This window comes from Micrasema longulum, unplaced genomic scaffold (genome assembly GCF_059751315.1).
Source record: "Micrasema longulum isolate JH-2025_06_02 unplaced genomic scaffold, ASM5975131v1 h1tg001211l, whole genome shotgun sequence".
Classification (NCBI taxonomy): domain Eukaryota; kingdom Metazoa; phylum Arthropoda; class Insecta; order Trichoptera; family Brachycentridae; genus Micrasema; species Micrasema longulum.
In genome coordinates this window covers 361153-412948 of record NW_028278398.1, presented here as the reverse complement: position 1 = coordinate 412948, position 51796 = coordinate 361153, and the positions used below count along the sequence as shown (strand labels likewise).

General features: G+C 32.2%; 1 protein-coding gene across 3 annotated transcripts; it reads left to right on the top strand.

Annotated features, from left to right (window-relative positions):
* The first annotated feature begins 269 nt into the window (after positions 1 to 269).
* Positions 270 to 23725, top strand: LOC148276492 (uncharacterized). 3 transcript variants are annotated; one of them, XM_088234167.1, is made up of 3 exons: positions 270 to 543; positions 13004 to 13067; positions 22241 to 23725. In XM_088234167.1, the coding sequence occupies exons 1-3, from the start codon at positions 403 to 405 to the stop codon at positions 22927 to 22929; spliced, it is 894 nt and encodes a 297-aa protein (XP_088090293.1). In that variant the 5' UTR covers positions 270 to 402; the 3' UTR covers positions 22930 to 23725. The 3 variants fall into 3 exon arrangements, with proteins under 3 accessions (XP_088090293.1, XP_088090292.1, XP_088090294.1); XM_088234166.1 differs by having other exon boundaries at positions 280 to 555; XM_088234168.1 differs by lacking the exon at positions 13004 to 13067 and having other exon boundaries at positions 471 to 555.
* The last annotated feature ends 28071 nt before the right edge of the window (positions 23726 to 51796 follow it).

Here is a 51796-nt window from a genome sequence, read left to right as displayed (position 1 = left end):
CTTTTTTTACAGTAGGGTAAAAACACACTAAATTAAATTGGTCTTATTTTTTGGTTACATTGACTATAATTTCAATAATGCGATAAAAATTGTATACAGTTGAAAGCCACAATTAAGTGCTATAAACATTGAAGTGTTTAAGTGAAAAAAATCAGCATTACAATCGATGGTTCGGTAGAATCTGCTAAGAAGACATCATTCTTCCGCATCGATAATCGCGGACAATCGCTTTCAATGTCACCTCCGCTCGAGCGTTAAATTGTTCAGAAGAAAGTGGTGAGAGAGGTACGACGGGCGCGACGGGGTCTGGCCTCTGCGTCTGGCTGGGCGACTCCGCGGGCCAGTCTCGACTCCAGAGCAGTGCTGGCGAGTCGCTTGACTTCACCACCGTACCTCGGCATCATGTGTTCCTGCCTCTTGTTCGGATTGATCGTGCACAGTGTCTACGGTTTTGCATTCGGTGAAAATGTTGCCGAGGAAAATCCGAATGATAGTACTCACGGATACGCACACACCGACATAACCCAAGGCATCGGATATGGGGTAATTCAAAATGTACCTACACCTTTAGTATTCTGTAATTTATTTACATGCGTATTTTTTCAAACAGTTTTACCGCGTCAAAGTATTGACACGGCGCCGGCGCGGCGGTAAACTTATTTTTTTTATCTTTCACTGGGGCTGCACTCGACGAGAATGCAAATACAAAAAAATTGGAACGATGGCGTTTTTTTGGGTACGAAAACAATTGTTTTTGAATGTTTACAAACAACGTTAGCTTTTCATAGATCCCAATCAGAGTATTTCCTTAAATTTCTTATAATTTCCATCCATTTATTTTTTCCTAATGGATTTTCAGTAATGATAAAATAAAATTAACTGACATTTAATACATTTTTGAAAATTGCATTCCTACGTAAAGTGCACCCCCTTTGGTAAAGGAGCAGAGATCTAAATTTGCAAAAATAATTATTTAATGTTTTGGAATTCAAACATAAACAATTTGATAAAATAGCACGTGTGAACTCAATAGATAAGTCTAGGATTCTTACTTTTTGACGTATCAGGTCTGGCCACTGTTGCAATCTATCTCATCTTTTGAAATTAAAATTTTAGACTCCAATACCTGCGAATGCGGAGGCATTAGAGATCTAAATCACATTTTTTTGTAGGTCCTTTAATGACTGAGAGGCAAACATTATTTGATATTTTACTTATGTTTTTTTTTTTTTAATAAAATGAAGTATTTGCGTTCTTATGATTAACCCAAATATTTAATTTGGAGGGCCATTTTCAACGAGTTTGAAATAACTCACTACTAGAAAATGGAATTTAATAACCTTTCCTTGTTTATCTCAAATTCTTTCTTGTACAAATTTCTCATTGAATAAATTTTGTGTATATTTTTATGTGTTCAAACTGTTTCTTATTATGATATGTAATATTTATTTCATTGAAATAATATGTTTAAAATATTTCTTTATTTTTTCCAATAAATTACTCTTCTTTCTAGGTTTATATAAAATATTTTTACTTCTTTTTTGCTCCCTTGCGTTTATTTTATTAAATGGCCAAAATTTATCATTATTATAAGATTTTGTTGTAATTTTTTAGTTAGAAAGTTTTATCTTTCTATGTGTATTTTACTGCAAGTATCTCTTTTCCGTTAAAAATATGCCATCGGGTTTTTGGTGGGTTTTTTCTGTTAGTGCCCATTTCAATTTATGCTGGAATTTTGTTAGTTTAGTTTCATCTTTATTATTCCAACTAACATTTTACGTTATTCTTGTACATGTATGTTGGTTGTATGTTGTCGGGTCCATATTGTTATTCCTTTTGATTAGTGTTGTTTTTATGTTTATTATAATAACTTTGTAAATTCACGTAACTTGTTTTTGACCGATGTTATCATGTTTTGGCAGAAGACTCTAATAAAGGAAAAAAGTACTTATCTACTTAAATTTTCAATATTTGAGTACTAATTATTTTTAGATTTGGAATTCAATCATAAACAAGTACCTAAATTCCTACATAACAACGAAAAGTATTTCTCTTTTTTCTTTTATTCGAATAGTTTTCACACAATTTCATGCACAATCGGGCATTTGGGCTTTAAATGACCCCTCACTGATGAATGTTTCTGTTTTCTTCAGATATTTCTTACCATTTGTAAATGTTTATTAAAACGTTTTGTTTTAATTTCATTGCATTATATACTTGCTATATTATTTCAGATTTATGTAAATATTATTTCTTATTACTATATTATTACTATACATTCATGTAAATATATTTCTGTTCTTAAATGAGTTTGTTGTAACTTCAGGGAATTAAAAAAAAATCAATGATTTTATAATAAAATATAAAACTTGATTTTTCAATTAAAGAAATTTAAATACGTCCTCGTTGAAATCGCAGACATGCGCGTGGTATGATAAAGTTATAATCGCAGGGGGCGCCAGACTTTTTTTATCTTGTAAAGCGGTCGCGTATTAAAATACGTTGAAAACCACTGGTTTATGGATATTCCAAACGGGCGATATACAACTTAAAAACTCATATTAAAACTTGTAGGTTTACATCCTGAAAGCATCGACTGAATTCTGCCGACTGCTATTGTGTGATACATGAAAATCTTATTAATTCTACGAGAAATTTATACGAAGGTAGTTTTATTTTCAAATAACATACAAAATACATAACGTATTTGAAAAGGGCGTCTGCTTATGAATACAACACAATACATATTAATCTCTTTTCATCGGAATATAATAACAAAGTAAAGTCTAATTCAGCGATAATATGTTGAAAATAATATGTTTTTGGGGGTGGTTTTCGGAGAAAATTATCACGTAAAAAATAAGACAATGTTAAATACAATATTTTACAATACAATGATATTTGTTCATAAAATTATAAACTCTAATAAAAAAACAGAATTTTGGAAAAAAAATGATCGGAACCAGCATGAACACGATCACAATACTAGAGAAAAGAACAAAATTAGACTTCCATTTAGGAAAAAGGCAAAGTCACAAAACTCAATTGTTATTTAAAGCAATTAAAAAGTATTACGAAATGGAAAAAAATATTTATGAAGAAAAAAACATATCAAAATTTAAAATAATGGTCAAGACATATGTGATAAACAATTTATAAATTAAATATATTTGCAATGTTATTATTAGAACACACATAACAATATGTATGATATGTGTGCCCTACTTTAAGATTTAAATTTAAAAAAAATAAAAAAAAATTGTCACGCTTCATATACTATTATTATTATATTAAGTGACGTTACAAAAGATTACAATCTCTATTCATATTTTTGGAATAATAAAAGCTGTCATGATTATTTTCAAAGCATTTTTATCATCACCATATTATCCTCTATCTGTACCCCGTGGTGCATAGGGCGTTGCATTAGCACACCCAATGCAGCCCCTCTCGATCGCTCACTCCACGAATGTCGAGTGATCAGTCTTATACTTCAGGCAGGTAATAAAATATTTAAACACTAGCTACTAACATAGTTTCGTAGAAAGATGATCCCCTATTTATATATTGCAACTAATATATTATATTACAACAGAGAAGGAGAACATTTTAAAGAAGGATATGGATGTCTAGGCATTTACAGGGCTTATGACCTGTTAATGGCTGTTCTGAGTGACCAGTTTACACACTGTAACTGTCACTATTTTGCCTTTGCTTGAACATCCATATTGTTTCTTAAAATTTTTCGATCTGATGATTCTTATGAAGCCAAAGAGCTGAAACCTTTATTCTCGTAGAATAAGTTAAATAGTAGGTAAAAAAAATCAATCGGGCGAATCTCATCCACGTAAATAAAGGTTTTAGTAGTTTAACTTCACAAAATTAAACAGATTGAAGAATTTAAGAAATAAGAAATAAGTAAGGATGTTCAAACATTGGCAACTTGGCGAATTGTTACACGTTGTGTAAAGTGACCCCTTAGACAGGCCAATGATGTGTGGTGTCCCGTAAATGCCTATTTTCTTCTCTAAAATGTTCACTATCCTAGTTGCAATATGTTAATCTTAATAACTCCCTAGGGGCTGATATCCAGTCTTTGTGTACAAAAATTTAGACCAACGAAAAATACTGTTTTTTAAGCAATTGTATATTTTATAATTTTGTAGAGTTCTTATGTAATTTATTGCTATGTAGCAATTTCTACCAACCGAGCAAAATATGTAAGTATTCCAACATAGTTGTACTTTGATATATAATATTTGTGTTTGTACATGTATTAATGTTATACCATTTTAATTATGCAATACTAATTTTAATATATACAATTACTGAAAATAAAAATATGGTAGTAACATTAAACTAGTTTATGTATTTACATTGTAAATAATTTACGTATTTATATATTATTTCCAAGTTACCTGCGTGCGAATCATTTTTATTTTAGCTTTTTCTACTTTTCGCTTTAATTCTATAGGTATATGTTTTACCTCTGTAAACTTATTTTGTATTTTTACCCATCCCCAATGAAGATACGTCAACTCGAGTGCCTTTTTATGTGTGAAAATAGTCTCTTAAAAATGTTAAAATGTCGAGACACCTCTATTTTTGTTTACTTTACCGATTAAATTTAAAGACATAACAATTCAAATATATAATATCAGTAATGTTGTAATTTGTTAATCTTAATGACCCCCGAGGGGGTGAAATCCAGTCTTTTGTTTACAAGCATTTGGACAAACTCAAATATTGTAATAAAACCAACTGGTCCAAGAAGAAGTTTGAAAATTGGAAAATTGTTTTCAGCCGTTGCCTAGTATGTGAAATAGTTCAGTCAGATGAATCTCTTCCCAACAATAAAGGTTTCAGCTCTTTGACTTCACTAAAATCAACAAATGGAAGAAAATATGGATGTTCACACATGGGCAGAATGGTAAGTGTTACACAGTGTGTAAAGTGGCCACTTAAACCAGCCAATGACAGGTCATAAGCCCTGTAAATGCCTAGACTTCCATATTCCCTTATTTAAGGTATTCTCCATCCCTGTTGTAATTTGTTAATAAGTAATTAACATAAAGCCTAAATTTATTTTAGCAGAGAGGGGATTTTTTTAAAGAATAGAATATGGAAGTCTAGGCATTTACAGGGCCTATGACCTGTCATTAGCTGCAGGTCACAAGCCCTGTAAATGCCTAGACTTCCACATTCCCTTCTCAAAAATGTTTTCCCTCTGTGTTGAAATAAGTTTAAATGTAAATATCTCCCTAGGGAGGAAATCCAGTCTGCAAGCATTTGGACATACAAAAACATTGTTGAACATAAAGCCTGTTTATTATTATGTCCAAAAGAGGAGTTTTGTTGAAATGAGTTAAAGTTTAGTTAAATTACGGCCTCATTGGTAGTAATGCTATGATTGGTTTTCAATTGTGTTGTTTTGGCAATATCGAGTTAGGGACTCAGTTTCTTGATTATTTATTTTGAGTCTGTATTCAATATAAGACACATGTTATTTCAATATTTATAAATTATAAGAATAAAAACATAAAGCATTAAATCACGTTTGTCCCGATAAACTATTAAATAATATGATTAATATTTAAAGCATTAACTTTATGGTCAAACTTTTTACACAATGTTATTGAATATTTGTAAATAACAGCTTGGTTAAATTAAATAATAGTTGGTCATCGGATGCACAGACATTGGTTTTTATAAGGATTCAAATGAAAGAGTACCAACATAATATTGGACACATAAAATAATGAACATATATTATTATACTGAATATATTTTAAAGTTTAGAAAAAAAAGTAAAAGTAGTGCGTACCAAAACAAGATTAAAAATTAAAAGTAAAACAAAATAAATAAAAAAATTATATCTACAAAATAAAAATTTAATCTTTCTATGAAAATTAAAATAAAAAATATGTAACTGAAATAAGAAAAGAAAAGGTTAAAAATGACATAATAAAAATGTATTGAACGAGAACTAGAAATACCGAGTTAAGGACTCACGAGGGTAATTAAGTTTGACAATATGCAAATCAATATTCTTGCAAAATATTGTAATCTACCCAGAGATAATATTTTAATTATTAATTACCGCAAGTTTTTGAAAAAGATGTGGGTTCCACAACATTTGAACAACATCGTAAATGCTTTTGAAATAATGATTTGAGATAATGATGATGAAATAATTCAATTAGATGAATCTCACCCGCATAAATAAAGGTTTCAGCTCTTTACTTCACAAACATCAACAGATGAAAGAATTGAAGGAATATAGATGTTCAAATATAGGCAGAATGGTGAATGTTACACAGTGTGTAAAGTGGCCACTTAAACCAGCCATTGACAGGTCATAAGCCCTGTAGATGCCTAGACTTCTATATTACCTTCTCTTAAATGTTCTTCATCTCTGTTGTAACATGTTAATAATGATTATTGATAAAAAATTAACTGTACATATTTATTTATTTATACTTTTACATTGCTTGTATTCTTTTTTTAAACAGAATAATGTTCCCTCACTGGGGTGTCCCGTGCCGAGGGAAACATTTTACAAAATGTGAAACATGCCCTGAATTAGCTATTTAACTAAGTAAACATAGTAATAACAATAAAAAAAACGTAATTAATCCAATAAACCTAATTATTATTAACATAATAAACGATATAAACTGAAATAAACATAAAAAACATAACCAATTTATAAAAACCAATAGAACAAATTTCATAAACAGTACACACATTTTACCTATTTGGCTTTATCCACTCATGGATCCTTGTGCAACCCACGTAAAATGTAAAACACAATTAAAATTTTCTGCGCTCGCTTATCCAAACTCGTACATTTTTATGTGTTGCTTAATCTTTTGGCGTTTTGTTTTATAGTTGTTAAACATTTGTGATTGTATATTGCTATTATGTTGCCGTATAGTATTAAAAATGATTATTAGAAATTATGGTCACCCAGTTAGTATAAGTGGCAAAAATAAAATTCGTATTTTGGTAACAGCGCACTAAGGCAAAAATTCCCGAAAACCTGGTCGAAACCCTAGATTCCAAATTACTTGGATTTTGAGAAATGACAATATACCTACCTCTGGGTGACTCGTGTGTCATTCCCCTTACATGCAAACTGAGAGAGTTGCGTCAGTTCAAAGTTTGACTTCTTGGCGGACGGCTATGTTTGTAAATTTGTGAACTGTGAAATATTATCACTGAAATTTATTTATTTTATATATTTATTTAGTATTTCACAGTTTTAAAATGTACAGAGTTTATTTGTTTCAGGTCCCGACTAGCTAGGAAATTCCTGTGTTTAGGAAGGACCTTATTTTATTCATGTGTTTTTTTTTTTTTTAATTTCATTAAATGATGCTTAATAAATTCAAAGAATAATAATAACATTATAAAAAATCAATATAAATTTAAATTAGAAAACATGCAAGTAATAATAATAAAAATTGAATCATAAAAATAGATTAGAAAATATGCCATTAATAGTAAATAAATGAGACACAATTATTATAAATTATAAAACATACCGATAATAATAAAAATTGAACCACAAATACACATTATAATATATAAAATGAGTAATTAAGAAATTAAACAAAAATATAAATTGGAAAACATACCGACAAAAATAAATTACAGAATATACCATTTATAATTTTTTTTAAAATAAGATACGGTTAAAATACTAGTTTTAAAAAGAAAAAAAAAACATATGTAAATGAATAAACATAAAAAGTAAAAATGAAATATACATAAAAACAATAAGAGATTTTTTTCAATTAAAAGCAACACAATTTTTAGTCATGAAAATAATTACAGGATATAAATAGTAACATTATTGTTTTCTGACAAATTTTGGTGGTTTTTGCAATGAATTCTAAAGCTTGAAGTATGTACTCGTAACTAATTATTTGTTATAAAATAAGTTTTGCATGTTTTTATTTTGGCCTTATTTAAAGGCTGTGATTGTGAGCCCTTACATTAAAAAAATAAATATATAATTCAATCGCGTCAAGCCTTTAAGTACCAAATCAACCAATATCAACCCAAAGTTTTTATCTCATAAGAAAGACACAAGTATTGACTATGTGTATAAGTAAATTTTGACTAAAGCATAAAAATATTACCCTGAAAATATATTCATTAATGAAATTTCTGCTGAAATACATTTGCTGGACTTTACACACAAAATGGGGTTGCGATGGAACGTCTGGCCAGGCAGAATACAAACAAGCATTTCAAGATGAAACTATTTCCGATGCGAGTATTTTCATTATATCCGTTGTTCCAATAGTGTCAGGTAACCCTAAAGATAGTGACATTCATATGGAGAAATCTAACAGCACCTTCTCTTAGACACTGTAGACCACTTAAACTTATAATCGCCAAGAAGACTACACAATTTACTAAAATAGAAGTTAAGAATGTAAATGATCAAATTCAAACGTTGAGACACACTGGGATAGAGTTTGATGGTAATTGGATATTTGTAAAACATACTTTAATATTAAGTATGGCCGACGGAAAAATATAATCATTTACATGGTTTTATACCTGGAAGATTTACAGTAACAAATTTAGTTTACCATACTAATTATCTTCTAAAAAATATGGATAACCGATGCCAAGTTGATTCAATCTACACGGACTTTAATAAAGCCTTCGATAAAGTTGACTTTACTATTAAAAATGAAACTAATAGGCATCAGTATGATTTATATCAATGGATGTGTTCTTACATTGATACCAGATCACAAGTTGTGGTAATTGCTGGATATAAATCCAACTGCTTTTCGGTTACATCTGGCGTACCACAAGGATAAATTTTAGAACCCATTCAATTTATTTATTTAAGACATTCAGGAATACTTTCATCATGCCAAATCTGTACTCTTTGCTGATGACAGTAAAATATACATAAAAATAAATTCAATCGAGGACTGCAACCTCCTACAATCTGATCTAAACCACCATTCAGATTATTGCCACATCAACAATCTTACCCTTGACATTAATAAAAGCACTTGTATATTTTTCTCGCGCAAACATAATCATTCAAATTTTTAGTATGCTCTAATGAATGTAATGGTTCCGAGGAAGAAAACGATATCAGAAACTTATGTTCTATATTCACATTAATTAAATTATTAATAAGGCATACAAAATGCCAGGTTTTATAATGCGAATGTCTAATGACTTCAAAAACATTAAAACATTTACATTGCTTTATAACACACCTGTGAGAAGTCAGTTAGAATATATTTCAATTAAATGGAATCCCAAATATAAAATACACGTAAGCATCCTAGAAAAGACAAAGAAGAAATGGATAAATTGAATAAAATACAAATTTCATTGTACGCCAAATTCAATTTAAACTCTGGAGTATAGAATAGTGATTGCAGATCAAATATTCCTGTTTAAACTAGTAAACAACGTCGTAGACTGCGCTTAACTTACAAAATCTTTAGAATATCTTGTCCCCAACAGAACAAGACTCCATATAACATTTAATTTGCCAGTACCTAGGACTAACTCAAGGAAAAACGACCTTTTCTTTAGAGCATGTTTTATAATCATTTATATAAATATAAAATTCTTTTTGCAACTGCCAAACTCTGGTCTTCTTAGAAAGAGTGGTGGTGGTTTTGTAAAAATGTATTAAAAGTCAAATAAAATTATTAAGGCATTACTAAAAATCCATTAAAAATAAGTTGTTATTTATTTATTTTTTATTTATTTATTTAATTTTACAATACGCCCAAAGGGCATTTACAAAAAATATACAGATAAGTACAAACATAGTAAGTAAAAATTTAAAAGATAAACAACGCTTTTTTGTATACATGTAGAAACAATAAAAAGCATACTGCTATGCAAAATAAAAAGTGAAACTTTAAATAGTAAAAAGAAAAAAAATACATAGATATAAGAAAAGTAATTAAATTAAAAGCAAATTGTAAATAACATGTAAAGAATTTAAACAAAAAAATAAATACATTTACATATACTTATACGTATAAAAAAATATGGTATTAACAAATTATTGTTAAAAACAAATAATAAAAATTAGTTTACAGTAAGTATATATAAGATAATAACATAAAATCTGGTACACAAAAATATTTGATACATTAATTTCAGAAAAAGATAATAATAAATAATAATACACATCAAAAACAAAGAAAAAATTGTATGAAAAAGAAAGTATCATTACGACATGAATAATTAGTTTCAAACAGTGCATTTAAGAATGTTTTAAAATAGATAATTGTCGTATTAAAAATGTCTATATCAGAAGTAAATTTGTTGTTATGTAGAAATTAAGAAATCGTAAGGAAATTAATCAATTTAGGATCCATTAAAAATAATTGCTGTTTGTAAATGTTTAAATAAAAACTTTTTTAATAAATGAAAAAACAACATCCTCCAAATTTTTCAGTTTATGCATTTCGGTCGAATGCAACCCTGGAAAATCAATGAAAACACATGTATGCTTCTAACTGTTTTCCACTTACCATATTAACGATGTTATTATTTGTAAACTTTCAGTACGTGAACTGGAACATTTTGCAAAAAACAGCACGTAAATCTGTCGAGCCATTTTCGAGTTTTTGCGAGACACAAAACGGCGATTCAATTATATATACGAGTATATAGATAGATAGATAGATAGATATATATAGATTATAAAATGTATATAGATTATAAAATGTATATAATTATATAATAGACATTAAAACAGAAAAAGTAAAACGTATTTTAAAAAATCTGAATTCTATAATTTTTATGTTTTACCTATACACGGTTTTCAGGGCCAGACCGCGAAACTTCAGAGGAACATTCCTCAAGGTAAGCTTAAAAAAAATCCTGATTAAATTTTTCCAAAAAATATTTTTTTTTGATCTCAAAATGTAGTAAATCTTTAATTTCTCGGACAAGCATCCCTTCCGCAACCCCTACCCCCAACAAAACAATTGCGATCAAAACGTATTTGACCAACGAAGCGATACGCACCAGACGCGGACAAGGGAAGCGGCTGCGTAGGAAAGGGGTAAGGTTTTGCGGAGGGACTGCTTGCCCGAGAAATTAAAATTATTTTCCTTTTGGAAAAATTTTGAGAGATTTTTTTAAAGGTTGCCATGGGGAATGATCCTTTAAAGTTTCGCGGTCTGGCCCTGAAAAACGTGTATAAACATGAAAATGTATGATGCGACGCCCGAGAGTACGAAGAATGAAATGAAAATGATTTAAAATAATCGTTTGCATACTGCGATATAGTACAACTATATCGCGGCATGCGATGTGTACACTCTATAAATAAAATCATATGAAAATTGTAGAAATGTGGAAGATTAGAAAATAGGGACAACTTAAACCAGTCCTTTCAAAAGCAGTTTCCATATTTTTCTTTTTTAAATTAATTTACAAAGCCTTACGGATTATTACGTTCATTTAACAGAGTATACTTTTTATTTTTGATTCATACTCTATTCTTCATAACGTATTTATGATTACATTTTCATTTTTTTTTGTAAACAAAAGACCCAGTTTTCAATAAAGTTTCAAAACTAAAGCTTTGTCTGTTAGTTTATTGTATAATTAGAGTTAGGGATATGTTATTTTATTGGTAATATGTGTCTTTATACGAATAGAAAATTTCAGTCCCTGATTTATAAGTCTTGATTATTCTTGTTTCGTTTTTAAATGCTGAATGTGATATTGTTCTGATATTCTCGTATTGCGTCCGTGTTTATTACAATGTTCGTTCCTCGTCCACAATGACATCAGTGGCTAATTTATGAATAAATTTGAAAGATTTTTGTTTAAAAAGTTCAGTTATGTTTAATTGTTAAGTTTTTAAAAAAAAGTTCTGTAGTTGGTGTTGCGAGAGAGGTCATGCACTCGTATTAACTTCAAAATTATATTTTGATGTCGTTGAAGATTATTTATGTCATTTTGGTTTTCTGTTCCCCACTGCTGTTGCATATAACACATTTTCTTATTTTTCTTATGGTGCCACTCCGCGGTGGAGGTTGGCCTGTCATGGCAATTTATAAAAATTAAGGATTAGTAGCTACGTCGGAACCACTTTCTTTTTAAGCCAGGTGATACGTCTTCTTTCTACAATGCGGTTTCCTTCAACATTTCGTACTTCTCTCCCCGCTCAAAATATCCAAGTACTCTGTCTTTCATTTTCGATTGTGTTTATCATTTCTCTTTCTTTTTTCATTTGTCTTAATACTTCTTCGTTGCGAACTATGTCTTATTATGATATTTTAAGCATTCTTCTGTAGCACCACATTTCGAATGCTTTTATTCTCTCTGTGTAGCTTGGAGAGTCCAGCTTTCGGCGCCGTAGAGATCTAAGTACTGAAAAGATACAACAACGCAAAATACGCAAACGCAGATTGAAGTCGGAGTCTCTATTATTAAGGAGGTCACGCATTTTGAAAAAGCAGTTCCTCGCCATCTCTATTCAAACTTTAATCTGCTTAAAGTGATCCCACTGATCATTGAGCTAGCATTCCAAAAATATATTTATTCAGTCTTCTTGTTTCCTCCATTTTCATTTTTAGGAGCATATTTGTCATTTGTTCAATTTTGTTTTCTTTCACTATACTTAAAATATTGTAAAAAATGTATTTTTTGCACTTTGATCTATTGAATCGGAAGGCGTGTGTTCTGTCGGTAAAATAATGAAACGTTCAACTTTAAACTCTTCCCGGCAGTAAAATTAATGTTCGTTTTTATACATATATGTACACACACCCTCACACACATATTATTCTACATGTATTAAACACAAACATATTTTATATATTTATTTTATATATTTTTATCTATTTTTATATTTATCGCGAAATGGTGTAATTGGCTTTTAATTGTTTTTTTTTTTCAGTTTTTTGTACAATTCCCCCTTAAATAAAATTAATATATAAAAATGTCAAATCTAATCACATGATCGTATTTTGTTTTCTAGCATTACTTGCACCCTTTCTATTACCGAGGACCTTCTAAAAAATTCTACGACTGCGCACTTGGAGGTAAGTAAATTTAATTTATACACATAAATTATGTAGGCAATATTAATCTCTAAAATATCGTTCTAATAATGTAATAACTTCTTTATGTTTAAATGACTTGAAATGCGATAAATGTTTACAATTAATTACCTTTGCATTATTAAGCTGTGTACTCAATACATGTAAGCAGTATGTCCCATCATCGCCATTGCGTTTTAAAATAAATTTGTGATAGCGGACAGTAAATAAGTTCTCCAAACTGACAATATGAGCCAGTGGATGCACCCAACAATCTGAAATGTACTTAGATCAGAGAAAACCAAATGTAATAACACTGACTGACCTGGTGTTGAGTCTTCTTCCTTGTCGGCGATCAGCTCACGCTGTCAGAGAAATTGGTGATCAGGAACACTGCAGGCACAAAATTTCGTCTGGAGGCGGCAGATGATGATGAACGGCGATGGATGATGATAAGCTTGCGGCGTTGTGCGAGTTAAGACGAAGTTAAACCTTTTTTTTTGCGTTTTAAAATTTCATTGATAAACCCTTACGGGCTACAAACATTTAACAAAATATTTTTACTTTTGAAATTAACATTCTATTGTCAATGATAATATTTTTAACGTCTTTTGTAAAGGTTGTCTGAGTCTTTTGTTTAGATTTGTCTGGTAGTTTATTGTATAATTTCAGTCCATGGTTTATTAGTCTCGACTGTCTAATTTTGAGGATTCTGGTTTAAAGAGTTCAGTTACATTTAATTACTTAGTTTGGTTAGAAAGTTCTTTAGTTGCTGTTGCATAAGGTAGGTCATATACTAACTTTAATATTTTATTTTGCTGTCTTTGTAGTCTGTTTATGTAATTTTGATTTCCTGTTCCCCATAGTAGTTGCATAAAACATATTTTAGTTTTTACATAGGCTTTGTACATTAGAATTTTTTCCATTTTTGGAACAAAGTTTTCGATTTAAAAAAAGGACTCGACAATGACGCCATTTTTCTAATTAAATTGTTTATATGAATTGTCCATGTCAATTGTTAGTCCTAAGTATTTAACGTGTTCAATTTCAGTTATTCGTTCATTATTTATGTAAGCATCTACTTCATGACATTGTTTACTAGATTCAAAATGGATAATCATAGAATTAAGAATAGTCCAGAAACAGCATACGCACATCAAACAGAAGGCGACTAAACTACTCATAAATGAGTAGGTTTACGTTTTGACCCATTAGTTTCTTTGTAGACGTCGCTCAGTACGCAACTCCTGATTCAAATTTAACCATGCCGTGTTGTGTCCTTTTAAAGTGTAGAAATACTGCTAGGATCTTAAAGAAACATGATGCAATCACATTTCATGCGTAATTATCAAATGAATGCGTATGTCACAAATGCATTAATTAAAAATTGAATTATGTTTCCATCTGTCAGATTGTCGAAGAAACAAAACGGAAATTTCGTTAGTGTTGCCAGGGTAGTAAAAATTTTTACCCTACTCTGCTCATCTAATAAGAGAAATAATGAAAATTGAACCTCGGATTAAACAACGCCGTGGTGGACATTTGACCGACATTATCTTTAAAACATAACATGGTATAAAAATATCCAAAGAATGTAAAATAAAATTTGTTTTATATTTTAAGTTCAAAGTTCATTCATTTAATTACTTTTATTAAATGACCCTTTACTTATCTACTCTGTTGTGTCAATCAATGTTTCCGACTGCACAATACAATTTTAGAAAAATTAACAATTTTTTTTTACCTTATATTTGTGTTATGGTTATATCCTTCACGATCTGACAATATTACGCGTTGACTTCAAGTATGCGCGCGGCGAAAGTATGTCTAAGTGGGATAATTATTGGACACAGTCTGATGTATTCAAATATGATTCTACGCTCCGCTCCTTCTGGACAATTCTTAATTCTATGTGGATAATATTGTATTTTTTTTCATTAAGTGTAAGTAAGTTTGTGTTTGTCCATATAGTCAACATAGTTAGGTTTTCGTTTTATGTCATTGTGTGTCAATACATCTGTTTGATTTTTATTGAATAGTCTAATGTCGTCGGCATATTCAAACGGCGAAATAGCGGACAATACTTTTTACAATTCAAAAAGCATTCGTACGTAAACAGTCGAAAAAGCGAAGATAATCGCGCGCAGGCCAAACAGTGTTGCCAAACGCAAAAATGTCCCGTCAGGTGTAGTAACCTTACAAAACCAATATTATCTAGTATCTACTTACATGAAATGATTCTCTCTGGCTAAAATGGATCGAATTGCTGGCTTTTTCCAGTAATTCAAACATAAACCGTGTACAGAACTTACAAAATTCAATGATCAAATTATTAATTGAAATAAAATTGTACTGTCAGCGACACGATATTCATATCCTTGTTGTATAAATCTATAAATATTTTATCCGTTAGAGCTTTATTATGGCCCAAGCTAGTTTTTTCAGCATGTGTCTCTATCTGAATATAGAAATAAATTGCAGCATGTTAATAATACTCGGTTCACTAGTGTAGATGGACTAGCTTTCCCTTAATTTAATAATAAATACGGGAAAAGAACACTAGAGTACAATGTACCAAAAATGTATAATATGCTCCCATTAAATATAAAATAACAAAAAAGAACGCGGTTTTTTGTATCAAGGTTTTTTGTGTTTATTTGGACAATTTTTTATTTTCGATGTACATACATATTTTTCTTTTTTTCCATAGTAATATGAGTTTTTATATGTTTATAGAACTTAAGAGATAAGATTATGTATATATATATTAGAACTTAACTATAAGCACCCGCTGAAGAACTGCATTTTATGCAGTTCAGTTAGTAGGACTTGATAATTTATTTGTTATTTTTTGTATGCTTTTGATAAATAAATTTGAAAAAATCAAAAATTATCGGCTCAACCAATTATCATTCTACGTAAGCACCAAATTGATTTAGTACAGTTTACTCCTAATTTAATACGATTTGTAATACTTCTTATATGTTTTAAATGGGTACTGTTTTACTTTACCAATGTAAAAACTACTAGGCATTTACAGGGCTTATGACCTGCCTTTGGCTGGTTTAAGTGATCACTTTACGCACTGTAATATTCATCTTTCTGCCCATATTTGAACATCCACATTTCCTCAACTCTTCCATCTGTTGACTTTTGTGAAGTAAAAGAGTTGAAACTTTTATCACGTGGCCGTGGGTGAGATTCATCCGGCTGAACCAAATCACCTACTAGGCAACGCCTGAAAACAATTTTCCAATTATTTTATACTCCTTTTTTACACAGTGTGTAAAATGACCATTTAAACCAGCTAATAACAGGTCATAAACCCTGTAAATGCTTAGACTTCCATATTACCTTCTCAAAAATGTTTTCCCACCCTGTCAAAAAAAAAAAATAATGAATAACTCCCTAGGGAGGAAATTAAGCCAGTCTGCATGCATTTGGACATACTCAAACATTGTTGATGAGAATAGCGCTGGGCAAGCTCTTAAAATCTTCAATCCAATCAGTAAAAAAAAGTTGGGAGCGTAAATATTTTATTTGTCGACCAACAGGGCAGCACTAGACGAGTTTACAAACAACATTCGTTTGTTGTGGGTACCAATCAGATTATTTTCTTTAATTCCTTTTCATTTGAACGCATTTATTTATTTTTACTGGATTTTGGTAAAGATAAAATTATATTTACTCACATTTAATACATTTTTACGCATTCGCATTCAAAAATCCCATTCCTCCATAAACCTCTCATTCTCCTATTCTTCTCTCTCGTATGATATTTTAATAAACTCGTACATATTTTTAATCTGTTCATTAGTATGTTTACAAAAAGGATTATACAGTCGTGAAAAATTTTAATTGGACTCATACATTATATTATGATATTAATTTTTTATAAATTTTCTGTTTTTTTTCCAAATAAAAACAAATTAAAATAAAGTACACCCCTATTGGTATTTAAAAAATAAATAAATATAATATCGTTTATCATTCATGGTAATATAGGCCAGAAACTTACAATATATACAAATGTTAAATGGGAGCCAAACATTATTGATAAAAACAAGAAAAAAAAATCACATGAACCTCGAACAACTTTAAAATACATAGAACATAATAGATCTTAAAATTAAAGTAACAAAAATTGGAAATAAAACAAAAATCATCACCATCGTCACATAGGACACTGCATAGGTAACCAATCGCAGCGCATCTTGATCAGTTTTACGCTTTAGGCACTAGTCCAGGGACTATGAAATATGCTAGTGTGAAAACACTCTATCAAATAGATATTTTATAGCAACCATGTCGGGAATCGAACTCGAGACCTCTTGCATGATAGGCAAACGCGCTGACCATTACGCCACGAGGCGGACAAAATCACAATGAAAATATGCATTACTAAGAAAAACACCCAAAACCTTGATAATATCATATTTATTTTATTTAACTCTGGTATACTTCTAAAAATAAAGATTAATTATGAGAACTTATTTTTATTTACATATTATGAGATTAAAATTTTCAGATACAATAGTAATTATTTTACGGATTATATTTTACAACAGACGTTATAACATTATGTAGCAAATAATACCCCGATCTCTATAACAGATAGTCAAATTCGCGACTTAGGTGTTATTATTGATACAAAACTAATGTTTAATATTCATATTGAATCAGTCCTGAAAAAAACGTATAAAATGGTCGGACTTATAATGCGAGTATGGAAACCTTTTGAACATGCTGAGACATATGTAAAACTCTACAAAACATTTGTTCGTCCCCAGCTAGAATACTGTACTCCTATTGACCACCTTACTATAATGTCAGTATTAATAGACTAGAAAGGGTCCAAATATTTTTTTTAAGCAGGTCGACTACCGGTTAAACATTAACTTTTCTAATCATGCTGAAAGTATGCAGTACCGTGGAATTAGCTCTGTTAAAAATCGAAGAATAATATAAGACCAGTTACAACCTGATACCGTCATTTTGGAAATCTGATAAACCATCAGTATTGAAAAAAAAATTAAAAATTTGGTTGACAGACATTGGAAGTAAGGAATCGGAGAATTTATTGAGGATAGTAATCTAAATATTATGCCATCCCATTGAATCATGTATAAATTTATTGTATTTTCGCATGTGCATATATATTGTGTATGTATGTGTGTATATATATGTATATGTATGTATATGTGTGTATATATGTATGTATGTGTATATGTATGTATGTAGTATGTAGTATGTATACTTTATATTTATATACTTAATTGTATTTTTATATTTAATGTAAACTGTAATATTTTTTTTCTTTTCTTCTCTTTTGGGCTATAACTGTTTTTCTATTTCTTCAATATTGTTTTTATTTATAGGAAACATATTCAAAAACCATATTTGCCGCAACAAATCGGTTTCTTAAAACAGGCAATTGCCCATATAGAAACCGATTGCAACATTAGGCATATTAATATTTCTGGCTTGCCGATCCTCCATATACTGAGCCTACTCCTAGTACAAGCTGAATTTGCCAGAGTGTTTTTTGTACCATTTTTGTAACAATGAATGTTTAAACTAATAAATGAATAAATGAATAAAAAGTTATTTTTATTCAAATTAATAAATAATAAAATTGATTCTCCAAACCTACTTGAAAGACTTCCATTCCGTGTGCCATCTAGACCGACAAGACAAAATATTCTGTTTTACACTGAAAACGCGTCAACAAACTATTTTAAACAATCTACAAAGCCTAGAATATGCGACCAATATAACAATATATTTACCGAGGCTGATATTTTTTGTGACAATGTATGTAAATTTAGGTAAAAAATTATAGAAATTTTGAGAGATGCAGATATTAAACTTTATTATTATTATTATTTAATACATATTTTTTCATTTCGTTTCTTTTACATTTATTATATTGAACATAATTTAAATTATTGTATTAAGTGTTAACCATTTTTTTGGTGTGTGCATGAGTTTCTTACACTAATATACAAAGAAATTGGCAATATATGTGTACATACTGTTTGTTTACCTAATAAAATAAATAAATTTAAATATACAATTTTTAAAGGTGTCCCGGACAAAAAAATCATAAGTCTATTGTTGTACACATATTATTTTTAGATGTGTACATATTGCTGAATTTATATTCCAGTTTCTTATACATGAAAGTAACATTTGTATGTGAGTTGGTAGAGTTGTAAAGTCTATTAGGATTTCCTTAATCAATTCGCCTCTATTTTCCATTAAAGGATAATTAAAAAGTAAGTGATCCAAACGTGTTTTGAGTATGTTCAAAGTTTCAGTTTTTTTACTTCACAAAAGTCAACAGATGGAAGAGTTAAGGACATGTGGATATTCAAATAGTGGCCATTTACACCTGTCAATGACAGGTCATAAGCCCTGTAAATATATAAACTTTCATATTCCCTTCTCAAATTTTTTTCTCTCTCTGTTGCAACAAATTTAGATCTAAAAATTAAGTGGTTCAAATCATTAATATTCTAACCACAATCACAGATTGGAGAGTTCCTACAGGTAATTTTACATAAATGTGATGGAAAACAGCCGTGACCTGATCTTAACCTACATGTTGTTACTAATTTAGACCTGGGCTGGTATTCCAAACGAAATTATAGCGCGGTATAGCGCGTTTTTACGTACTAAATACGGATTATAGCGCGCTGTAAACGCGTTCGGAATACCAGCCCTGGAGAGAGATGAACCTACATTCCACGGTATATTCAATAACTGACTGTATAGAATCGTAAAATAATCCCTTTACCAATTTAATTTCATTCCACGGCATACGCCATACAACTCGACTATTATTTTTTATAGTTTCGTACAAATCAGTTGCCGTTACACAAGCATACGTAACCTTTCCACCGACATAAGCTTTTTTGGTAATTTAATCTACTTTTTAATAGCTTTTTTTACCCACGTGACTAGGGATGCATGTCGATGTAACCTTTTAATTTTGTTGACTCAACTCGAAAGACAGAATTTCATTTTGTAAAATATTGTGGAAAATTCTAATTTAAAGATTGAATTTTTTTAACTGAGGAAATTTAACGAAATTTTTTATGCGTTTTTGTCTTTTAATTCTATGGAAATTTTGAATTTTTTATATTGTTTCTCAATAAAATGTTTACAAAATGATTATGGGTGAATAGAAGCTGATTTTCCGTCACCGCTAATTTTCTGCACGTGTACTGTAAATAGTCCAGTGTCTGCCAATTCGTAAAAGTTTCCTGTGGTAGATTATCTCGGTTTTTTTCCTATCACCGTCTCTTCTCTTTCAAGCTTGTGCATCTACGTAGGAGGGAGAAGGGGGAGGCGGCTTGTCACTTTGAAGCCGCCTGCATGGTAACTGGGTTTGTTGTCAACGACCATTATTTGTTATTTATATTTGAAAAAAAACTAATTACAATATTTGAGTTATTCCAAATGTTTGTATACAAAAGACTGGATTTTACCCCCTCGGTAGTCATTAAGATTCGACATTTTAATATTTTGCAAATTACAACAAAGATGGAGAATACCTTAAATAAGGGTATATGGAAGTCTAGACATTTACTAGGCTAATGACCTGTCATTGGCTGGTTTAAGTGGCCACTTTACGCATTGTGTAACATTCACCATTTTGTTTATGTTTGAACATCCATATTTCTTGAATTCTTCCTCCATATTCCCTTCTTTAAGGTATTTTCCATCCCTGATGTAATTTGCTAAATATTAAAATGTCGAATAAATGAAAATTGAAACGGTTAACTATAGACAAAATACTGCCTCTATAAAATTATATGAGACGAACAATTTTTGAAAAATAAATAACAAATAAATGACAATAACTAATAAAATTGAAATAAAAAACGTACATCAAACTAGAAGATTTTTACGTTATTCTAGTTGCAAAGCTACCTCCCATCCCTGTTGGTAGAAGAGCAGAGTTCAGCAATGAGAGCAGTGGTATAAACAAGTACCTAGATACCTACATACCCATAAAAAGTTACATTATCTTTTTCCTTGTATCCGAACAGTTTTTACACGCTTTCACAATCAGGCATTTTGGTATTGAATCAAATATCAAGCTCATGTCAAAACCCGGCTGGCGGTAAAAGAACAACTAAATAAGCGTTAAGTGTAAAAATTTTAAGAGGGCTCAGGGTGCGTCTATGTATATAAGTCGATGGTTTTATTTAAGAAAACCGAACCTGTTACTATGGTTACGTAAAAGCATTACGAAACAATGTTTTATAATTATACATAATTATTGTTTATATTAAGACAAAACATGGTTTGACTTTTCTTCGTATAATCGTATTCCCGTATTTTCTCCTAGGATTGTGGCACTAGAGAAATGTTTTTTACACATTATTATAGATATTACCCATTGGCGTGTCTAGCATTGGCATTGTGCTTTTGTTGGTAAATAGATTGTTAGGGGAATTAGAACCACCCAAAAACCCGTAAAACGCTCAGTTTTATCTGCAGTCTTTGGACGAAGGGTATATAAATATGATAATTGTTTTCAAAAAACTTTCCGATACAGAAATTTTCGTTCCAATGCTCTTTCTAAAAAAATAAAGAAAATCGGTTCAGTCTGTAGGTGCGGAAAACAGGACAACGAAGCGTCGATTTTTTCTATTTTGGTTGGGCATAAAAGGTCCGACACGACGTGCGGTTATTTTTTCACACAGTATCGAAGGGGCATCAGAAAGACAGTGACAGAAAAACAATGTTCAAATTCTTATTAACCGAAATTCTCTTTCGCCACATATCCTAATAATTTATGTAATCCAAAACACAAAAATAATCATGTATATGTATACATCTAATTTTAAGTAATACAATAATTGATATAAATTTTCAATTGTGTTTATTGAATATATATATTGTATATGTGTGTACTCAAATCTAGAAATAGTAAAGCATTGCCGGATTCAGCCAGTTTGTTAAAAAAATAGTGCAAATAAATCGAATATCGACATAATTAACCGATGACACCTAACATGTCGATTTGTCATAGTGTATTAACCATTGATTAGTAGGCAACGCCAAAGCCCCGAAATCGTGGATCTTTGGGGTTTATGTAATTTGATTAATTATTTCATCGTATAATCAACATAAAGTAGCATGCTCTTCTTTATTTGTTTCAGATGAGTGGCAGCCGCAGGAGAGGCACAAAGTAACTAAAACGTCTCCAATAAAGAAATACAACACTTCGGAACGTTCTCTCGAAGGAAGCGAGAGGAGAGCCAAGCTCCGACCGGAGGAGCGCGAGCACCGGCGCATGGCGAGGAGGGGTGACAGGGGTCCCGGAACGGACGACCAGTTGAGGAAGGAGCACGCCAAGCTGCTCTCCGATATCAACAGCATGTCTGCTGGATCTAATTTCTTGAAGTACTTCCGAGAAGAGTCGGGGGATCACGGGAGAAGGGGATTCTCTTCCGGAAAAAGGTTCAGCTTCCCATCGGGAGACTCGCACGCCGCAGCGTACGAAGTCCACGAGGAGTCCGTAGACCCTGACCCGGGGTTCCTCAACACCGTACCTCACCACATGCAGAGCATGAGGCCGTTCGTTAAGGCCGTGTACAAGGCGGCCCCCCGGCGCCCGCCCTACAACTCCCTCGCTGCGGAGGTCAACGACCAGATGAAGTACTTCCGGCCTCAACAAGCTCCGCCCGTCTCCTGGCCTCGTCCGCCCTCCCCCCTGACTGCGAAGAGGCTCCCGCCCCCGCGCTACGAGCCTCACCCCGTCACCTTCAAGTGGGCGAAGAAGCCGCCACCGAAATCTTCCTTATTAGAACGAATACTGAAGTATTTTCCCAAGCTACTGTTAAAATAAAATCTACAACATGCGTCGAGGAGAAGTCGCAAACAAACAAGGAGAAAGAATTAGTATTTACCAGTCCTAATCAATTATTTTAATTTATTAAAGCTATTACTATATAATATACATACAAGATACAGACTGCGAGAGTGGCCCGAATGCTGCCGTGTGATATATAATCTATATCAATACTAATAATATGTATTTGTCTAAAAGTGATAATGCGCCAAATAGTAAACTAATGTGTTGTACCGGATCCTAGAGGGGTTACTGGATCGATTCTTTGCATTACATCATTGCGGTACTTTTTGGTATGATAGGCTCCACTCGTGTTATTTCAAATGTCATTTTATTAATTTGTTAATTTGTCATTATTGTAAAGCTTGGAAATCAGGCTTACTATAGTTAGTCTGAATGTTTTTCACACAGAATACGCGCACTCTACGAATGAATAACAAAGACCGTGTACCGCATGGAAGAAGAAAAACGTCTGAAAAACCTATAGGTACATAAGGTTGAATCAATTATTAGGGGTCCATTTTATTGCGTAAATAAGTATTTAAAATAGAACAAACGTTTTTATTAATCGAATGAACTTTTTTGTATTTTTAAAATAGTTTAATTTATAATTATAAACGAATTGTTTATCTACGAGTCTTTATTTTATAACCTTAATATTACCAACGTTTTGAAATATCCCTAAAATGCTTACTTCTACAATTCTAAAATTTAAATTACTACATTATTAATCACATTTATGTAAAATAATTCCATAGTAACCACTAGGGTTGCCAACTCGATCGACCGAAAATCTGGGAATGAAAAGAACTGAAAAAAAAAGATTATTTGTGGAAAACGTCACTATGTGGGTGTGTTTTTTTTCTGGTATGAATCAGAAGAAATTTTTGACAAACATTAATTAACAACCTTAATCTAAACACGCTAAGCTGCGGCATTCGTGATCGGGAATAAATGCAAGGTTTTTAATATTTTCCCACATACCCTACCGCTTTCGTTTCGCTCTGCACAACTTGAACTTTTTGCAACGAATGCTAATCATCATAAGGGGATTCCCGCGGGGATCCCGGGATCCCCGGACGGTCGGCAACCCTAGCAACCGGCGCGGCGCGGCGCGGCGGCGGATCGATAATACACGTACATCGGATTTGAATGAAACTTTGATTGAATGGATTTAGTTTAGCATGCAGGAACAATGTCATATTACACATTCAAGTGTTCCAAGAAGACGTTCATATGAGTTACGATGAGTTCAGGAATATGTAGCACAAGAATGACTAATTACAGAGAAAATATGTAAACTACAAACCACGCTGCTGTAGCTGGCTGTGAGAATATCAAGTGCAGTCTCCTGGGAATATTCTATTGATAAACTTTTTCTTATTTAAAATAAAATTATAATGAAATTACAACATCATAATGCTACCGCACTTTCTGTTAGGAATCAGTGAGATGTTCGTAATTGTTGGAATATTCATACTTTTATATCTAAAAAAACAATCACAGAGGTGCAGACTTCACAGGCGCGTTTGTTGCTGTAAGAAGAGTTTAGCTGGCTTTTTTGGCCATTCATTGTTACATTATTTATTCGCATTCAAATATTCAGAACTTTGGTTTGTTTTATTATCATTATAACTGAATACATTAATGCTTTCAATAAATACAAAGAAATTAATGATTGACTTACATTTATGTGTACAGTCCCGACTCCGGGAAAATAAAAGGGACGAATGATGCATTTAGGGAAAATCACATTAGCCAAATTACAAACAAATATTCAACTTAAACACTAAGGATATATAATCAAGCGAGCGAAGGAGTGCGGTATAGCGGAATACTTGAGAGGATCTATCGGTTCCTATATAGGCCATGCCTGTTCGAAGGAACCGATATGTTGCGGCAAAAATAATATTATCATTTAGGGTCGTATTTGCTAAAGTGTACACGAATATAATAAGTATGAATGTAATATATAAGTATGTATATAATAAAATAAATATGTACATCATTAATATATACTATCTATAATATATACTTTTAAAGTATGTTTATAATATACAGGTACAAATTAAGTTATAATTGTCAACAAATTTCCAGTCTCTTTGCTTCCCATGTCTATCAACCATTTGCCAATTGTTTTCCCAAAACATGTTGTACTTTCGTTTTTCCAGATGTAAGGCACTAAGTTATAAAGCTTTGGTCCTGTAAAAATAAAAGATCTTTGAAACACCGCTACACGCGCTCTAGGCATCATTAAGTCATTCCTCACAGAATGAATATATTATTTGATTTACAATAATTAAATCCATCAGCAATTGAAATAATTGCCAAGCAAACTTTTTTCTGTTGACTAAATGTTATTAAATATTTGTAAAAAAACGCTTACCGACTTTTCTATGTCTACTGGTTTCGAGACGTACCCGTCTCTTCGTCAGGACACCAATCAAGCGGATTGCGAAGGTTAAAGATCTAGGCATCACTTTTGTGAGTTCCCTGACATTTCATGATCAGATCGAAACAGTTTGTAGTAGTTCATTGAAGATGTTAGGATTCGTCTTGCGTACTGCAAGGGTTTTTGGTAGTACACGAGTACTGAGAATTCTTTATAACTCGTTGGTGCGAAGTAGACTCGAGAGTGGCTCGATGATTTGGGGACCGTGTGAGTTGAAGTACTCTCTTATGGTGGAGAGGGTACAGAAGAAATTTCTTCGGTTTCTCTACATGAGGGAGTGCGGATATTATGCATGGCTTTATCCCACAGAGTTTCTCCAGGGTATGCTTGGTTACAGCAGTTTGACGACTAGAAGGAATGTGTATTTAACAACGCACTTCTTTCGATTGTTGCGCGGTATTATTGACAACCCTGAAATTATGCGGAGCATTAGCTTTTATGTTCCTGATAATTACCTTAGACAGCGTCAACATAGACTGTTTCACATTCCAATATATAAGACCAACCTGCCAATGGTTATGCCTGTTGGAAGGGCTATCTCTATGTTGAACAATATCACTTTGGACATTGACATTTTTCACGTCTCTGAGGGAGTTTTTCGTAACAAGATTCTCTTACTTTTTTAACATATTATTCTTTGGATATTATGTATACTAATGTGTTTTTTTTAAAATATAACTAATTTTACCTAATTATTTCTATATGTATGAATTAAGATATTTTATTTTGTAATGTACATATATATGAATAAATAAATGATAAAAAAATGATCAAACTTTAGGACAACTTGCGAAACAACTTGCGAACCAACATGCAAAACCTGTTTAATTGGTGTCCTGATGAAGAGACGGGTACGTCTCGAAACCGGTAGACAAAGAAAAGTCGGTAAGTGGTGATGTACAATTATTATATATTTAAAAACATTTAGTAAAACGTTTGACCACAAAGTTAATGCTTTAAATATTAATAATGTTTTTTTGTTTGTTTTAAAATTTAAAAAGTTTTAAAAGTTCAGATTTTGGAACGCATAGAATTGTTCCTCGATAGGGCATTTGCACAAATCGGGAATAACAAATGTCGAGATCCGCGCAATATGCAAGGTGAGGATACGCATATCGACAAAATCAAGAAAGAGTTCCGCGTTGGATTGGACATGTGGAGCGGACGGACAGCGAAAAACGGCTTTAAAGATTTGCTATGCGAATGTGGATGGATGCGGAAACCGAGGATGACAGAAAAAGACAGCACGACTAAATCTAATAAATACTTGAAAATTGACTTGTCAAAAATCGTAACAATCGGTAAATCTAACTATCGATTTTGGAATGTTTTTATTTTATTTTTTGGTTTGAGCACATAGTAAACATCGGCCCGCAATTTACGTCACTTTACTTTGACGTCATCCATGATCCCCGCAGAGTGTGTTTCTAACGAACATTGCATTCCTTCAACTAAATCGTACGGCATGGATGACGTGATGCGTGACGGGGGGTCGCCAGCTGCACTAAACTGTTATTTTTCAAACGTCTTCACGAAACAGTTTAATTGGTGAAACGGTAACTATATTGCTATAGCTTATATAATTCAGCCGCACTAATCCCCACTTGAACTATTTGTCTGTTTATAACTGCAACGTGGCTGCAACCTATGGGAGTATAGTGAACCGTTTTCGCAAGTGGGTCAAATTTGTTTTTTTTTAAATCCATGTCACGGGTCACATAGGTTGAGTAAGTAAACGCTTATAAATAAAGGCTTACAGATTTTATTAACTTTAAAATTTACAAGCAAAATATCAATGAAATCTTTATAAATGAAAATAATAAATGAGGAATACAAAATATATAAAACAAACAAAATAGTAATAATACTCGTATACACAACGGTATTATGGGTTAATGGGAAATCTGTTGTTTATTTGACGATAATTTTTCTATGCTATAGTCAACAAATTACAACAGGGATGGAGAATACCTTAAATAAGGGAATATGGAATAAGTCTAGGCGTTTACAGGGCTTATGACATGTCGTTGGCTAGTTTAAGTGGCCACTTTATACACTGTGTAATGTTCACCATTTTACCTATGTTTGAACATCCATATTTCTTAAATTCTTCCATTTGTTGATTTTAGTGAAGTTAAAGAACTGAAACCATTATTGTTGTGAAGAGATTCATCTGACTGAATTTTTTCACATACTAGGCAACGGCTGAAAACAATTTTTCAATTTTTAAACTTCTTGAACCAGTTGGTTTCATTACAATATTTTAGTTTGTCCAAATGTTTGTAGACAAAAGACTGGATTCTATTCTCCATCCCTGTTGTTATTTGTTAATCTTAATGACTCCCGAGGGGGTGAAATCCAGTTTTTTGTCTACGAACATTTGGACAAACTTAAATATTGTATGCTATAGTCCTTAAAATGTAACATGATTAGAATGACAGTTGTCAGAAAAAAAGACGACATAATTTTGTAGTAACGTCAAAGGAGTTATTTATATTGACACGCGAAAAATCATTTGTATCTGGCGTGTTAATTAATTTTTTTAATACAATGCTTGAAACATAAATCAACATTAATATATAAAATCAGCTTTAAAACTAAAAGAAAACTAAAATAAACCTAATTATTAACGACGTTCTTACTAGGTTACATCATTTTGGAAAAACGTTACAGATGGGACAAATTGATCAATATAAATTGATCGAATAAAAAAATAATTAATTTGATGTTGTTCATGAAAAAAGTATAAATGTCTAATTTTTTGGTCAATAATTGTGTTAAACACACCATAATAGGCTTGTTTTTGCGTTTTTTATATCAATTTTCGAAAACGGAATTTCATGATTGCATGTAATAACTAATAAAATTGATTTGATAAGTGATCAGTAATTTCACTTCACTAATGAAATTAGTTTGACAGCTGTCATTCTAATCTAGCTATATTTTAAGGACTATAGGTTCATCTTCTTCTTCTTCACGTGTCATGTCGGGTCCCCCTGACGTTGACGATCTCTTGGGAGAAAGCTTCCCTATCCTGAGCAGTGCGAAACAGCTCCTCCACAGTTCTATTTATTTATTTATTTATTTATTTATATACGGCATTTCTGCCATTTACATATATAGTATAAAGATTGCTTAGAATTAAAAATATTAAAAAAAAAAAAATCGAGTTTGAAATATTAATATACTAGTACTGTACACATTATTAATTACCTGAAATACATACATATTTTAAAGAAATTATACAATAACAAAATACATAAATCAATCAAATTATAACTATTCCAACCCAATCTTCTGAAGATGATTTGCTCTTTTTGATAAAAATATGTTGGTCACTTTATTTTTTAAGTTAGGCAGAGATAAACTAAATATATCAAAATGTGATGCATATTCATTCCCGGTATTCTGTAATCTAACAATAGGTGAGTTATATTGAGCTACCGTTCGAGAATTTTGACAATAAAATATTGTAGATGTTCTGCTTAATCTAGGTGGTACATAGAATGAAATCAATTTCAGTAGATCAGGGGTATCAAACATTGGTTTTATTATTTTATATAAAGTCATAAGATCGGTCGATGTTCTTCGTTCTTGCAATTAAGTTAATTTAAGAGAGTCTAAAATTTTGTTATAATTTAATTGATTAGTAGAAAAACCCATCTTAAAATTAATATATCTAAGAAATTTATTCTGAATTCTCTCAATAGAATCAGAGAAAGTGATTTGATAAGGTGACCATATTGGAGAATTATAATCTAGTTGGCTTCTAACAAGAGATGTGTAAAGATATTTTAATGTGTTTATATTATTAAAATCTTTTCCGGTTCTAAGTACAAATCCTAATAATTTTACAGCTTTGTTAGATATTTTAATAATGTGCTCTTTAAATAATAATTATGAATCGAACAAAACACCAAGATCGCTCACGGTAGAAACATCAGTAATTTTAATTTGATTTAACATGTAATTAAATAGAATCGGATATTTTATTTTATAAAATCTCATAGCTTGACATTTGCTTATATTGAGTTGTAATTTATTTTGTTGGCACCAGATGTTTAATTTGGACAAATTATGGGACAGAATGTTACAATCGTTAATGTTTTTTATCTCTTTGAATATTTTCATATCATCTGCAAATATGAGTACATGTACACTATGTCGAGCCGGGAGATTCTTCGCACCCCTGGTTCATTTAAGAACCGCCCGGGACTCGGGGCCATTGTTTGGTTTCTCTTCATAGTGATATCCTGGGAATTATTGGCCGAAGTGGTTCCCTGTTGCCTTCTTCGGTGGAATTTTCTTTCGGGGTTACCTACCCTTAGCTGGAGGGGTCCCGTTTTATGGCGCCGGACACTCGCCATTCATCCTCTCCCTATTTTATTTTATTTTTATTTTATTTTATTCAGAAAACATACAGTCATACAAAATAAGTATTAAAAACAACATTTTTTTAACATAAAAAGACCAACTAAGTTTTCATACATTTAAAAGATATTAACATTAAATAAGACAAAAAAATAATAAATTAATAAGAATTTTAAGTGAGAAAAAAATAATTGTTGACATTTGCGTTTTCCATGGAGGTAATAAATTAAAATAAATTAAAATACCGAATGTACACTCCGAGCCATCCACGCACACACATGAACGCACATATAAAACATACACAAACATATACATTACATGCGGCACATATACATAGCATAAACCACTCAAGATGCTCCCTATCTGCTTTGGCACTGATGTAAATGCCAGCGGCCACATTGCCCAGGGCTCGCGGGGCCAAAGAGACCACTCATGGACGCTAGGGAGTAGGACTATTGGTAGTGTTGCTGATGGAATGCAACTACGGTACTACACGGCATTTTATATGTACATATTTTCCAGCAAAATATGCACCACCGCGGCCCTACCAAAATTTGAGCCCCATAGGTTCATAGTGGTGTTTAATCTTACACGTGCAGCAGTTATTTCTTTACGGAGTCAATTTCGTAGTAGGGATTTAATCAAATTCATTGATGAAAATAACTGCCCGCATGCACATGTCGATCCGAACATAGTTAAAGCGCAGTAGCTAATCTTTTTATTGTTTCCTAACTCAAAACCTTAAAAGTCCATTATTCATGGGAAAATATTTGTTTTCTAAGACGTTGTAATGATTGATATATTTAAAATCACTATTTATTTAAAAAAACTAAATAATTTAAATATTTGAAATTATTCACCAGCTGCTGTTTTTGAAATGACAATCAAGTAAACAATTATTGAACAAAACGACGAAAATATTACACACAAACACACATTAGTTTTATTATTACATGTTTTTTTTTGCACCACAACAGGCCAGGAGGCCCAATTACAGTGGTGAATTACATCATAGAATACCCAGGCTTGAGAAAAATCTAAAACTAAATTTTTTGTGTTCTCACCGGGAATCGAACCCGGAACCTTCCGTTTGTGAGTCCAGCGGCTTGACCTCTACACCACGAAGGCCGCCGTTTTGACGAACTAAGCGGGCGACCGATTTGTATATTGTTGATTTTTGGCATTTATTGTCCCGACACGTGTATTATGTTGCTTAAAAACTTTCCTTATATCAACATATTTACTTCAGATACTATTTTTTCGCCATTTAGGAGACAAATTTGTGAATTAAAAATGTTTACTGTTGATAATGACAGTTGATTCTGGGCAATATGTCAGGGCCGCACTAGGCATCCATATAAAGTTTGAGTTTTTATCGAGTAGAGGTCAATGATGGTCAAGAGAGCAATGTTAACCTTGAAATTGCATATAACATGACGTGTCCAAATTTCAGGCCACTACGACTTGCCGTTTCGGAGATGTGATGGACAAACAAACAAACTCAACAGAGGACTTTGGTTCCATGGAGTCGCGATTTATATCTCAATAAATGTAACATAAGTATATTGTGAAAGAAATGAATAAATAAATTAGAAAAACACACATGTATTTTCAGTTTTATAAAATAAATATAGGCGAATTATAGAAAAATAGATTAGAATAACCCTGCAATGATAAATTCACAGGTACAAATTTAAAAGTAATTACAATCTAATTAATATCTATTTGGCAATTCTCGACCTGAGTACGGCCCATTGTTTTGCTACGAACTATAGCTAACTTAACTTTTAATAGTCATAGAATGGGTTTCCTACGTTTGGGCTCCTCTCTAGGTTACGCATTACTACTCTGAGGGTTATATTGATTATATATCAAAGAAGGGAATGCAAATGCTCAGATTTGTATTGAAGTCAGCAAAAAATTTAAAATCAATTAGAATACAATTCTTCGATTTGGTCACCTCTCTATGTTACCTATTGTCATAAAATTGAGAAAATCCGGCATACATTTCTCCGGTTTTTTTTAAAAGGAATAACCCGCTAAGCCTCTATTTTGAGACTTGTCAGCAGGTGGGATAGAGAGGATATGGAAGGAGGTAATGAAAAATACACCACAACACTCAGACCAATTGAGAAAATTGAAAAAAAAAGATATTTTTCTTGCAACTGGTGGGAATCGAACCAGCGACGCCAGTTTCACAGCTGACCGTCTAACCAACTGCGTCACTGCGCCTGTTTTAAATTGCATTTACCGCAAGAAACTATAATTTACTCTTATATACATTAAATTGACTTAAAATTAGTGATAGAAAAATAATTAACATATTACAACAGAGATGACGAACATTAAAGAAAAGGTAATATAGAAGTCTAGGCATCTACAGGGCTTATGACCTGTCAATGGCTGGTTATGTGGCCACTTTACACACTGTGTAACATTCACCATTCTGCTTATATTTGAACATCTATATTCCTTCAATTCTTTCATCTATTAATGCTTGTGAAGTTAAAGAGCTGAAACCTTTATTTATGCAGGTGAGATTCATCTAATTGAATTATTTCACCTACATACTAGGCAACGCCTGAAAATGTTATTTTTTCAATTTCTATACTTCTTCATGGACCAGGTAATTTATGAACAATATTTTGAGTTTGTCCAAATTTTTGTAGACAAGGACTGGCTTGAAAAAATAACATTTTCAGGCGTTGCCTAGTATGTAGGTGAAATAATTCAATTAGATGAATCTCACCTGCATAAATAAAGGTTTCAGCTCTTTAACTCCACAAACATCAACAGATGAAAGAATTGAAGGAATATAGATGTTCAAATATAGGCAGAATGGTGAATGTTACACAGTGTGTAAAGTGGCCACTTAAACCAGCCATTGACAGGTCATAAGCCCTGTAGATGCCTAGACTTCTATATTACCTTTTCTTAAATGTTATTCATCTCTGTTGTAATATGTTAATATAAACAACTCCCCAGGGAGTTGAATCCAGTCCTTGTCTACAAAAATTTAGACAAACTCAAAATATTGATAGAAAAATAATATCGGATCTGTTTTTTTAAATATAATTATCGTTTTGATGTTCCTGATTTGGTTAAGTGTATCTATTTTAATTAGCCTTATAGCAATAAGGCATCATATTTACTTTAGATATATTAATATATCTTACTCTAATTCGCTCATTAATTCTCTGTTCCCGAGAATCCACTCTCTCGGGAACAAAACGACTGCTCCAAGGAAGATGGCAGTAACTTCGAAATTGAGGTTTTTGACTTACTTTCATTTTTGAAGGTTATAAATCATTGTCTTGTCCTTCCAAGAAGACTTTCATAATTCTATCTCTTTTAAATTGGTTAATAAATTAATATAAAAAATAGTTGTATGTCAAAGAGCTATTTTTTTTTCATAGAATAAAGAAGTAAGTTGATTTACTTCCTTACTCTCCGGGAAATATTTTTCGTCTATGGTTGTAAGTCAGACTTACTTTCTTCTTGGATCGATAAATAATAATGTCGATAAAACTTTATTATTTGACCAATGGGAAGATTTGATTAAGTATGGATACATGGAAGAATCTTTAACCGTCATTCTTAAAAAACGAACTAGAGGAAGGCAGTCTGCAAGAATGGTTGAACATGTTGCTGCATACAATAAAAAACAAACAATTGACAAACTTAAGCAAAAAGATTTGCTATAATTATTTAACAATTTGCTAATTCCAAAGGCATATCATAATTTTTATTTATCATTTGATTCTGAAATTGAAAATTCTGATACAAGAGATAATGTATCAGACGAAGAAAGTGAATGAATTTGGAATTTTTCGATTTGTGCGATACGGTATTACTTGTATCAGAATATTCATTATATTTCTGTTTTTTGTAATTTTAAAAGTATGATCCTTCAACATCAACAATTATTTTTAATTTGTTACGATAAATGTAGGTTTTCAAAGATATGAGATAAATTTATGTTTAAAATCTCTTAGTTTTGTAATATTTTGAGAATGTCCTAATTTTTATAGACCAACTGTATGCCTTGAACAGTTTTACTTATTGGGATTTTCAAAAATATCATAAATTTGGGTGGTTTTTATGTTAATAATTGATATCTTTTTCATTTTTAAAAAATAAAATAGCTTATTGAAAGTTTAGTAAGTTATTTGATTTTCCCTGGAATAGAGAAGTAAATCAACATACTACACAAAGCTGAAATACGAATTCCGACGAAAACAGCACTATGTCCCAAAACAATATAAAATAGTAGGAATTCTAATAAAATACTAGATTACTTAGAAAGTGTAGACCAATTATATATTTTTACAATTTTTAAAAACTCATGAATCCTGACTCAAGAATATGAAAAAAAAAACAAACTTTCAATTTGCTTTCCGCAAAACTATTATCAAAACTCTTTTATGACTTAATGTTGTCTTACTTGGAGCAGTCGAAATGCACTGATGACCAAAAAACAGATATATTTGCCACAGCTTTAACAAATTTTAAAAGTCAATTATTTATTTATTTTTTTGAATAGTATTATAGTTTCTAGTATTTACATTTGTTTTTATGATGTATTTTTTATTTTTAATGTATTTTTTAAATTTTTTGCGTACTTTTATATTCGTAAATTGTATATAATCCCTGTATATGTAAAAGCCCTTTTGGACGTTAGTAAATTAACATACATCACCAATGGTGGAGAGGATTTTATTATCCGAGATGAAGAAGGCGATGCTGTAACTCGAGAGAGGAGTGGGGGAATAGTTTGCAAATAGCTGGGTATATGCAGTGTCGGCCTACTGGTTGCCACATGAATGATCGCCGCATAGATCACTTACAGCTCATGCCACAAACAAAGACCTTTCACAAAATATAGTTAAAAAATGACGATGGAAACTCACAACTCATCCTCATCGTTTGATACCACCTGTTACATAGTTAGTAATACCCGTATGCAGAGACAAATCTTAAAGTGAGGAGAGTACATTCTATTGTCTTCATCTTCGGGTTATTCTCTGCATTTGAAATTAGAATGTATTTTCCTCACCTTAAGTTTTGTCTCTGCATACGGGTATAAGTTACGCATGAAGTTAGTGGAACTTGTTGGTACCACAAATTCTAAATAAGGGAAAAGTCCACGCTATGTTACTTTCATTTATATTGCTTTACATCTTACACATCTTGAATATTGCACTGCTATCTCTGGTCTCCTGCTTATAAATTAAATATTAATAGAATCGAGAGTGTTCAAAAAAAATCCTGAAAAAACTAGAATACAAATTTCATTTGCATTTTCCAAATTATTTAGCTTCATTAAAATTTTATAACCTTGATTCATTAGCACACAGAAGAGATATGTTTGATCAGATCCTGCTTTATAAAATTGTCAATAATAAATTCGATTCCCCGGAACTCATTAATCTACTTGCTTACCGTGTCCCCTCCAGGCCAACTAGACTCTCTGATATTTTCTATATTCGTAAATTTAAAACTAATCATCGGAAACATTGTACGATCCCTCGTATATGTGAAACATTTAACAAAAAAATTAATAGTCTTGATATATTTAACACTCCATACAATATGTACAGAAGAGAATTAATAGGCTTGATTCATGCTCTTCATTCATAATTCATTTAATCATTAAAGCAAATGCAATTTTCCACTCACACTTTCCTTCAATCATCCTTTACCACTCCTTATCAATTTCCTTCTTTTCCTTTCCACTATCTCATTGTTTTGTCCATATTTATCTTATTTTAATATATAGTATATTTATTATTCATATAGTTTAAACTTCAAGCCGTCGTCGCTTTATTACAGTATTTTTTAGTGAATACATATAATTGGATGGCAGGCCCTACTATGTATACATTTTATATAGTTTTTTTTTTAAAAATATTCATTTAACCTGTACATCTGTTTGTATTCGAAATAAATAAAAAATAAATAAATATATATTTGTGAAGTTGGTAAGACTTTTGCTTCAGAGTTCATAAAGGCAGGGGGTGAAATAATTTTTGTATGGCTGCAGAGGAAGAATACACTCCTCCAGACTGGAGAAAGGCTGTTGTTAAGCCTCTATATAAGGGAAAAGGTTCAAGGGTGGGAAGCGGAAATTAAAGAGCAATAAGTCTTTCGAGCGCTGTTGGAAAAACGTTTGGAAGAATACTGATTGAGAAACTAAGAAATGTTACTAAAGATAGAGTATGGGATATTCAGAGCGGTTTTATAAATTAAAGAGGATGTATGGATTAAATATTTGCTTTACTTGACATGACAGAAAAATTTCTTGCTAAAAACCAAAAGGTTTTCTGTAAATTTGTCGATTTGCAACAAGCGTTTGATAGAGTTGACAGAGAAAAATGATAAAATGTGTTATCGGAGTACGGAGTGAGCGGAAATCTGACACGAGCTATTGTTTCTCTGTATAAAGTCAGCACAGCATGTGTTAGGGTAAATGGATCATACACATCGAGGTTTGACATTAATAAAGGAGTCAAACAGGGTTGTGTGATGTCACCATGGCTGTTCAACGTGTATATCGATTACTGCATGAAAGAACTGAAAGGCTTAAGAATGGGAGCAAAAATATGTGATTTAAATGTGAATTGTCTTTTGTATGCTGATGATGCCGTACTTATTGCTAACAACAAAGAGGAACTGCAATTCTTGGTAACAAAGGTCTACGATGTATGCAAGGGAGGCAATTAACTGATGAATGTCGATAAATCGAATGTGATGGTTTTTGAAAGAAATGAAAGTATGACTAAATGGGAAATCACTGTGAATGGAGTTATACTAAAACAAGTAGAGAAGTTTTTGTATCTGGGAAGTATGTTTACTAGAGATGGAATGACTGAAAAATATATTGAAAGGAGGGTGAGTCCCGGGAACAGAGTGAACGGTGCACTTAATTCAAACTTGGCAAATAAATGTTTGTCGCAAGAGGCAAAATTAGCAGTTCACAATGGAGTCGTGGTCCCGAGCCTGATGTATGGGAGCGAAGTATGGACTTCTAAAAACTGGGATGAAAGTAGGCTAAATGCTGTCGAAATGCGATTTCTCAGGCGAATGTGTGGTAAAACTATGTACATACATGCACAAATGTTGAGATCCGTACATTGTGTAAGACTGAGATAAGTATTATCGACCAAATCAAGAAAGGAACTCTACGCTGGTTTAGACATGTAGAGCGGATGGAGAGCGAAAGAAAGGCAAATAATATTTACAATGCAAATGTTAATGGATGCAGAAATAGAAGAAGACTGAGAAAGACATGGCATGACCAAATCCAACAAATACTTGAAGATGGACATGTCAAAAGTAGGAATAATTAGCGTTTGTGCATGAGAAGATGTATGAATGTAGAGGAAGCGAGATCTGTATGCAAAGATACAGTAATGTGGCGTTCTATCCTCTCTGTCTATCCTTATGGAGAAAAGGCGTGATAGTTTGTTGTTGTTAGTTAGACTTTTTGATTCGTTTTCTAAACACTGTCATGGGCACGGCGTGTAGAAAAAAATATCGTTGACGCGGGGAACTATTTTTTTGCTTTTTACGTCGTGGCTTAGATTTGTCAGATTTTTTGTAGATTTCAAGACGAGACTTATCCAAGATGGCGTCTTTTTATTTTTTAATAAATGAAAGCTTTAAATAGAAACAATCGTATCTAAAAGTTCAATTTCTCATGCACCCGTGACCCGCGGGTCCCTTGTTCGCTATCCCCAGTTTATAGCATCAATAATACCTCTATAAATTAATATAATCGGCCAATTTTGTTTCCAGAGGTATTGTGAATATGGCAGTTAACATTTGCGCTTTGAATTATTTACTCTAGGGTAGATTTGGCATAAGTAAACATTGAAAAAAAGTCGGCAATACCCTTCGCCAAACAGATTTCCATTTTGATGTTTCGATTCGTGGAAAACGCAGCAAATAGGAATTAAAAACGATCTGTTTGTATTAGTGTGTACCTCACAACTACGCTTTTATTGCGTCATTCTTTTTTGGTGTTTAGTATATTCTCAAACTGTTTGATTATAATAAAACAAACAGTTGGAGAACATCCCAAACATAAAAAATAATATAAATTTTATATGTATTGTACTTAGAACATTCAAACTATTTTGGTATTGTTATAAAAATACAGTACCTATCATTTTTACAATCAGAATGAAATAATAACATTATAAAATAAATGGCTAAATACGTAGTACAAAAATAATGTTTGTACTGTCAAAAATAATAGTTGATTTTTCTACTGCGAACTGTCGTGCAACTCAATGTTGCATGGGACACTGCATTAGTACCGAAGCTTATCTCGATCACATCAGGTGCCAGTCCTGGTTGGATTAAATATTCCTGAAATATTCGTTTTCATCTTTTAAGGGGTTCTAAGATCTGGGTTACAGAAAATTGGTTGTTCTCCTGAGATGATTCGGTCCGAATGCTCCTCCATCTCCCAGCTGGTCTTCCAGGCAGCGTATATCTAATTATATTATGGATTCGGTGTCGGTGCCTTTTTCTAGTAATGGACCTTGAGACCTTAATTTCATCGCTTTCGCTTTTTATTTATTTTTTTATTATTTTTTTCCAGTGGGATTGGCTAATATTGGCAAGAGACCCAGGTCCATAACACCTCAAAAACATATTCTTTAGTGGGTGTTTGGTATTTTTACGTTTCCTCTATGAATAAAGCGGAATTAATAGCCTTGTACAATAAAATGCATCTCATCGGAAAACAGGATTTTTTTCCAATATTTCATCGTCCAAACGCACATATGCGCACAAGTGATACTTTTATTATAGGAAGTGTTTATTTAACACCAAACTCAGAAGTCATTAATTATAAAAAACAGTGTGAAGATATTGAAATTATCCATACGAAGCATCCGAACACGGAAATTATCTTAGCGGGTGATTATAATTTACCAAATTTTTACTGGGTTTATATGGAATCCTCAATGTGCTCTAGTATAAATTTATCTGAAGTTAAAGATCTGGCACTATTTTTAGGTTTAAAACAGTGTAATTTTGTATTCTTGATTTATTATTTTCAAATGTTTTTCCTATCAAAGATGAACGTAGTCTAGAAATATTACTGCCTGTTGATAACTATCATCCACCTTTAGAAATAATAGTATCTAGTAACTCAACGAACAATATAAAATAGATGACTAGTTCAGGTAATTTTTCTAAAGCTGACTATGCTCAAATTCGTGACAAGCTTTAAAGTACCGATTGATCGTTTTTTTCATTCTCATTATGATATTGACATTGAGTGTGAAATGTTCTATGCTTCTATATATAATATCATAGATGAATTTGTTCCGTTAAGAACAAATAAACCATCTGAGTACCCCAAATGGTTTTCAAAGGAACTAATTGAGATGTTTTGTAATAAAAAGTTAGCACATAAAATATATAAACAAACGCGTCATACTGCCAAATGTACTAAATTTCAAAATATTAGAAAAAAGTGTGCTTAACTATCAGTTGAATGTTAAAACAAATAAATTTGTGAGGTTGAAAATTCAATACGGTCAAATAACATTTTTTTTTTGATTTAGTTGAATCCTTAAAGAAACATGATTCAAATGTGTCGATGTCCATGTCATAAAATTCATAATATACGAACAATATGCAAGACACTGTAAATTTGTTTGCACGATTTTTTGGTGAAGTTTATGACGAAGCTCCAGATAATAATTTACCATACTTTTCTTTGGAAGAATGTCTAGACATAACGAATTGAAATATTTCTTTTTCAAATATAATAAGTAAAATCAAATCATTAGATATTCGTAAAACAGCCGATCCGGATTATATTTTTCCTACTTTTTTATACAATTGTGTATATGAACTGAGTTTTCCATTAAAATATTTGTTCAATTTGTTATTGTGTTAAGGCCTATCTCCGAATTTATGGAAAATGAGTTCTTTGACGCTAAAATTTAAAAAGGGTAACAAAAATGACATAAAAAAATTATAGACCTATTTGCATTCAATCCGCTATTCCAAAACTATTCGAAAACCTTGTACTTGACAAAATAATTTCACAAATAAGACATGTAAATTAAATTTGAAACTGATTGTTATACTCTTCAGGAGAATATAAATATATCGTAAAATTGGTGTAGTTTAAATAAAATTCAGTTAAATATAGGTAAATGTCAAAGTGTAACCTTTTGTAAATGTAAAAATCCGATTAAATTGACTTATTTGTTAAATAGTATCGATTTGATAAGAGTGTCTCAAATAAAAGATATGGGTATTTTTCTTGATAAGAAACTACAGTTTACCTTTCATATTAATCAGATCGCTTTGGAATGAAGATGCTTTGAGAGTAGCATCAAATTTAAAAAATGTATTTACTGTGAAACAATTGTACTGCACATTAGTAAGGAGTAGACTTGAGTACAATTCTTCGGTTTAGTCACCCTATTATGAAATTCATTCTCATGCTATTAAAGGGGTACAAAATAAACTCCTGCGCGTGATAAACTATAAATTAAAAATACCTGTAGAAGCCTTAATTTTCTGAGAAAATAAATGAGATTACTTGAATTGTCAGACCGAAGAGTTATAGGCGATTTGTTATTCTTATTTAAAATAATGAAATCAATAATTGACAGCCCTGCTCTACTTGAACTAATTCAAATTCGAATACCTTGAAGGTGCACTAGAAGTAAAGAATTGTTTTTTTGCAACAATTCTCGTACCAACTTTGAAATGCATTCACCTATATCCAGGATACATAGGTATGGAAATAAGTACGAAGAAATATTTGATATTTTCAATACAAACTCTGTTAATGCATTAAAATGTTATCTCACTCATTATTTTTTAGAAAAGAAATGAATTTATACAAAAATATATTATTAAATTTACCTTTGTTTTCTTGAATACGTATTTTTGTTTATTTCTTTATATCTATTAAATTATACATTTATGGATTTATTGCCAAATTTCAACTTCTCCCAACCAACTGATAAAATAAAGGTGGTATTAAGATTATTTAAGTTTTCATATTGCTCCAAAAAACTTATTATTTATAAAGTATTTTTTTATTTAATTAATATTTTACTTTCAACAAATGTGTTTAGTTTTATATATTCAGCTATATTTCATATTATATATTACATAATGAATTGTGTACTGCTGTGATTATTTATGTAAAACTTTTTATTGTAAAAGGTTCTTTGAACCGTTGATATAAATAAATAATAAATATTTTTGTCCATGTCAGTATCTTTACAATAATTGCCATTGTCAAAAGTTGCTTATTGACAAGCTTCCTAGCTGGTCTTTCCACCTCCAAAAGTCTCCGACGAACAGTCATTGGAGTTACGTTCACTCCAGTGTCAGCCAATTCTCGTGCAAGGTCCACAGCGGTTTTACGGTAGTCATTTCGACTAGAATAGGGTATTTTCATAAACTGGGAATATGATTTTTAATGTATTCAGTATTTAAAGAATATTTTTACGATTGGAACCATATTACTATCAAAATCTGAAACGAATGTTTTCATTTATAATTTCCTATTTAAAGTTTGATAGAAATAAAACGGCCCGTAACTGGCCAAAAGGGTTGATGACGTCACGCGTGACTTATATATCCTACGTTCACTCAAATCCTATACTGAGATACTCCGACGCGGGCGGCTTGTGGCTTTTTATTTGTTTTTTATAGTTAAACTTCGTCTTTTCCTTTGTTTTTTTTGTTGTTTTCATTTATAAACATCCATAGCATTATGACTGAAATTGTTTTTTTACAAGGAAAATTCGATAACTTGCCCAAAATAGATATAATCATGATGGGTATTTTTTTCTCATCCAATACAAATTTTTTAAGTACCGAGTATAGAAATGTAAAGGCCGTAAGGTAAGCAAATATATAATGTTTGCTTCCAGAATGTATTCATTTAAATAGTTGTATTATTTGCATGTACTATAAATACATTGTTTCGCGTACATTTAATGCAAAAGGGAAGTAACGTGACTTTGACACAACATATTCCATAAAATACCATTGCTTGTAAACATCTCTGTTGCTCGAGTGCGTGTTAATGCCTTTTTTTATTAAATGTGATTTACTTATTAATATATCAGCTAGGGTAAATTACGGAGACAATGCCATAGATTACATTCAAGTTAAACGGACGGGTGATATTTGAATGGTAAAAGGTTGAGTCACCCCAGCAGAACATAAAGTTAGAACCAAATCGTACTCGGTGACGTTGATTTGCGATGAAGTCTAGGAAATAATAGATTCCTGCAAGTGTGAAGACTATCCAGCATCTGAAGGTCAGTTACCATTTTGTAAATGCAATAAATTTCACAAATAAATAAAGTACATAGGTTTTCATACAGCAATTTTTTAGTAATTTTATTTTTTATTCATTTAGAAAACCAACAGTTCCACAAATTAAACTAAGTAACATAAGTACAGAAATATAATACAAATATAAACAATAACGTTCAAAGAATAAACTATTTTGGTATTGTAGTACCTGTCAAGCTTTATAAGTGCTAATTTCAGTACCTACTGTTAGTAAATGTTTATAGTCTACAGTCTACATCATAAAATATAGTATTTTGTACTGAACAAGACCTACGGAAAAAAAATAGTGGTTTGTTTTTTTTAACATCTCGTTTCATAACGTTCAAATGCGTTCAACCATTTTTTCTGCATTTTTTCATTAGGTACTAGGAATGGCCAAAAAAGCTTTATTTTGCGTCTTCACCGTAGTGTTTGTGCACATCGAAACTAAACAGTACTTGTATCTTATAACTAAAGACATTTTATGCGCGTTAATTAGTTAAAACAGTGTAAAACAACCGATTACAACAAAAACAACATGTAGGCTATACAAATTCGTACGAATTTGTTTGAACGGTCAGTCAAATTCGTAACGCGTGACGTCACAAGCCCATACGAATGTTCGTTTTGGCGCCAATTCAAAGTAAACGTTTTTAAACCGCTCTGAAAAATTAACGCGTGGACATAAAAAAATAAAAACTGTACAGTTACCATCGTAATTTTTTTTTCTATTTTTTTGGACAATAAAAAAAAAACGTGAAAATACCCTATTCAGCAGCCGCTAGTCATATCGCTCAGTTGTCTTCCGTTCTGCGCCGCATTTCCCTTTCTCTTCACTGAGATATCCCCTGACTCCTAAAAGCGTTTTATTATTCTACTGACTGTCGCCAAACTTATTCCAACCTCAACTGCAATGCCCCTTTGAGATTTCATCGTATGATTGGACATTGTCACTATAATTTTCCGCTTGTCTATTTATATATCCATTTTTTAAGGCACCGTCGAAATATCAGAATTGAACAACTTTTATTAAAATAACAAAAAAAGTGGTTGAATATCTGAAGCAATCTCAGAAACGTGTTGACATAACTTGCAATACATGCCAATATGAAGTAAATGTCAAAATGACGACTGTGTTGCTAAAAAAAATGAAGAAATTGTTGCCAAAGTTAAAAATACAAAAAAAAAATTGTTCCAATTAATCTGTTTCATACTGTATATTGCAACTTAATTAATTCTATTGTCTCTTCTTTTTCTTTCTTTTCTATCTATCTTAGAGTGAAAATTGTTCCTGTGGAGGCTTTTTGGCCACAGCTGTGTCGGCTTGACGCGAAAACACAAATTAAACGATTTGATGTGTTGTCAGATAATTTTTCGTGAAGAAAGGATCCAATATATTCATTTCACTATGGAGTTTGGTAAATTTGGGCCTGGGTGACTATTAGTGCGATGATAATGATCAACTAAAAGGTTTATGATGTGACCCTTTTTTGTAGCAAAGCAGGATGTTGAGTTTCAAATGGTGAATTGGCGTTTGATAATCGATCCCCAATGCGAATGATTTCTCTTTCACCCATAAAGGAATTTGAATGTTTTATATTGGGCAATTACAAGGCCTCTATTGAATAAATTAAGTTACTCCCTAAAAAAATATTTTTGTAGTGCACATATCAAAAAATGTTTAGCGGAATTTAAATAAAAAAAAGCTGATTATTTCGGAACGTGGTAGCAGCTTTGCGTGCTCCCCGTGTTTTTTCATAGTATTTTTTCAAATCTAGGCTGGCAGGTGTATGGTGTTAAAATATTGTTCATCCACAGGAAGTTCGGTTCAAGAAGCTTATTGGATCTTTTAGCTAATTTCGGGTTTAGTGGTTCTTTATACGATGCCACAATGCTTGAATTGTCTGCAATATATCACCTGCAAGCACGTATACCACCAGATACTTTTATGCAGTTTGTATTTGACAATGCCGACTGTAGTCACTTTAGATGGGTTGAGCACGTTCCACAGCATGAGAGGCATTTCATGCATTACACCTGCGGAATCTGTACCACATGGAGAGAAGATTGAAAAATTAACCAACGTTCCCACCTTTCCACAAACAGGAACTTTAGGCGTCCTGCTACTGCAAACGTTTAACAAACTTCCTAAGAGAGGTCTATTGCAGATTCTGCTAAAAGATGTGAATATAAAAAATCTTTTTCACAAAGATATGACCGTAACAACTCTGTCTGATGTTTTATGGATATGCGGCAAGTGGCTCGAGATTCAAATATTCCTGAGTGGAAAGGTTTTTTGCGTTATGTTTAACAAAATCAGAGCTTTGATAAAAGTGCCGTTATCCCTTTGTCATTTATCACTTTGCCTCCAACTGACTACGATACAAAATACACTGCATTGAAATATGCCGCGGAGCTGTGTCTGATTAAAACTTGTTTTGAAATTTTTGATCAACCACTTTATATCAAAGCCTGAGACATTGTTGCATCTTGTCAAGATGATCCTAAAATCAAGAGTGTTGTTGTAAGACTTGGTGGGTTTCACATGCTGATGTCTTTTTTTAGATGTATTGGGCAAATGATGGCAGGAAGTAGCGTACAGGATTTGTTATGTAATATTTTTGCTCCCAATTTAGTTGATCAAATGTTGACTGGTCATGCTTACGCCAGAGCAGTTCGCGCGCATTTGCTAGTCCATACTACTTTATATGGTATACTTTAAAAAAATATCGCTATTAGTAATGAAGAAAAGGAAACCATAAAATACATGCTCACTGAGCCACTAACTACGCCAAGAGTAATCGATATTGAGCTGTTGACTTCACTGTAATAAAAAATAATAAGTGAATTGAACATTTTAAAAGAAAGGGGCCCTACTGTTGCACTATGGATCCAGATAAAAGAACTGCAGCGCATAATTCTAAACGTGCTAATAACACCACCTTGAGTCGGGAAACTTTAGATTTAGAGCAAATCAATCGTCTCGAAATGTTTCCTTATAAATCAGTTACGTGTAAATACAGTGCAGATCCATACGCTTTCATAATTGCGTCACAAAAAGCGACCAAGTTAGCTGTGCAATTAGGCGTAATATTTAAATGTCTTGGCAATCGCAATTTTTCGGTAATGGTAATTCATTTTTAAATTAGAATATTTTTTTACGATTTGTTCAGGGGGAGTATCGTCCCATCCAATGTTAGCGTTCCACAGCTCCTTCCAAGTATTTTCGCATATAATATCACACGAAAAACCAGGCTAAGTATATAAAACAGACTTGCAACTGTAGATAGTATAATTAGTTTTGTACATTTTTCTGCACAAGGGGATGTAGTAAAACAGAAAATATCTTGTGTTGGATGCCACTCTAAGCCTAGAAATTGACAGTATGATGCATGTAAACTTAAGATTAAATCTGATGAATTGCTAGCCCATTTGATCAAATCAAATCCACCAGATTTAAAAAGCTTAATTAATTGATTTGCGAACTCAATTGCATCAGAGTTATTTGTAACCGAGGTGACTAAATCTTCCATATACAATTCGGATTCAGCTAATTTTGCAGCTGCAGGAAAGTATTTTTTTCGTCTGTAGTTAATTGTCGTATTGTGCGCATTGCAAGATACAGACTGGACTTGAGGCCAAAGGGAACTCTCGTGAATTAAAAGGATTAAACTTCTTTGTTAGGATCAAATTTGTATGAGATTTTTTGGTATTTTTAATGGCTTTCAATTACACTGACTTGTAGATACATTTGTCGAATGTCAGCTGTAATAGCCATCGGGAGTGAGCGGAAATTTAATAATTATGTAAATAAATCGGCCTGTAAATTAGAACCGGTTGATATAATGTCATTAAATTACAGAAAGTGTATTTTTACACTCGCATCTAAAACAACTCTTACTTCAGTAGTAATTTTATCCTGACGAATTACGTCATGGTGAGGGATAAAATATTATAATTCGTATCTGAATAAGACGGAATTTCCTCCAAATAATTATTAATTTAATAATCCTTAATAATCTTGTAATAACTATCCCGAAGGGTGGAGCATACTTGAACTTTTTTTCAAGGGCGAAAAACCCCGGGGAGCGACAGTATAAGAGTGACTGAATGCATCGGGATTTTTACAAAAAGGTAAGGATACCGAATACCTCCCATTGTCACTACGTGAGGCCGTTGCAGAATATGCGATCTCATCGGTTTCATCGGGACTTAAGAACCCCTTATAGGGAATTTCTTCACAGCTTTCCACAGATTCCAGCCCTTGAAGTGCCACAGCGGAAAATAAATTATGTTGAGTGTAAGGAAGAACATTAAGGTATTTCTCCAAAGAAACCATATCCAAATGCGGTTGATAATGCAGGCGGTGTATCTGATCCTGACTCCATGCTTTCTTCCAAATGAATATGAGGAAAAATAGTTGCTTCCAGAATAATGTTTACTCGTACCCATGTATTTGTCGCGCAGTCTTTCCTACACCTTTAAGAAAGAGTTGTTCAGTGGAGTTATTTATATATATTATATTTAAATTTAACGCTTTACTACAGTCGATCGTTATAAGGTTGTTTTATTTTATTTTATTTTATTTTATTTCATTGGAAAGCCAACAGACATTTATACATTTATAAGAATCAATTATACCATAAATACATACCATAAAGTCCAATTAGAGGCTTCCACATAATATTGTTTTTGTAAATGTTGTCACATAAAAATTATACATAACATAAAATAGCTAATCATACAAAACTTATAATATTACTAGAAATGAAAATGAATATTGGTCACACAGTTGCACATTACAATAAATAATACAACTATAGTTGACCATACAGTGTTCATTTATTATGTGCCTACATACAGAACTGCACATCACCTGCATAATATAGGCTGAGGATTCAAGGCGCAACATCAACATGCGACGCGTTATCAATTAATCTACGCACAACTATTTTTAAAGATTATTTTTATATGCCAACACTTGCGCGGTGGATAGTAAAATGGCATTGCTAGGTAAAAGGAATGGTGCATTTGCTCGCAATGTTATGAAAGTCAAAGGAGATGTACACGTAGGTTCGACACGAATATTCAGAGAAAATGAGTTGATCTTATCACCTTCCCTTTCAGGATAAATGAATTTGTTTCATGTTTCCCATTACTACTTTCCGTTTTTCTATTATTAGTATTATTAGAAAAATAAAAGTTATGTCTCTTTTGACATCTTTTACACGAATGTTGAGATTTTAACGCTGTACTGGTGTGGGCGTAACTTAAGCAATTTACACAACCATGTTTTACTTTTATAAAATCGAAACGACCCTTGACAGGCAAATTTTTGAATTTATAACACTCATAGAGATTAACATTGGGGTGGCGATTAATTTTGCGTGAGTATTATTTGACTGAATTGTTGATTCGTGTTAATTTTTGCGGGGAAATAAAAGATGCGTTGTGCGGAGATGGAAAATGCGGAAAATAACAGTATGCGGCCAAACAAACTACAGCAAACAAAAATCCTACCTTCAGGAAGACAAGAGAGGGAATCAGGGACAGAAGTGGCCTCAGTTTTGGCTTCTGGGTAGTTTTTTCCTTTTTTGGCGAACACAGTACTTTCTATATGGAAAATTGTTCCTATAGCAACCGTAGCCACCCATAGCCATAGAGACGTGGAATAACAAACATTGAAAGTTGGGAGATTAAAGGATGGGTAGGAGGATCCAGCCACAAACCACTCAATCCCATCAACCACTCGCGCAAATAAACATGATTAGATTTATTACACAGTAAGCATTTTTCTCAACAGTGTTTAGAGATGAAATCTTTATAGGTATTTTTATTAATAGGTTTACTCGATTCAACATCAGTTGTAACCCGATAAGAAGAAGAAGAAGAGGAAGAGGAGACGTTTGTCGTCCTTTCCAAAATTTATACCTGGCTTTTTAAAAAATCCGTGAATTCCTAATAAGTAGGAAATTCCTTATCACGCATTTTCATTTCAAATTATTGCGCTGTTTGTAGATCAATTTTTCTTAACGCGCAATGTAAATATATAAAATCATTTATCCGAAGCAATTTCAGAGCGGCTGAATTAGAAATGTAATTTGGCAAAAGGTATTTAGGCTCGTAGCAGTATTATTTACCGGCTTTATATCAAAAATATTTTTCAAATAATAAGTTCCAAATGACCATTTATCTTAATATTTTTGAACTAAGTTGTCTAAGCTGAACTAGGTAGGAATGACACCGGGAACCAAATTCCAGCGCGCTTTGAGACAATTTTGATATTGAATATTGAACCCTTTGTGAATTCAATAAATAAGTATTTAAATGAGCATTGCGTGTTGAAAGATTCGTAGAAAATACTCTAATTTTCTTGTTTCCCATCAAAACCTGGAATATTTAAAACCGGTAAATTTATATTGCATTTTTCCCTTGGCGCGGTAATGTTCAATGAATTTTTTTTATTTCTTACTTGAGTAATTCTCGAATGCAGATCCTGAAATACTCTTAATGTTTGAAAATCAAACAAATAAACTGGATTCATTTTTCATTTGTTGCATGTAAAAAGTCTATAATTGTCTCATACTTTTTATTTAATTCATCGATTGTTTCTGATTCCGATAGAAAATTCTCATTTGTTCAGGAATCGGTTAACGGACTAATATTTAAAGACAATTCATAAATTGCATTTATTCGTTCGAATAATGCTTCTCGTTTACCTATAAGAATAGTTCACTTCCATTCATTATTCTTCGCCATATTTATCTTAATAATAAAATATACATTTTGAATATAAGATAGTAACACTAACGCGCGGATATTTAAATTCGGCATGTTGTATAATTTGTAACACAAAACGCGGGTTAAATAGTTAATTATATATTCGAATATTTAAATAGGAAAAAAAAAAAAAACTTTACTCACGCGCTGTATGAATTTTAACAGTTCAATGACTAATATTTAATAGCAGTTAAATAATGAAATGTACAAGCGCGGTAAATAAATTTATTATAACACGATGATTGCCTATGGTTATAAAATTTATTTTTGACAATTATTGAATTGAATTTATGTTAAATTTGATAAGCGATTTCTTCTAGGTAATTAATTAATGAATTAGTTTCATCCGTTCTCGATTGGACTATTTTATGTATATATATATATATTTTATTTTTTTTCAAAACTTTTTGTACATAATGTTAATTGTACATAGACGTGCTTATTGCCAAATGGCAATTTCTTCCAACTAACCAATAAAATAAAAGTAATTTTTTTTTAATTCAAGTTAAAAACATTATCAATTGAAAATAAAAAAATAAAATGTAAAAACATTTAAAAATAGAAGTTAATGTATTTGTGTATAAATTACCTTAAAACAATAGCATTATTCAATGGAAAAAAGGAAAAACGAGGAAAGAGGAAAGGAGGAGAGATTAAGGCAGAGAAATGAGTTTCTTCACACGTGTTTTAAACAGAGATACTGTAGTAACATCTTTGAAGGTGGATGGGAGATGATTCCACAGTCGAGCGGCATAGACACTTTATAAGTTTGAGAAAAAAGAGGATTTGTGGATGGGTATTAAGAAAGTGCTTTGAGAGTTAGAACGAAGAGGTAAACCATGAACTGATAAGCAGTCAATCTGCTTTTGTCGATGACCCCAAGACCCTTAATAATTGTCGAAACACGCATGAGTTGGCGGTTATCCATTGTGTAGCTGTGACAATGCAATGCAATGTAAGTAATGCTCTAGTGAAAGACAAAGTTACACATTTTAAAATATTGAAAAACATTTAGTTTAGAATACTCCAGACCAGGATATTGTTTATATTGAACTGCAGGCGCAAGCAGTCGACTGGGTTTTCTCAAGGAATGATTTCAAGGCATCGACAAACAAAAAAATCGCGGGAAGTTGTCGACCTTCGCGATATCATTTATTATTATGGTAAAGAGGAGTGGATCAAGGTTTGACCTTTGTGGTACTCCGGAATAAAATGAGAATGGTTTCAATTGAAATATTCCATATGCAGTACACTGTTTTCTGTTCTTTAAATAGCCAATTAAAAACATCACTAACAGAGAAGAGAAACCAAATTCCGTTGATTTAACTAGGAGTGTATCGTGATTAATATTGCCTTGGGGCTAGATTTTTAACCGTCTAAGGACGAAGATTACGCTTTGTACTTGCAAGACGTGTTGTCCGCAATCTAAGTATTAAATAATTATTCAAATTTAACAGAATTGGAAATGGGGAACTAGTCCTTAACTACCAAGACCATTATTAGGACTGTATTGGCGTATGGATGCGAGGCACTCACCCTGACAGTAAGATCTGCTGAGATGCTGGATATATTTGAAAGGAGAGTTCTTCACCGAATCTGTGGTCCCGTGAAAAATGGAGAAGTGTGGTGCACTAGGCGAAATGCCGAATTGTACAGCATATATGAATCCCCTAGTATCTCAACGCACGTAAAACGGCTTAGGTTGAGAAGGGCTGGACACGTGCAAAGAATGCCTGATGCCCGAATAACTAAAAGAGTCATGACGGGACATCCAGGGGGTAAAAGAAGAATTAGAAGACCTGGACTGAGGTGAGAGGATGAAATAAAAAAAAAACAGCACAACTTCTACAAGTTGTAAACTGGAAATTGGCTGGTGAGGACAGGCGGAGTTCGGGGCAAAAGCTGAAGGAGGCCAAAGCTAAATATGGACTGTAGCGGTATCGAAGAAGAAGACCTTAACCACTTATGCGCTGTGCACCTGCAAGACGTGTAGGAATATTAACTGCCCAGTGCCCTTAAGGTTATTTTCAAAAAAATAGCGATGCATAAATTATGAAAGATAAATCAATAGAAAATACATACATATCGCACCGTGAGTGGAAAACCAATATAAATGCAAATTTAAGTCAAAATACGATTTTCCATCATTGTTGCGGACTTCCACACAATTGGATGAGTTTAAAAGCAAACTATACTCCTTACTTACATTACGGTGTAGGTATAAGCCACGAATTCTATTGCTTCACTGGTGCCTTCAGGTCTGCAATTAAGGTTCTAAGTCATCTACATCATATTATCAGCACATTTCAATTGGTGAGCTACATTTTTATATTCCGGATAAACAAAGCGATCATAAACAATCAATTTGAAGTAACAAAGTTGTTTTGCCGGCAGGACATTGCAGAATTTAAAATTCCCACCTTGGTCTATTTGTTTTGTCTTACGAATTAAACTATTCGGTAAAATCCTCCTTGGCATTCTTAGATGAATATCATAAATTTTACTCCGATAAGACTGTTAGGTGAAACCCTAAACGCCGCGCAGATTCCGCTTTATCTTTTACTATTTTTGATGATATATCCTCATACCCGACAAACATCAATATGTAGATTCTTTCAGTTTGCGGTGTTGTAATCAGCACATTTGTTTACCATGATCAGTATTGATAGGTCTGGGCAGTAATGCTGATGATGGACGGTAAAATGCTCAGTAGTAGGTACCGGCATCTGTCAAACAAAATAGAGCAATAGACGACAAACACGACAGGTTGGCAACCCAAAGGATCACTGACGTAGGTAAAAAAAAACACATACGCACTGATCGTTCGTCCTCTTCTCCAACAATATCCATGATCTTCGCACTTAGAGATTGTTTACAACCGCGCAGTAAAAATATATCAAAACTGACTTCAGTGCTCATTTGTATAAG

Excerpts from the sequence above, each read along its gene's own strand:
- LOC148276492 (XM_088234166.1), top strand. The coding sequence starts at position 403 with ATGTGTTCCTGCCTCTTGTTCGGATTGATCGTGCACAGTGTCTACGGT. Across the intron at positions 556-13,003 it reads GATATGGGGTAATTCAAAAT|CATTACTTGCACCCTTTCTA; the intron begins GTACCTACACCT and ends TTTGTTTTCTAG. Across the intron at positions 13,068-22,240 it reads CTACGACTGCGCACTTGGAG|ATGAGTGGCAGCCGCAGGAG; the intron begins GTAAGTAAATTT and ends TATTTGTTTCAG.